Source organism: Cajanus cajan, chromosome 2, assembly GCF_000230855.2.
Source record: "Cajanus cajan strain Asha chromosome 2, NIPB_CcT2T_4, whole genome shotgun sequence".
In the NCBI taxonomy this organism is placed as follows: Eukaryota; Viridiplantae; Streptophyta; class Magnoliopsida; order Fabales; family Fabaceae; genus Cajanus; species Cajanus cajan.
The window spans coordinates 81,698,026-81,768,373 of NC_138518.1; the positions used below are offsets into that span (position 1 = coordinate 81,698,026).

Genomic DNA, 70,348 nt, shown 5'->3' on the forward strand with positions numbered 1-70,348 from the left:
GACCTTTCTTTATATTTCTTTTTCCTCAAAATGTTGTGTGTTTGAAAATTTGTGAATAAAAGGTTGTACTAATTTATAGGCTTGTACTGAGTCAATTGGAATGTGAAAGATAATATTATGTTGAAAGAGAACTAATAATAATTTTTTAAACTCATGATAAAATAAACAAGTGTAAATACAACTATCTTATCATAAATTACTATGTATGATAAATTTGTTAATTTTTATAGTAATTATTTTAAAATTAGTATAAAATAACAATATTGTTATTAAACTCTAAACTTGTGTTACTTCTTTTTTTACGTATTGAAGACCTCATTCGTTAGCCTCAGTAAAATTAGAGAGCTTGGAGAACAAATCTATGAAGTAAAAGATGTAACAACATATCTTAATAGGTATAAGTAGTTCTCCCATTAGTAGTTTATAGGTATATCTTAGAATATATCTTATGAACCCTTTTGTTTGGGTGGTGTTGGTTAAAGGGAGAAAGAGGGTGTGGTTTAATACATAAAAAAGCTTTGTGGAAGCGTTGAGAAGAATCATGACTCTTAGAATGCAAGGAATACACAATGCATGATGGAAGGAAGAATATTATTCATGATTTTAAAGCAAACTACTTCAATAAATGTTTTATTTATGATCAACATAGACGTTCTGGAATTGATAAAAATATATCAAATGATTTTGCAATGGCTGCTTCCAATGTTCACCCACATTTTTGCATGCAACTTCTTTGTTGTGCATATAAAATGTGCAAATGTTTTTGTTAGGACACACCTTATGTTGCTTGACTTTACTAATAAAGGTTTCTTTGCTATTAAAAAAAAGGTAGTTATATCATTAAAAGGGTCTAAATTATTACTCAGATTTAAATAATAGCTGCGTAAGAAAAGGAATCGACCCATTTATCCTTGCAAATTGTTGACCTTACATGTGAATGATGAGAACTGGTGCCTTAGTGCCTCGGTTATGTTTTGCTATTAGACCACAGGCTAGGCATATGATGTTCACACAATCAGACTTGTAATTTTACTTTACGTACATGAATACTACTCATATGAGATCCTAATTAATTTTTAGGTTTAAAGTGCATTTGATCCCATGCAGTATTCATATGCGATTTTAGTCTCTTAGTTTTTAATTTTATAATTTTAGTTTTTAAATTTTTTTAAGGGATTCTTTTAATTTTTTAAAATTCATTTAGTCCCAAAGGAGCCAAAGCACCCAACTTAAAAATCTCTATAACATGTTACACGTGAATCGGGTAAAAAAATAAAAACCAGATCAACTACACTAATCACCCGAACACAAGGAAAGAGCTCCTTAACTTCTTGAACCATTGAGAAACATGGATGCAAAACATCACATCCCTCTAGATCAATCTGATAGCTACTTGAGAATCAGATTCCAATCAAATGTGGTCAAAACCTCTGCCTCCTTCCTGCTAATGCATACCCTTCCTGATTCCCCAAAAGCTACGCAAGAGTAATATTAAAGCAACCAATAAAATGAGAAAAGCCAAAGATAAAATTCTGACATATGATTACAGCAGACACCACCACATGCCACCTTCCAACTAAATGTATACACAGTACCATCACATTGACCTTAACAAAATTACGGTATGGAGGAAACCATGATACCAACTACAGGTGAAACCATTTGATACCAATTACAGGTGAAGTAACGATCTTTTATTCAAAGAGATTTCAAAAGTCAAACTAGACATCACCTACTGTCCCATGACTCTATTTCTAGAAATCGCGACTCTGGATTGGCTCCCATCTCTGTCTAAAAATCCAATTCTTACGCCTTTGCCAAATACAATCCAAAGTTATGGCAAAAATAAGGCCCAGTTCTCACCAACATGCATATTACAATTAGCATTAAAATTAAAGACTAAAATTGAAAAAATTAAAAATGGGGAACAAATGATATCATAGGGAGATCAAAAATCCAATGAGCATAAAAAAATTAATTTAAGAGTATAAGTCTGTCTAAACAATATATGAAATTATATTTGTATAAGTAAAAAAGAAAGAAAAAAAAAATATATATATATATATATATTTAATGAATCATTATCATTTCAAAAGTTATTATTCAAACTTAACAAAATAGATCATTGCCAACAAAACCATTAATATTGTTAAAATAAATTTTTATTATTGTCATACAAAAATACAAGATTAAAGAAGTCTAATCCAGTTAATTGAATAGAGTATTATTGGGAGCTTCCTAATACTCAATTCCAATGGATAAAAAAAATATACCGGTGTATTTACTTTATTCTTAAAAAGAATTTATTATAGCTTTTGTATCTCAAATACTCGAAGTGTGATCACAAGCATTAACAGGCTTTTAGGTGAAAAGGATCATTCCAGATATTCTATACTTAGTTTCAGGCAAATATAGAAATGAAAATGTATTAATACCCTGAAAAGTGAAAAAAAGAACTCGATGCTGTGATATGCTCCATGTCCTAATTCTTAAAACAAAATATTACTGCAAATAGACATGTAATAGTTCTTGCTAATACTCCTTAACATTGTTGACTCAGTCTGTAGGCTTCCGTCTCAGTAGGTTAAGAACATCGAGCTTATCAATCTTAGCAGCAAGTATGAAGTCGTTTTCTGTCAGCCCACCTGCGTGAACATGCATCAGTTAGACTAATGTGTGTAATCTGTATTAGGTAGTAAATTTAAGAACAATAAACGTTAAAAAAACAACAATGGAAACATGCTTGATTGAGCCACCAAATACTGTTAATCTTAAAATATTGTATGGTTAACCTATGATATTACTGAAATCATCTACTACAGATACAAATGAGTTGCGTTAATAGCTACACCCAAAAGCTTCAAAGATAAACATACATATGATCAATATCAAAGCTTTAAGTTATCTAACCAGAATGGCTCTAACATATTATCATTTACTACCATTTATGCAAATACAAATTTCAATTTTTTACAAATGGTATATCATAACCACAAGCAGAGGGTATGTTTTGTACAAGTTCAGTTAGAAAAGAAAAAGTGTGACGGAAAAGGCAGGAAAACCAGGTAAAGCCTAATTAGCCGGACAATAAAAAAGGAGTATTTAAGAAAAATATTGCACCATTTCTGTTCATTCCTATTGAAAGATTTCCACCAAAGACTTGAGATGAAAACAGACAATCCAAAGAAAAATGCATACATGATTCAACTAACTAGTCTGTTTATTTTAGTGACCTGTAAGTCAAAATTGATCAACAAAGGGTTAAATGAATCAACTCATTTGCCTCATTATTTAAATGGCCTATATTTCAAAAGAGGCAGATGAATGTAAAGATTCAAAATATATAATTTCTTTCCACTAAAGGTAAGTTTGCTTTGAGAAAATATTTTCAACTTTGTTACTTGTTTTCATTCTTAATTTTAAAAATGCTACTAAATTTTTTATTTTCTATTTTCAAAGATTTGTATAGAAAAAATGAAAACATTTATTATTTTCACTTTTTTCCATACAATTCTTTGAAAATAAAATCACAAAATGAAAACAATGTGCTATTTTTAATTAAAAGTAAAACTAAAAAATGAAAGCAAAAACATTTTCTCAAATCAAACATGTCCTTAATTTTCCTCCAATATTACATTTTCACATGTTGTACTCATCACTAAACATTCGTAGCCTTCATTAGTTTTACTTCCAATATACCACATGATCTCAAACAGGATTTTCTATTTTGTTTTCCTTTCCTTGTCACAACACATTTATGCAAATAAACAACAAATGAAAACTGAAGCTTATTTATTATGATTGAAGCTTCTGGAGGGACTCAAGTAATCTGCAATCAAAGGGTGATTTTCATAAATCCATTTAATCTCTCTCTCTCTCTCTCTCTCTCTCTGTCCAAAGAGAGAGGAAATCATTTGCTTTCCAGAGAAGCAGGTGATTAAAACCAGAAACCTGTGTAAATATTTGCGCTAAAATCTACAATATCTTCAAAGTTAAAATTAATGGATTTATAATGAAATAGAAATTGGAATCAAGACAGAACTGTGCTCATTTAACCCATGATGTTTATCTGCAAGCTAGTAGGCATCAAATCTTCTAAATGAATAAATTTTTTGGGTTAACGGTGTTATCAGTCCTAAACAATTTCCGGGTTTTGGTTTTGTCCCTGACTTTCAAAACTAGCAGTTTTTGTCTCTGTATTTTTTAAGGTACTCAAATTTAAGTTTCTAAAGCTAACAGTTTTCCCCTATACATGGACAAAATTTTTGGGTATTTTAAAAAGAGTTAATCACTTATACACTGTCAATGTAAAGTTTTTTTACAATGGCAACCAATTATATCTTTTAATTGTGACATGTCACTGGAAACACATTTACTTTTAACAATGACATAGCACAATTAAAAGATATAATTGGTTGTCAGTATAAAAAAACTTTACACTGGCAGTGTATAGGTGATTAACTTTTTAAAAAAAAATATAGAAACTAAAACCAATGTTTTAAAAATCAGGAATAAAAACTAAAATTTAAATTTTTTTAAAGATTAAAAACACCATTTTTAATTTCATTAAAATCAACAGTGCCTAATACACAGTACTTTGACATTATTTCTCTTCTACCAGCTTTAGATTAATAGAGTATTTAGAGTAACTTCATGGTGAAAAATAATCAGTTGTTTTTTGTGGCGAAGGCAAACAAAAAACAAATAGTTCCTTCTACTTTTCATAGTATCACCGCAAATTTGGGGGTAAAATTGACTCTCTAGTGTTACCCAAACACACTATGAATAACGTGAGCAATAACAAATCATACCAACAGCATGAGTCCAAATCTCAATAGTAACATTATTCCAGCCAACAAGGTGAAGATCAGGATGATGACCTGCATTATAAACATTTTGGTTACATTTTGCCAGTACCCTTTGAATTTCAATAATGAATAATAAAATAAAGACAGAGCATGATACCTTCACTTTCAGCAAGAACAGCTACTACCCTGAAAAATTCCAATCCTTTGGTGAAAGTCTTCACTGTCCATGACCGCCTCAGCTTCATGACACCATCATCGTTTACCAAATTCCACTCAGCTACCTAACCAACCAACATCAATTTCCAAGGCAATGACACTTAAAAGAACTAAAATTGACATAAACATTAAAAGAACTAAAATTGACATAAACAAACCTGTGGCATTAGAGTGTGTGCTGCACCCTCACTCATGGGCCGCAACTCCTTCAGATTGCATGGTACACATTTCTTATCTGTCAAACCTAAGACAGAACAAAGGAAAAATCGTTGAAAATTTATAAAACTAATCATAATTATTATTTTTTATATACTCAAATACTCATCCCCAAATTATCTACCAATGTATTCATCTTATAACAAAGATGATAAATCAGTTATCCGGAAAGACGATTTCTCGATGCATATTTTTTTACCTTTTATTTATTAATAAGGGAAATAGGCATTCATTTTCCAACTGCACACACACACACACATATAATTTTAATTTTAAAAAGTAATGGTTTCATCGAATACTCTTCTTCTTCTCTGTTGCTTCTGAACGTGTACTGCACAAACTAATCTTCCTCTTTCCAAAATCGTTTTTGGTCCCCAATCTGTCGGCCGTTACCGTCGCGAACAGAGCTGCTCCCCCAGCAGGCGACCACCTGGTGACCGCCGCTCCGCCGCAGAGGCGCAGCACCCCCTCCGCCGTTCTCAGCTGCACGATTCTAGAGAAGTATGTAAAGAGGTTTCTTGGTTGCTGCATATTCATAAATTCCTGGCAATGCGTTTTGTAAGCTAAATAAGTTAAATTTATTAGTTATGATGGGAATTAAGCTATTTCTTATTCCTTATTTAAAGTAGCAATACTAGTGTACTAGTAAAGAGCACTTAAGAATTAAGTATACACGTATCCTAGTTTAGAGTCGAACACGAGTGTCAATGTATCATTATTGTAAATTTGATAAATTTAAAATAATAATAATAATAACATTTTTAAGATAAATGAATATTTTTAATGAATTAAATATTTCTAAGATTTAGGATAAATAATTTATATTATAATATAAATTATTTTTAATATTGATATTTTTTAAATATATATATATATATATGTAAAAAAATTATTTTTTTTTAAACTCAAATTAATAATGATAAAAAAAATTATAATATAGAGAGGTAGGAAATTAGGAATAGCGTGTAGAATAAAAGTTGCACAACAAATAAAATTTATAAACCTTTTTTTTTCTAATAGAGAAAAGTTAAAGTTAGAATAGGACACAATTATATGTAAAATCAAAGTTAATTACAAACTTTTTAAAGATTCTCAATGGAATTACAAACCGTTTGCTTTATTCTTATACCAAATTCGCATGAAAGAATATGAAACATGAGAAAAGTTAAACTTTGATCTCAAACCTAACTAGTAATAGTAAAAAAACTTAATCAATTATGTCATATTTGCATGATTTTATGACCTTTATTAATAACTATTGTGTAATTTTTTAAATTTTTTAATGATTAAAAATGTAAAAAAATATTATGTACATAAAAATAAAAATTTGTCTTTATATATACTGGTGAGTAAAAGACATTCCATGCCTTTCTTTAAACACCTACATTAGTGAATATGGTAGACAATTATTAAGAAAAATAATATATTAAAAAATAACTTTTATTAATCATTATTATACAATTTTTTAAAGGTTGAAATTCTCAACAATAATGTATTCACCAAAAACAAATAATTCCTTTATATATATAATATTATTAATACATTAAGAAATCATCTCTCAGTATTTGGTAAATAATTGTTGAAAGATGAATAGATTGAGCAATAATATAGAAATAAGTGAGTATTTGGATAAATAAAAATAATCATATATTTTAAAATAAAATCAAATTTTGTTTTTATTTTATATAATTATGATATTTGGTACAAACGTCAAAAATATTGACTAATCTTTGTCGAAGATCATAAATACATATAAAATAAGTATTTTTTTCAACATACTCTAAAAGAAAACAAAATTTCATTATACATCAAGAACTATGAAATTTTAGAATATAGATGGTGACAAAATTTGTTATAAAAAAAAAAAGCAAGGAACAAATGAAGAAACCTTCTCATATTTTTTTATCATGAAAAAGTCATTTGAGGCAATTAGATTTGCTTATTTTTAATTCAATAATTTATTTTTTCTTTATCTCTCATCTTCCTAATTTATCCTATACCCTTTATAGTTCAAGCATTTTTTCGTACTAAAACACTATCTCGACATTATGTAACTCCATGGACTTGTACCTCAAACCACCATAATAATAACATGATCGTGTTGTTAAGATAAAACTCTAATCCGTCATAAAAATCATTATGTCATCATTTCACCGTGAACTTTGAGCAAACAAAATCAGTTCAATAATAAAAGAATACAATAAAAAAATTCACAAGTCATATCAAAATGGAAGTTTAAAATTTATATTCAAACCAATATCAAGCAAATCAAAAATTGTAATTTATATATAAGGTGAAAGAAAGATGAAGTAAGTAGGCAATGACATCAAGAACATGAGATCAAGAAATGTGATGGATCTAAACGAAAACTCATTGAAATCAGTCTTAATGTGTATTTGTCTTATACACATTATTTTTCTTAAAATTTGTTTTTTTTTCTTCCACTCCACTCCATTTTTTCTTCTATTTTTCTCTATATTTATCATCACATCACATTTCTTGTCTTTTAATATATATGTTTTTCTTTTTGTCTTTCTTTTCACCATACTACTCAAATATGAGGTTTACCTTCAATTATTCTTTTCCTTATTTAATGCACCGCATGGTACACAATTTTCTAGTCCCACAAAACTTTCTCAATCTAATAAGTGAATTCCTACTCGATGAAACTTTAAACTTGATCCTTTTGTATCTTAATGACATAATAAGTACATACAATAATAATGGACAAGTTTGAGTTATATTTTAAAGAGTAACATTCATGTTGAAACGATGACAAGTGAAACTCAATTAGTGATGAATACACATACAAACAACGGAAAAGAACTAACATACGAGCAATATAACAAATAAAACATAAGCTATTGAATAGCCATAACATGCAGGACAAAAAAGAAAGACAAACTTATTTATTGTGTGAACCCACAGAGACGAGATGCTAGAAGAATCTCTGTTTGGAGAAAAAAAAAAGTAATGGTAGGTTGGAGATCGAGAAGAACCCAAAAGAATGAATGTACAAAGAAAAAAAAAAGATTGATTGGGTAAAATGTTGCATAGATGATTTATCTTTGTTAATTAACAAACTACTGATTATTTCTCTCATAAATGTGGCATCGCAACCCTAGTTTTGTATCTTAATGACGTGATGAGTACAGACAATAATTATGGGCAAGTTAGAGTTATTTTTAAAGAGTAATATTCATGTTGAAACAATGACAAGTGAAACTCGATTAATGATGAATACACATACAGACACAAGAAAAACATTAGCATACAAGCAATATAACAATTAAAACATAAGCTATTGAAAAGTCATAACATGCAGGACAAAAAAGAAAGAAAAACTTATTTATTGTATGAACCCATAAGTAGATGAGATGCGAAAAGAATCCATGTTTGGAGAAAAAAAGGTAATGGTAGGTTGGAGATCGAGAAGAATCCAAGAGAATGAACATACGAAGAGAAAAAAATGGATTAATTGGATAAAATTTTGTATAGATGGTGTCACGTATCTTTGTTGATTAACAAAATGCTAATCGTTTCTTTTGGAAATTTGGCATCACAATCCTAGTTTTGTATCTTAATGACATGATGAGTAAATACAAGAACTATGGGCAAGTTAGACTTATATTTTAAAGAGTAACATTCATGTTGCAACAATGACAAGTGAATCTCAATTAGTGATGAATACACATACAGACACAAAAAAATCATTAACATATGAGCAATATAACAATTAAAACAAGTTATTGAAGAGTCATAACATGCAGGACAGAAAAGAAAGACAAACTTATTTATTGTGTGAACCCACATGTAGACGAGATGCGAGAAGAATCCATATTTGGAGAAAAAAAGGTAATGGTAGGTTGGAGATCAAGAAGGATCCAAAAGAGTGAATGTACAAAGAGCAAAAAATGGATTAATTGGGTAAAATATTGCGTAAATAGTGTCACTAATCTTTGTTGATTAACAAACTGCTAATCGTTTCTCTCGAAAATGTAGCATCGCAACCCTAGTTTTTTTTTTTTCTTTATGTATAATGTAACAAAGTTTGAATTTTCAATACAATAACTTCCAAATCCATCATAGTTATATTTTGTTATTTTATTTTATAAAATTAGTTGGGTTGATTTTTTTTATGCGATTTTATTTAAAAGTACATCTACGAGTAATGATTTATATTTATTAATTAATATTTTAATTTGCGAATTATATATGACTAGTATTTTAACATATGTAATTCATATGTTAAATATTTATTATAAATAGCTATAATTTAAAATAAATTATTTATATAAATAGATAATACATTTAAATATGTAAAATATCTTTAAAATTTGAATAAGTAAATATCTTTAAATGAGAAAAATTCAATGACATCAATTTAACTTTTATCAACTATTATACTATTTTACAATTTACAATTTTGTCAAGCCAATCGTTGAATTATAAATTCATGTCTCCTTGTATGTTTATATCAAATTTTGTCAAAATTGAACAATAATTTAATGGTAGTCAAAATATTCATATTTTAGTATATTTTAAAATATATACATTACGTTAATTTTATTCAGTAAGAATGAAATATCAAATTATATTGAATTAATATTAAATTTTGTATATATGATCTAGAAGTAATTTTTTTTTCAATCAAATGGTAAATTTCAAAAAATTCACAATAATTAATACATGAAAATAAAAATAGATGATAAAAGGTTGGCACATAACTAAAATTAATTATTGACAATAATTTTTTCATCTTAAAGGCTTTATAAAATGTATAAATGAATTTAGATTTTAAAATGTTAAATTATATCAAATGTGAATCACCAAAATAAATTGTTTTAGTAGGATCAATGAAATCTAAAATTTTTAAATACTAATGAAAAAAGTCAAATAAAGATAAATAACAAAACATATAATAATTTATGAAAATATTTTATTATTGTATGATTTATGAAAATATACGATACTGATTGATATGTTCTTGGAGGACATATTTTTAACCGTTTCTCTTGAAATACAAAAGACAAAAAAAGATGACTATTTTTTAAATGACACCAAGAGAGTATAGGTGGTCGTAGTAGTTTAGGTGTTAGAAAAAGTGCAATAGATTAGAAGAAAAAAAAAAACTATTAACAAAAATATGTAACTATAATTCAACATATAAGAGTTATGAGATATTAAATTAGTCTTTTATTTTATTTTATAATGTATATGGTAAAATTAGGGTATAAATTGACAAAAAGTTTGTAAATTAGCTAAAAATTTATAAAATACAAGTTATAAATTTGGAGTGACACGGACACACTCAATCGTCAATTCACCAAAAACAAGGTAGAAAAATGTTGATTCATGCGATAAAAATAGACTAAAAATATTGATTTGTTCTATCTAAAGATAGATTGGTAGACTACTTCATCAAAAATAATAAATTAAGATAAAAAACAATCCACTTCAATTGTAAAGCTACAGATTTTAGATTATTCTCGCCTTTGTGTTATTATTTCTTCAACAAAATTTAACTTTACCTGAATTTGGCTAAAAAGGACACTCCTATCAAAAGGAAGAAATTCATTTAAACCAAAAATATATGTTCACTAGCAACTATAGATTTATAGGTACAAGAAAGACAAATATTAGAAGCATAATACAATTTATACCAGAAAGTAGGTTGCCTCTCTATCGTGGCCTGGTTTGTTAAAATAGAAAATTAAAGATTTACCACTCATCACTTCCATTTTTTCAATTTGCTAATCCGAGGAAGTCCAACACAACACACATGCCTTCTTAGTCTCATTCTTACATATAAGTTACATATCCTGACTTTAAAAATAACATTTAAAAATAAAATATGTTAGTGAGCTAACTCACTACATCATTTGACTCAGAATGATGGGTCAGTTTGTGAGTAATCAACTTATTTGACCACTTCTAATAGAAGTTGAAAAGTTGTAAACTTATAAATTAACTGATTGAAATGAAAATGTGTGATAAAATTAGTTGTTAAGCTAACTAATTAATATAACAAAACATATTTGTTTATTTGATAATGAAGTGAGAGAATACCATATAGACAAAATGATTTCTAAAAAAATATTGATAAAACAAAATTTAAAGTAAATTAATGAAAATAAAAAAGAAAGAGAAAAAAAAAAAGGACATGTTTGGTATAATTGGCTTATAAGCTCATTGAAATCTTACAAACTATTAACTTGGAGCTGAAAAACTTTATGTTTATGAACTAGATAATTGAATTAAAAATGTTTAGTAAAATTAATTTGTAAGTTAGCTAATAAGTGTAAGATGACATAAAATGATTTTTACCATTAGAGTAATAAAATGATATGATAGGAAAATGATTTATAAATTAAAAGGGTGTAAAAATTAAAGTAAATTAATGAATATAAAAAGAGAAAGAGAAAAATAAAATTGAGGGTGTGTTTGGTATTACCAACTTATAAACTCATTGAAACCTTATAAACTGTAAACTTAGAGTTGAAAACCCGTAAATTGATGAGTTAGATAATTGAATTAAAAATATTTAGTAAAATTGATTAATAAGTTAGTTAATAAGTGTAAAATGACATAAATAATTTTTATCATAAGAGTGATAAAATGATATTAATAGGAAAATAATTTATAAATTAAAAAAGTAAAAGAAGTTTTGAAATAATTTAATGAAGATAAAAAGGAGAAAAAGAAAGAGTCAAGAGCTTATAAGGTATAAATTACATTGAGTAACTTATAAAAATAACTTATAAACTAAAAAAAAAGCTCGTATTAACTTACACATCAATTAATTATAATGAAACTAATTTATAAGTTAGACAAATAAACTTATAAGTTCGTTGAATAACCTATTAAGCATATTTCAAGAGCTTATATACTATAAAATACTTCAAGTAATTTATGAAAAATAAATTATATAAGTTTATAAAACAAGTTCCCACACCAAACAATCTTGTTTTGATCAAAATAATGTATAAATTCTTCAAATATCTTGTGAAACACAATTTAACCTACTTTAACTGGAATGAAATATAATTTAAGAAATGAGCAAACTTAAAAAAAAAAGTAGATGGAGTAAAAATTATTATATTAAAAATAACATTTATTATTATATATATTTGTACATATTTTTTGTTTTTCATTCAACTAAATAAATGGGCAAAAGCAAAATTTCCAATTATTTATTTTATTTCAAACCAAGAAATATAAATTCTTCTTTATTTTTATTATTATTTTATAATCTTATTTTTTCTAATTCACTCTTTGTCCAATCAAAACATAAAATAGAGACAAGGGGGAAAAGAAAAAAAGAAAAAAGAAAGCATAGAGCACACATAAAAAGAAAAGGAGAGGAAAGAAAGGGCGAAGTTTAAAAAGAAAAACCCTTTGTCCTGTGTAGCGTGAGTGAAGCCCTAGACTACACACTTCGCAATGGCGGTTGTTGCGCAAACCCCTGACATCGCCGGCGACCGACAGTCCGGCCAGGACGTTCGCACCCAAAACGGTACCGTATTTCTCTCTCTCTCTCTCTCTTCTTCTTCTTCTTCAACCATTTCTAACATCGTTCCTTCACTCTGTGAATCCAGTGGTGGCATGCCAAGCCGTTGCGAACATCGTCAAAAGCTCCTTGGGCCCCGTTGGCCTCGACAAGGTACTGTTTCTCCTTCTCCTTCTCTCTATCTCCATAGATCTTACACCAAATAAGCAATGTCCGATGCGATTCAATGCGCTTTCGTTTCAGATGCTCGTCGACGACATTGGCGACGTCACCATCACCAACGACGGTGCTACTATTCTCAAGATGTTGGAAGTGGAGCATCCTGCTGCCAAGGTGAGCGAAACTTCACTCGCTCTTCGAGTTTTCTTCTTTTGCTTCATCGCTGTTACTCACTCTTGTGCGCGTGTGTGTGTTTTTATTAGGTTTTGGTGGAGCTGGCGGAGCTTCAAGACAGGGAAGTTGGAGATGGAACTACTTCTGTCGTCATTGTAGCTGCTGAGCTTCTCAAAGTAAATGAAACGCTCTCTTTTTGCCAGCGTTTTTGTTTTTTCTCGGATGTGATGGAACTAACGAGTTTTATTTTATGCAGAGGGCTAATGACCTTGTCAGGAACAAGATTCATCCAACCTCGATTATCAGTGGATATAGAGTAAGTGTCTTTTAATTTCTCAAACTTTTCTGAATGTCTATTGCATTTTTTTTAATCTTTGTGGCTACAATTATGAAATTGAGGATTTGCGTAGTTTAACTTATATTTATGTTGATTATTCTGGATAGCTTGCTATGAGAGAAGCTTGTAAATATGTAGAAGAAAAGCTGTCTGTCAAGGTAAGATCTCCTTAATAAGCCTTTATATTTTGTATGTCTATTTTTAAAGCTTAAGTTATCTGTACAGGGACTGAACTTTTTTTGTTCCTCACTTCCTTGTCGTCTCCTCTCCCTCTTCTTAGATTGTTGATAGATGGTACTGTTAGCAAATTTGAAAGGCAATGATGTTAGTTCCATAATTGTTGCTCCATCACATTTTTTGCAGTCATGGCTGTGTAGAGTTGTTGTATGCTGTATTCCATTCATTGAGTTTTTATAATTTGATTTCCTTAAATTTGTCATTGCCCAATAATATCATACTACTGCCTAATATGCTTATTTTTCCTGTCTTCCATTTTGCATTGATGTTACAATCATTTACTAATGCAAAAGGTATTTTGGGATGTGACTTGCGGGTATGAAAGCTTTCATCTATTGGCTATTGGTTCCTTGTCTTATTTTCTGAGAAGCATGGTTTGGGTCTTAAAGCTGTTGTTATGTCCAAAGATTAATGCATTTGCAAATTGTTGTATATCATGTGTTACTCAGTAGGATTGTGCTCTTGACTTGTAGGTTGAAAAGCTGGGAAAGGATTCACTAATTAACTGTGCCAAGACCAGTATGTCGTCAAAGTTGATAGCTGGTGATAGTGACTTCTTTGCCAATTTGGTAAGTTTGTAATTGCAATTACTTTATGTTGAATATTGATAGTTTATACCACATGATTGATGCACGCCATGTTCCGCAAATTATAGTTAGTTCGTATCCAATTGTATAAAGCTTGTATCCTATTATAGTTTTTAGCTGGATTAGTAATTTGAAAACTTGATATTTTGATAAGGTTGTATTCTTTTTTATCCTCATATCATTCAAACTCCTTTTTAAAATAAAATTTCTCCTAGCCTTCTTACTAGATTTTACACTTTCTTTCAGCTCGAGAAGAAAGGAACTAAAATATTTTCTTGATTTAAACTTCACAGTTCCTACTAGGATCTTTTAAGTAATATCTTGGATTTGAGCTTTTATAGATAGAAAAGAAGTAGTTGAGAGGGGAAAACCTTTTAAAAGTGTCCATGTTTCTCATTATGTAGGCTCATTGTTCTGAATTTACTGATTATTAGTAATGAAAATATTGCTAAATGCTATTTTGGGACATCTAATCTTGTCTGTAGACTGTGGGTATAGGTTTGTCATTGTTTTTTCGGCAGTGAAATTAACTTATGTGTGCAATTGAATTTACACAGGTTGTAGATGCAGTGCAATCTGTAAAGATGACCAATGCTCGAGGTGAAGTTAAATATCCAATCAAGGTTGGTAGTAGAATTCCTCTGATTTGTTCTTTTCCTTGACGTAAAATGCCAATTTTGAGCAATGTGTTGAACAACTGTAATATGTAGTTTAATCTTGCTTCTTACCTGCTTTAATTTTCATAGGATTTTAATAGATTTAATTCCTTGTTTCTTTTGCAACTCATGTTCCAGGGAATCAATATATTGAAGGCTCATGGAAAAAGTGCTAGAGACAGCTTTCTGATGAATGGTTATGCTCTAAATACTGGACGTGCAGCTCAAGGAATGCCCCTTAGGGTTGCCCCTGCAAAAATTGCCTGTCTTGATTTCAATCTTCAGAAGACAAAAATGCAATTGGGAGTTCAAGTATTAGTCACTGATCCAAGGGAGCTAGAGAAAATTCGTCAAAGGTACTGTCAGTATGATCATATGGCTTCCATATTACTATGATACCATCCCTCCTGGATTCATTTTCCTAAAATATAATGAGCATAAATCTATTATCTTATTGAAAAATAAAACTGTATAACATATGCATAAGTAGAAGTATTTTGGATGATAGGCATGAAGTCAATCCAATGCCCTGTTAAGCTAAATACTCAAAATATTATGGTCAATTATTGATTTGTGTAGTTCTTATAAAAAATATTGATCTAATTGTGTAAGCCATCTCATGTTAAGTTTCACTGTTGGAATTTGCTTTTACTTGGTTTGGGAGAATGCTCCATCCATATCATCTTGCAAGATAAAATACAAGTGGCCATTTTTTTAAATTGCAGAGAGGCTGATATGACTAAGGAACGTATTGAAAAACTACTGAAAGCTGGAGCTAATGTTGTACTGACTACTAAAGGAATTGATGACATGGCACTTAAGGTATGTTTTTTTATGGTACTTTTCTAATGACATTTTTCCTCGAGTAAGAGGATTTAGTTATATTCTTACATTTAGCATATCAAAGAAAATGTTTAGCATCTCATGTTTTGATCCTTGTATAAGTCACTGATCCTGATACCAAATCTGAAAGAGGAAGCAAACCAATAGACAATAGTGCAGTACTATGGTGTCTGTTTAAGTGCATTCAAATTAAAACATTTTTATTAATCATCAGATTTATATCTTGATTATAGATATTACTTAAAAGATCCTAGTAGTTGAGAAGAAAGGCTATTGTGTTCTATTTCTGATGAGTGACATGAGAAGTAATGAATTTATGTATTTCTTTCTGACTTTAATTCTTGTTTCAGTATTTTGTTGAGGCTGGGGCAATTGCTGTTAGACGTGTGCGTAAGGAGGATATGCGTCATGTTGCCAAGGCTACTGGTGCAACATTGGTAGGCTTGTTTAATTTAAATTTCTTGATTTGAATTGAAATATTAGGAAGTTGGCACTGAAGTTGAGTATTTATTGCAATAGAATTTTTATTTATCCAAGTGTTGAATACTAGTTTCCTTTATGTATCACTGGACTTGATTTCTACGTTCACACAGGTCTCAACATTTGCTGATATGGAAGGGGAGGAAACATTTGAACCATCTTTTCTTGGATGTGCTGATGAGGTTGTTGAGGAGCGAATATCTGATGATGCCGTTGTTATGATCAAAGGGACCAAAACTACAAGTGCAGTAAGTGATTTGATTGACTTGTAGAATTTTATCTTTCTCAGTAAAAGATTATTTTCGTAAAGACAGAGAATAGCACAAGGAATTTGAAGGATCAAGAATCCTCAATGGCTGAAAAAGGGAAATCCCTATCTACTGCACATTGTGGATAGCTTATGGTATCACCTGATTCCGTGTTATTTTTCAATAGGTATCTTTGGTTCTAAGAGGTGCAAATGACCATATGCTTGATGAGATGGATAGAGCACTGCATGATGCATTATCAATTGTCAAGAGAACTCTTGAATCAAATACGGTAGATATCCTGCATTCCTTAGCTGCTTTCATTTTACCTTGGTTGAAATTTTTAGATTTGGTTATTCAAGTGATCTCTTTTTATGTTGTTTTAGTTGTCTTAATATGATTTCTCTTAATTTGTTCTTTTAGTTGTATTATAAACTAAATCCAGAGAGCCTAAAGTGAGGTCAATTAATTTGGATTCTATTAACTACATCCAGAATTGGCTCTAGCAAACATTTGTGGCTTACAGACTGCTACAAGCATGCTCTTTCATCAAGCTATACCCATTTAGCCACATAAATTTTTGTTTGTGTAGTAAATGACACTTTTGTGTTGTATTATAAACTACATTCAGAGTGTGCTACAGCCCAAAGTAAGGCCAATTAATTTGGATTCTAAAAACTATTACAACTTATGGACATTTTACTTTATGAAATACGAGATTCTACTTGTCAAGAGTGAAGATTACATAACCATTCTTGATTAATATTTTAAGGTGGCTTCTAGGTTGTTTTAAGCTTTTGGCCAGATTTGTTCCCTGACTTGAATGTATGCAGTGAGTGCAGAAGGAAATTTATAGTGGAAATCATGAAATGTATGCAGTTAGGTTGTATAGCTTACTATCAGCAACAGTGAGGATTTGGGTGAGCTGGGGATGTGGGGTTAGGATTTTGATGGTGAAATGGATACTCCTTCAGTCTTCATTGATTGTAGTGAATTATATCATCCTATGCATAGGCCTACACTTAATAGATACTCCTCCTTTCCCCCTTCAATTTCCTATTTTGTGTGTTCTTTGCTTGATTTTTTTATATATAAAATTCAGGTGGTAGCTGGTGGAGGTGCTGTTGAAGCAGCATTATCAGTTTATTTGGAATACCTTGCTACAACTTTAGGATCTCGGGAGCAGTTGGCTATAGCAGAATTTGCTGAGTCTCTGTTAATCATTCCAAAGGTAAGTTACAAGCTTCTGCTTATTTTTCATATAACTAGGGTGGTGGGCCCTTGTTCAACAAATGGTGTAAAGTTTGATCGCCATCCCCAGTCCAATAATTAAGTTTGAGTATAGCTCTGTGTAGTTTCTATACAAGATAGTTAATTCTGTAATTTTCTCCGTAATGGTAGTCTAGTGGTCTTTTGTGGGTTGAATGTGATATAACGGATTACTTTTTACCTGGTGCAGGTTCTTTCTGTTAATGCTGCTAAGGATGCCACCGAGCTTGTTGCAAAATTACGGGCGTATCACCATTCAGCGCAAACTAAAGCTGATAAGAAACATTTATCAAGGTATTTACTTACTAGTAATTTTAACTGTAGCATTTCGTTTGTATTTGTCTTCTTCCTAGCTTTGGGTCTGTGTGTTGAATTTATCCTTGTAAAGTCGTGATACGTGTAGGTGTTAGTATTTTCTTCCAACCTGTGTGTATAGGAATGGTAATTCATCTGATATGCTTAATTGCTTACACACAAAAATTTCATAACCAGTTGACGTGAAGCTACTGACATGGTTTTGCAAGATCATGTGTCATATTTTGGGTTATTTGGGTGTTTTGTGTGTATGTATTTGGTTGTAGTTTTTTGGACAGGTAAAATAACTTTTTTGCATCTGCCCATAATATAGAGATTCAAGTATTATTCCAACATGGGAATACGTTAACCGAAAGAAAAGTAACCATTTAAATGATGCTGGATAAGCTGTAGTATTTTTCTATTGCATTAAAATATCGATATTGTTTTGCTTCTTTTTTCCCCAGCATGGGTTTGGACCTTTCGGAAGGAAAAATCAGAAACAATTTGGATGCTGGAGTCATTGAGCCCGCAATGAGCAAAGTCAAAATTATTCAGGTACGTATTTAGTTAAATATCATCAGTTGTTAACTTCGTGAAACAGCTTTCTATACAGCTGTCTGAGCATTTTTTTTTACCAGTTTGCAACTGAAGCTGCTATCACTATCCTTCGAATTGATGACATGATCAAGCTTGTCAAGGAAGAAAGTCAAAATGGAGAGGATTAAAGTGTGTAATTGAATCTAGGAGCCATTTACTTCCCAGTGCTTACGAAAGGTGGGGTTTTGCAGGCTGTTGGTGTGCATTTGAAGAGGGTATCTACATTTTATCTTCAATGCCCTTGATGTTCTTGAAGGGGAAATGTTCTAATTATGTCTCTGAAAGTAGCGATTATTATATTTAAATCTTAGCATTTTATATTCCTACAAATTTTAGGCAAACATTTTTGGTCATGCATTGGCTGGTTGCATGTTTGTACATGTCTTTCTGAGGCTGTGTTTGGTTTGTGGAATTTTGATGTTGCATTGGTAGTATTGATTTTTTTTAATCCAAGAACTAAATACGTGTGCAAATGGGGTTAACAAGCCATTTAATCTTAAATGTTGTGAGGGTTCATAATATATGCTAACAATAGAATTTTTCGTTGTTGGTGAAACTTTTGGGTGGCTATAACAGATATCTCCGGAGACAAAAATGGTAACCAAGTTGAATGTAGGTGAACTTGTATTTAATATGATGAATATAATTGGTGATGACATTTTATGTAACTTCTCGAGGTCTTGTCATTTTTATTTCTTAAGCTCCATTACTCCAATTCCATCAATTGCATTCAAGTACCTAGATGACATAGAATATGAAATGATTAGCCAAAGAATTCACCTGGAAAATAAATTCATATTACAAGCCACTGAAGTCACATTTCGGTCATCCGAAATTGAAATTACCAAATAGCAAATCAATTCTTCAGTCTTTATAAAGATTCATCGATATTAAGCAACCGAAACACGTCTCCACACGAAAAATCATCCTTACATGCTTTCCGCAATAATGATTCATCAAAACAGCTTTTTCTTGAATCTTTAGTGATTAAAAAGGTAAATTTTCCGTCTCGAAAAAAAAAAAAGTTTCAGAAGATTCAAGCCAAGGAGCGTTTGGAGACAGAGCAAGCTCGTGTGCTCAACGAAAACAACACTCAAGTAAAATCGATAATAAGGAAATTCAGAAACGAGAAACTGAAAATCCAAACAGAGATAAACGAGAGAAAGATAAAGCATTGATAAAATTTTCTCGACAGAACGGTTCTTTTTTCTTCTTGATTTTTTCTATTATTTTTCCCTCTTTCAATTCTGAGGAGTCTAGTTCTAATACCAATATATAAACCGCTTCTGTAGGCGGTTTTTGTTCTTTTAACGTATGGGCTAGGCCCAAGCCCAGTCTGGCCTCTATTTAACCGTCTATAACTTTATTTCATTTTCTTAATCAATTAAGTTTGCTTTCACTATTATTTGTTAATTAAATAATTCAAAACATAAATACCTGAAAAAATTAATTGCTAAAAATCAATATTTTATGAGAATATTTTTTCAAAAGTTTTTGATATAGTGTTTTAAAGATTATTTTCACTCTCATAAAACCCAATGACTTATCTTAATCTTACGCATTGAATATTTAATTTAATTTATTAAATTTTATTTATTTTAAATATATTTCTTAATTTTTAAATTTTTAAATTTAATTTTAAAATCTTAATAAACTAAATTAGGATTATTGTAGTCTTTATCAATCTTAATCTACTTTTATATATCTATTAGAATACAAGAGAATGAGATTCATTCTCTCCACTATCTCAAGTAAATATTTTCTTATTGAATAATGACATATATAATAATAATAGTTCAGGTCAGAAGGTCAGCATTGAGAAAACTCGTATCTTCTTCTCAAAAAATGTGACTTGGGCGGTTAAGAAAGAGATCAGCGATGCTTTCAAATTTCAACGTACTGATAACCTTGGTAAGTATCTAGGAGTTACTATCCATCACGAGAGAGTTAATCGTCGTCTCCTTAGATCTGTGATGGAGAAGGTGAATCAAAAGCTTAGCTTGTGGAAGACAAGAAACTTATCTTTCGTTGGTCGTTTGACCCTCACCAAATCTGTCCTCGCGGCAATTCCCTCCTACACCATGCAAATAGTTTTCTTTCCCCGTCAGGCTTGTGATGAAATCGATAAGTCATGTAGATCATTTTTGTGGGGCCACACAAGTGACCAGAGGAAGATCCATGCGGTAGCTTGGTCAAAGATCTGCAAACCTAAAAATGAAGGAGGTCTAGGCTTGAGAGAGATGAGGCTTGTTAATAGATGTTTTATGATGAAAAATTGTTGGAGCATCTGTTCTCAGCCCTCTAAATTATGGGTCCAAGTCTTGAGAGATAAATATAAGTGTGGGAATGAAATGATGCCAGTTATTAAGAAGAAACCAACCTCCTCAAATACTTGGAGAGGTATTTGTGATGCGTGGTCACCAGTCCAACCTCTCATTGCATGGAATGTTGGGGATGGTAAACAAGTGCAGTTTTGGATGGACAGCTGGCTCCCTTCCCGAACCTGTCTGTTTGAGGTGTCTCTAGAACCAGTTCCGGACCAGGAGAAAGGTAAATTAGTATCTGAATATATCACTGAGGAAGGCTCATGGGACCTAAACCATATTCGTTATTTGCTTCCTACCTCATTTTGGTTTGAGGTAATAGGGTCTGCCCCCCCTTCTTTGGTAACTGACCCAGATGTTTTGGTTTGGGGTGGGTCCTCAACTGGAACCTTCTCTATTAAATCTGCATACTATGCAATTCGCACAATATCAAATGGAACGAATGTAGTATTTAATTTAATTTGGAAGTGGTGCGGTCCAGAACGAGTAAGATGCCTATTATGGCGAGTGGCTCATGAAAGCTTGGTAACAAATGATTGGCGCAGTAGAAGGGGCCTAACAACTGATCCACTCTGTCCTATTTGCAAAAGAGAAAGGGAAACAACGCTACATGTACTACGTGACTGCCTTTTTGCAAAGTCTATCTGGTTATCTCTTTATAACGACACCCCTGGGTTTGACCTTATCTCAAACTCTATTCTTGATTGGTTGGAACATAACCTATCAAGAGGAAACAAAGGTTGGTCTATCACCTTTGCAGTGACTCTAGACGCTAATTGGAAGGCTCGCAACACCTTTGTCTTTCAACAATTCCAGCTTAATACTACTCTTCTGTTGGGTGAAATCCGGGGTCGAAGTCGTGAGCTATCAAATAGATATAGCCTGACAGCTAATCGTGGAGTCCCTCCTCCTCAATCAATCCTATATATTGGGTGGAAGGTGCCTCTCCAAGGTTACTTAAAGCTTAACTGTGATGGGGCAGTCAATACATCTCGGGTTGCCTCCTGTGGTGGGGTCCTGCGTGATAACCAGGGTAATTTCATGTTAGGATTCTCCTGTCGGATTGGGGTTTGCTCCATCCTTCATGCTGAACTTTGGGACATATTCTATGGTTTAAAGATCCTCAGAGGTAGAGGCCTATGTGATAACATTATTATTGAGTCTGACTCAATAAGTGCAGTTCAATTTTTAAATAAGGCTTTTTGACCAAAGTGGGGCAATTTGTAAACTTATTTACGTAAATAGGACTGTTTGTAAACAATATACACCTTTGGGGTTGTTTACAACGGTGTCCCTATGGGCCATAGCAACACCCATGCCACGTGGCATTTTTTAAACTCCACGAAAGCCATGAAAGCCATATTGATAGTGTCGCTACAGCCTATAGCGCCACAAAACAGCTTCAATAAAGTCGCTATAGCCTACAGCGCCATATATTTAATATAAAAAACTGCTTAAAAAAATATAAGTAAATAAATAAAGAAAATGTGGGTAAAATTAATTAAGTTAATAATTTAAAAAGAATAAATATATATAAAATAGAAAACAATTTATTTAATAATTTAAAAAAAAAAAAACTTCAGAGTAAGTGGCGCTATGGCTTATAACGACACTGTGTCGCTATAGGCCATAGCGCCACCCTTTAAAATATATAAACATAAATAGAAAAAATAAAAAAATATATATATTAAATAAAGAAATTAATGAAAAAATAAGTTAAAAAATAGTAATTAAAATTTATATGATAATATAAAATAAAGAATTAAATAAATAATATAGTTAATAATTAAAAAAAAACGTCAAACTTAAAGACGCTATGGCCTATAGCGTCACTGTGTCCCTATAGGCCATAGCGCCACTGTGTCCCTATAGGCCATAGCGCCACGTTTTAAAATATATAAACATAAATAGAAAAAATAAAATATATAAAATATATAGAAATAACAGAAAAGATAAATATATAAATATAGTTTTTAATAATATTCATAAAATATATTTAAATGTGAGAAAAATGAATTTGTAAATAATTAAAAAAAATCAAAAATAGTGGCGCTATGGCCTATAGCGACACAGTGTCGCTATAGGCCATAGCGCCACTCTTATAAATAATTAAATACATTTTTAATTCGTGATAAATTAATTTAAAGGAAAATATTATATATACAAAAGAAAAGAAATTAGTTAATAAATAAGTTTATAAATTACAAATTAATATTTAACTGCTAATATAAAATAAATTTTTTTTAAAATAAAATAAGTTAATAATTAAAAAAAAACAAATTAATTAGTGGCGTTATGGCCTATAGCGACACTGTGTCGCTATAGGCCATAGCGTCACTCTTATATATAATTAAATATATATTTTAAAATTACGTTTTTAGATAACTAATTTTTATTTTTATAAATATATAATAAGTAAACTGAGTTTATTATTTTTAGGTTACATTTAAATTATTTTAGTTTTTTTCGTTTTTTTTCTTACATGGTGTGGCTATGGGCTACATCATTTTTGTTGGTCCATCAACTGTCTTGGCCTAATCCATAGCGACACTGTTGTGGCTCATTCCAGCCCACCCTAGGCAAAAAAAAAAAGCCACGTGGCATGGGTGTCGCTATGGACCATAGCGACACCGTTGTAAACAGTCCCAAAGGTGTATATTGTTTACAAACAGCCTCGTTTGCGTAAATAAGTTTACAAATTGTCCCACTTTAGTCAAAAAAAACCTTTTAAATATAGGATGTCCTAGATTTCACCCCTGTTACGGTTTGACCAATCAAGTGGTGAAGATGGCTGAAGACTTTAACACTATTGAGTGTACTCATATTTTAAGGGAGGCTAATCAGGTAGCAGACTGTTTTGCCAAGAGAGGGCTCTCTCTGCCAGAAGGGGTTCACATATTCGATTCTCCCCCGTTGTGGAGTGTTTCCTTTTTATTTGCAGATGAGTCTGGTGTAACATTTCTTCGTGATTGCTAGTTTTCTAATCTTTTGTTAGTTTTTTCTTGGGCTTTTAGCCCCGCATGAATAAAAAAAAAAACCGAAATTCAAATCAGAATGGATTAAATAAAAGTAGAGAAAAAAATATTAGAATCAATATAGTCACAATTAAATAAAAGTTTAGCTGTAAAAATTTCTTTAAATCAAGTATTTTTTTTTACAAAACTTAAGTTAAATTCCTTATATTAATTGGTGTTGTTCTTTAATTATAATTAGAATTTATTTTGGTAATATATATTTATATTTAATATAGATCTCATTAATATATATATATATATATTTATTTATTTATGCATATTATCAAATATATGAAAAAGAGATACTTAACTGCAAGAGGAACAGAGGGCATATGGAATTTATTTCATTTTTAACAAAAGAAAATTTCTCACCTAAACTTTTATCTAAAAAAAAATTGAATTTATAGTATTGAAGCGGATGATTATCATTAATTTCCATTTTCATCTTAACTGAATATTGGTTAACTTGTAAGGCATCATATCCCTCATTCGAAGATCAGTCAGGTTCTCTCTATTTCCCCAATTGATATAAAAATCTGTTCCACTTCCACCAAGGCACCATCATTTATCAAATTAAATCAAACTCACCAATTAGCAATTTGACACATTCCAAGACTGCCCCGAAATTCTAAATTGCCTCTTCGATTATGCAGCACATTCTACCCTTTCGATTTCAATGCTCATTTACATTTCAATATGCTGATTATTATAATTCAAAACCTAAAATTCAAACAAATAAAATATTTCTTCTCATTTTTGGAACCCAACTATTCTAAATGTGGAGAAAAGTTCTTCCTAGTTCATTAGAACGAGAAGAAACATTCACAGACATTCTCAAAAGTCCATCAATGAAGTCCTTATTTACCTGTTTCAAGTCCTTCATCTCAAAACATTTTCTTCGCTCCACCCGAAGAGACCCACTTCTAATCCTCGATCGCTTTCACTGGAATCACAATACCCGGGGTCATCACCTATTTCTGCTAGATGTCAAAAGAAAAAAGCTCAAACAACTTCACATTCCAAGAGTCACAGATTCTGGCATGGATTTTAAGATGGTGGGTTCATGTAACGGTTTACTTTGCATCATTCATTATTCTTTGGACCCAGACTCCACCATTTTTCTTTGGAACCCAGCTACAAGGCAAACCAAACGGATCCTAGAGCCACAAAACGCTTTGCTAACTTATAATGTGCCACCACATTGTCTCATAGGCTTCTATTTCAACAACATTGACAGTGATTATCATGTGGTAAGGGTTCACTCTTTTGAGGACACAAACAATGCATGCTTGGATGATTCTCTCTCCAAAATTTGTGCTCTTCGAGCGGAAAAGTACTCTCAACGTACAGGGTTGTGGAGAGAAATCAAATTTGGTAATAATAATGAGAGTGTAACTGTGAATGGATGTTTGTTTTGGACTGAGAATAGTGTGACATTGGAGGAAACTTTGTTTTGGGTTGCTATGGAGGTAAGTGACAAGGTTAGTCACGAAATGATTATTTCTTTTAATACATGCAACAATGTGATAAGGAAGATTGAGTTGCCTTGCTTTGTTAAGGATTGTGCTGAAGTTCATAAGAAACTTGTAGTGTACAAGGATTTAGTTGCAGTTATTATTTGCTCAGAAACTGAAACTATGGCACAACGCTTAGATTTGTGGGGTTTTTATGATAAGTACGAAGGTATAGAGTGTTGGTGGAAGTTACAGACGATAGGAATGTTTTCGAGATTAGAGCGTCCAGTTGGTATTTTTAAAAATGAAATTCTTATGTCAACGGATAAGGTAATACATAGTGTTAGTGGAACCATAGCTTTGCTTCCCGAAGATGATTTTGGAGCTGAATTTTCCTATAACGTCTTCAATCATGTAGGGAAATGGAAATTCGACACTTCATACGGTGGAAATGTGGTTGTGGAGGAAGATGGTCCCGTTGAAAACGAAGGATTCTCATCGCATGATTTGTTCATCAGTAACATCAACAAGTTAAGCATCGATTGAAGACATTGTGTAATGAAGATTGGAGATTTGAATAGTCTTACTTCTTTAGGTTGTATGCACTATGGTTGTGAACGCAATCGTTTAGTTTAACCCTTTTATCTTGCAGATGAATTTTCTGATATAGTAAGATGCTCTACACGAGTACAAATACTATCCATGGATCGTGTTCTATAACATAAAAAAAGTAGTTTTAAGTAATTATTTTTCTTTTTACTACCTTCTTTCTCAGAGCTGACAGAGCCACAATGTTTCTGTTATATTCAAAATTCAGATTAAATAAAACATGAATTGTTTTGTTATGTCAGCTTCTATGATACATTTTTTACAATGAGAGCGTGGTAGTAAAAATCTGACAAAGATCCGGGGCAAATAATTGAACAAAATTTGTCCTTCAGAAATTAGAACTATGATGGGTAGTTTCCAGATAATCTCAAAAAATGTCACACTTGAAAGATACAAGTCCCACCGGGATAACATCCATGTGTTTCTCACCATTGGTAAAACAAAGATGGGAAATATTACCAATTTCAGTAAATCTAGAATAATCTTCAGATAGACATGAATAATCATAAGCACTCAAATGATTATGCGACGCAGAGGTTGATTTTAGAAAAAGTTAATGCGCATGCAAGTGGGTGATGCATGATAGATATATGATGGCTATCTAAAAGTGAGTCCTAAATCTAAAAATAGGGAAAATGATGAGAAATGTATTAGGCCAAGAGCCAGAAATTTCGGTGGGTTTTAGAATTGAGAACAAAGCCACCATTTTGACCTTTCCTCTGAACGCTAACGCAGGTGCAGAAGCTGTTCTGAATGAGAAACTCAGCGGTGTCAATGGCTTTGATGCCTTTCATGGAGGCACCAGAAGGGCGCTTGTAGCCCAACAGGGCAGAGGAAATGCTGCGCTTCTGGCCAATGATGATGAGCTCAACGCCATGGCTTTTGCTGTGGGAGAGGATGGTGGAGGCCCTGTCACGGCCATCGGTGTCGACCCTCAAGGCGTGGACCTTCATATTGGGCTGGGAGGCACGGCAGGCGAGCTTCATCTCCTCAAGAAAGTCGACGCCGTCGCCGTCGGGGGGAGGGGGGGCGAGGTCGAGGGAGGCGGTGGCGGAGGAGCCGAGGGAGGGCATCTTGAGGAAGGTGGAGATGGTGTTGCGCCAGGAGGTGGGGTTATCGACGTGGAGGAGGATGAGCTCGTCCTGCTCCACCACGGCGTGGGAGAGGGCGTACTGGAGGGCGCCAGCGGACTCGCGCGTGGGGTCGGCGACCACCAGGACCTTGCGGGAGGTCTGCGCGTGGCCGTTGCGGTTGCTGGCCATGCCCTGCACCATGTCGCCGCCCAGAGAGAGAGCTAGAGAGAGGGGATATAATGGGACACGCTCATGCTTTTCGACGGCAACAGATGGGAATTGTTAGCTTCCAATTTTGCTGCTTTTTTTGTTTTTTTCTATCCTATCTTTCGGCTCAAACTCAAACACCGTCCTTCAGACTCGGTCAAACCTCCATGCAATCTTGTTATTATTTTTTGAATTTAAGTATATACAGGTCGTCATTCTTTTAAATTATTTCTCTTTTTCATTCATTTATATTTTATTATTGTATCATGTCAATACTTCCTAATTACACAATACCAATTTATTTATATTTAATATTTTTTACGTCAATATTGATAGTTATTTAAAAACTAAGAGACCGAACGAATTTCTCATTTTGATTTATCGAAACTGAACTCGATACCAAAATTAAAAAATATATATATATTCACACACTCTTGTCAACCAAATAAATTTGTCTAACTAATAATAATTTGAATAACGAGTTATAAAATATCATAACTTAATTCTTTGCTTTTTTTGGAACACCGTCATTTTTCTAAAGTGTCCGATAAAATTTGCAAATATTGGAGCCCTGGTTCCTTTCTTCGGAGACTTGTAAACAATATATCACAGTCCACAAGGCAACTCCAATCTTGGCTGAGCAAGTGCCACGATCGTCAGTGGCGAGGATCTAGAGATTGTTAATGCTTACTCGTGATGAATCGTGTTGTGTCATTGTGGAAAGAGCAGTTCCTTAATGACACAATCTTTGGATTTTTCAGATTGGTAAATCAATCACAGGACAGGTTATATATAGCGCTGTTTTTTAAAATTCTGTCTCAAAATAAGAAATAGTAGTTTTTTTTCTTTGTAAAGTTAAATACCCTTTGTGAGGAGTATTCTATAGATTGGATACATATTGATTATTGATATACTGAATGCCCGTGAGGAATATTCTAGCATAGTGATTCAGTCGATTCATCAAAACCTAATCAAGGATTTCTCCAACTTAAATGTGAAGCGAGATCTTTTCAGGATAATTAGATATTTAGCAATTGGATGGAAAACTAAGAATGACTTCTCTAACCATTATTAAGAAAATAAATAAGCCAAGATTGACCTTTATTTCCAGCTGGTAACCCATAATCTCGTGAATATTTGAATGCACAAAACAAAGGGAGAAAAAAGCATGATGAATGGAAAAATGCAAACTTAAAGAAGAGGAACCAGAATTTTGCCTTTTTTTTCCAGCTGAAAATCCATAATTTCGTGGAACAGACAGTAATACAAGGCGAGGGACAATTACTATTAAATGCATATAAAAGAAGAAAAATCTGAGGTAGCATCCAAGAAACTTTCCACTATAACAAGGGATGAGAAGAATGTTGAAAAAAAAAAAGGGTACTGTACGTTGTACACCAAATTAGCACACTTAATACCTAAGTTAAACATACGAGCATAATTATATAGAATACAACTTAGCACAGGGCGGCGGCCATATATGGTCTCTTGGGGACCAAACAATGGTACATTAAATTATTAGACCGCGGAAATGCCTGCGACCGGTTGGTCACTTTCAAACTCGCATCAAGACCCTTAAAAACTGGGAGGTGAATAGGATTAGTAGCTGTTTTGCCATATTTGTTGGGACTGCTTAGGTGGTTGGCTTTGAGAACCAGCAAGGGATCCTTCCCTGGGATTCTGCTGCTGATGTTCCAGAGAAATCCCAGTCTGAGAATGATAGATATTAGGGTAACCAAGGGATTCAAAATGCTGTGAAGGCTGTTGATTTTGCCGAAATCCCCCTGGTTGTTGATTCTGTCCCTGGAAGCTGTAATACGTGCTGGGAGGAACTGCAGACATTGTTCGAGAGCTAGGTCCATGAACCCACATGGGAGAATTCTCATTCTAACACAAGAAAACAAAAAAAATCAGCCCATCCCTTCTTAAAATAATTAAACAGTGGCACCATTCTCTACTCATTTTCTCACCCTGTACGTAATTCAATCAACAATTTTTTTTTTTTTTGTAATTTGTTAACAACAAAAGTAATCGTGGGACACATCATAAACCTTTTGCCTTTAAAAGAACCATAATTTTTCACAAGCATAAATATAAAATAAAAAAAAAAATAATAACTCCATTTTGTAAAGGACACACCACCGATGACACCAAAAATGATTGTCCTAAGAGAAGAAATTGTACTTGGGAAACAAAAGGCAGTTAAAAGTGCATTCACATGAAGATCTTTCTACCTGCTGTAGTGAAATCATATGATTGTTGTCCTTGTACTGAGAGTTTATAACATCATATCCAATAGTTGTACTAGTAGGCGCAGCAGGTGGATTCAAAGGATAATTTCCTCCAGGAATGCTGGTTGAACTTCCATAACCATATCCAGATGCAACAGGGGCAGATTGAGGCAAACTACTGACAGAAATGCTATTTTTATATTGCGGAAGCATGGCTGCCAGAGATTGGTGGTATGTGTTATTTCCAGCAAAAGCCTGCTGAAATGCTGATGGCATATAGGTATAGCTCTGGGGCAAAAATGGATAGCTAATCATATTAGCAAAATGTCCCAGAGGAAGAGTAGGCTGGGAATAGGGATGCACAGCAAGGTGTTGAGGAAGTGCAGGTCCAGTGGCAACATTGGCACCAGGCAGAGCTTGTGGATTAGGTTGAGGCGTGGAAATGTTGTTTGCTCTTAGAGCCTACATGTTGAAAAATAAAATTAAAAAACAATAAAATCAAGTTACAAATATAACATTAAACTTTATATATCTGTTTTTAGTCTATCCTCTGTTTTCTAATATCCTACACCCTCAAAAGTGCTTGTCAACATCAAAAGTATCACAGACTTGGCAGCAGGAGATTTGACTTAATATGCAAGTATTTGGGTGCTTATTATTAACAGAAATGTTTCACTAGTGCTTATTACTGACAAGAATATCAGTATAAAACTGCAGCCCCAAAATATAATCAGACACTGTAAGCTGTAATCCTATATTTATTTATGAAATATGATTCAACCTGACTCAAAACTTGTACATAAAAGAACTATAATAAGCTAGAGCAGAAATGCACCTCTGACATGGTTATAGCGGGACCACCGATTGAAGAAGCAATGTTGCTATATTTTGCAGGCATTGATTGTGTTGCAGGGAAGGGTGAGTATGGGATATCCTCCCTTGCTGTTTGAACAGTTGAAGCCAACAGTGCACTGGGCAAAGAATTAGTATAAGCCTGCTAAAAAACAGAACTTTAAGTTTGATGCAGATTACAGAATAGCTAGGTAATATTAATATGAAAATATTGAAAATAAAAAAAAAACTACAGTAATATCAGTTTTTTTACTTGGTATAACTGTACTACATTATAGCAATGAATGATCCTTCACCATATTCTAGTTTTCTAGAAAAAAAAAATATTACATTTTATAACAAGGGTAAAGTTCACGTCATACAAGTTTGTTTATTAGCAACGTGGATTGAAATTCAAACTCAGCTATACCTGTGCTAGAAAGCTAATACACCAACCCAGCAATAAGAATGGAATATCCAAGTGGAGGCATTTATATGCCCAATTCACAATTCCATCATAAAATATACTTAAAAATTGGCCATTCAAAAAGTACTTTTTACAATAAACCTGTAGTCTACCCACAAGTTCTTTTGTTCAGAGAGAATAAGCAATATTTATTCTCAAAGGAATGAATAGAAGCATAGCACTGACCATCCCCTAGTTTTAACACAAGATCTCAAATCATTTTAGAAGTTAGAACCAACTCAAATTAACTTAAAAAACCCAATACAAGTCCCAGCAGTGAAATATGTTGTATATAGGAAATCCAAAGATCCAAGAATTCTATGCATTACCATTACACTAGAGAAGGGGGAAAGGTTCTGTATCTGCGAGCTTGTCTGTGAATGAGGGTATGCAACATCTGGTTGGGCATTTTCATAAGTAAACTCGTGTGAAGAAGAAGGAAATGAATATTGGTTTTCCTGAGCAGTTTCAGGGGGTTCAGATTTCAAAGCCTCTGATTGTGAAATGGAGGAATGCTCATAAGTCCCAGCATCCACACCAGTAATGTGAGCTAAATTCCCGTCCGAGGTAGTAGTAAGATGCTCATCCCCATAATAGTCAGGATTTCTGCAAGAAAAATGAAACACAAACCTAAGTAAACTAGGAATGACCAGAACATTGCAGCAAAGTATTATACTTTTATCTAAACACATGCCTAGCCTCTGAGGACCCAATTGTTGCAACATCAGTTGCTCCAGATGTATCCTCCAAGTTACTTTTCAAGGGCCTAGATGCATATGGGCCAGATCCAGAAAGGGAAGCGTCATTTGCAGATCCAAAACTTCCAAAGCTCAGATTTAAGCATTCCGGGGAATGAAGTTGTAAATGATTTGGAATTACTACAGAAGAATTTTCCTCCTCATGTTCTGTCTCCTGATCATTTGTGTTTAAATTTAATTGCTCCAAGTTTGCAGCCACTGATGAAACACCACCTTCAGCTGAAAGGAAGATGTTACAAAAGTAGGACTTAGAAACCATAAGTATGTAGGAATATGTTTGATATAGTCATGAACTTCAAATAATAGTATTATAATAATGCTTTCTAAACCATTAGAGATCATTCACAGGCACATAACTATATTAGTAATACAATATTTCCTTTTAAACCACTCCGGGTATAAAGGATGAGAAAGAAAATAATAATAATAATAATAATAATAACAACAACAACAATAATAATAGTAATAATAACAAAATAACAATAACAATGATGAACACTTGGATTGACATTGACTTGTCAAATGGATATTACAATAATCTCTCGTGATGCTATTTTAATGACTTACATGATTCTAGTCAAATCTAGCAATAGCATGTGTAATTTTAAGACCGAATCTAGCAATAGCATATATAATATTAAGATCAAATCAACAAATACACAGGCAACAGAGATAGCAACATGAAAACTGCACAATTTCAAAGCATTTTTATATGGAAGTACTGACACCATCACTCAAATAATTAAGACCCAGTTTGTATAAACTTCTCAATAGCACTAATAGGAAAATAAAATGAGGTAAAATAAATCAAACTTCTTTCACAAGTTGAAAACAACTTTAGAAGCCCTTTGATCTAACTTCACTTCTGGAAATGCTAGAAATTTGATTTATTTTGCCTCCCAAATTCTTTTTTTACGAGTACTTATCGTGAACAAATTTTATGTAATACATACATGTTCAATATAAAAAATGATACAAGACATGCATAGTTGCAAACTAATAAGAATCCTAGTCACCTTCACTATTTTCGAAAGGGTGCCAATGAGGTTGGTAGGAATTTATGTCCTTGTACAAGCTACCATCAAAAACAGATGTACTTTCAGGATTTTCTTCAGATATACTTTTAGCAGATATAGAAGCAGACCCAACATTGTCTGAATTCTCAACAGGGTCATCTTCAGCTACAAATTCATTTACATGGGTCTGCAGCTGCTGATTAGCTTCACCAGAGTTAGATGAGTTTGTATGGTACTCAGATGTTGGATGATCATCCACAACTGAGGATACACAAACAGTTGGTTGGTGCTCAATAGATGGCCATTCATCATTCTGTTCAACATTGGAGTTAATAGCAAAGCCTTGGTCATTATTTGTCTCTGACACCTTGGAAGCATAACCTTGCAATGAATGCAAATTGTGTTGTGAAGCAGCTGGGGGTGCATAAACATTCTGATGGTTACCACTGTGGAGAGAGGAGTTAGGCATGGATGCCTTGGCCTGTGGCCTACCCATCCTGACAATGTCAGCCATTGATACTTGACCTGGGCTCACCCCCCATGCAGATTGCAATCCACCTTGTTGTGATGAAGATAGTCCATCACAGACACGGACAGAATCACTGCAACAGTTTTGAACATTAATGAGATGCACCATCTTAGCTTACTTAAATTGTGTTCAGTATCCAAGTGATTACAGGCATAATTTTGTTTTGGGAAAAACGAAAAAGACAAAATGTGTAAACACTAACTTTGGCACACTTTGAATGACAATTTAATGTTACCCTATATCTTTGGAGGACCAATATAAATTTAAAATATTTTTAAACTTTTAAATAGAGGATATTGTAATCAGTTTGGTGTCTTATATATCTTTGGAAGACATAAATGGGCATTTATTTGCCAAGTTATAAAGTCCATGCCACAAGACAAAGTAATCCAGTGAATAAACAATACAAAATGAATCAACCATTGGAGAAAAGAATAAAAGTGAATCTACACTGAAAATAGCTTGCAAAAGTTAGATGTTTTAACAGCCAACTTGCTTTATAGAAAAAACTGAAGGAACCACAATAAACACCACCACCAACACCTGGTAAATGAATAAAATTAAACTCCACTGTAAACAAAGGTGGCCAGATTTATGTTCTCTCCATGATAACCATTACTAATTCACAAACAGATTACAAGTCATAACCACAAGAGTTTCCTTAACTCCAATTGTGCACAAAAATTGTTGAAGAAAAAGATACCTGTAGGATGGTAGTTGCCTGCTTACATTGTTGTCCAATGCGCTAGATGCAGTAGTGGTAGAAGCTCCATAAGCAGGCGTTCCATTTTCCTTTTTGAATGCAGTCTTTCCCTGCAGGAGACCAGAATCTGACCTCCAAACATATGTGATCATCATGACAACAACAATACATACATAAACTTTATATAGTCCAGAGTAGTATTATATTATACCAAAAACAATTAATCAAAACATAATTCAAAAATAGAAACCAGCATCCACTTACCACCACTGCTACTGAATTGAGTTGCACCACCACGTCCAACATAGCGGTCAGCACCAGCCCTAGTACCGCCGCCGCCGCCGCCGCGACTAGACGTATTGGTTATTCCACGAGACCTGGAATCCGTCGGGTCCTTGCTCTGAATAACAACAAAAAAGAAGCATAAAACCTCGCCAGTGAGCATCAAAAGCAAAATAGTAAAAAACAAAAAAAACGAACTGAACTGAACGCAACTCGAGACGCACCTCTTTCTTCTTCTCTCGCTTGCTCTTGACCTCGTGAAAAGGATCTGCAGGAAGAGAAACGAAGTTACGCGAGAGTAGGCACGTGCGAAGGAAGGAAAAGGAGTGATTGAATTGAAAAACCCTAGTGCAGTGTTGTACCTTGAGAGAGGAGGCGACTAACGGCTTCGTTAGGGTCCATGTTACAGTCCTTGAGGGTGGCGTAGATCTCGTGGTCAGGGATGTTGCTAACTATCTCCTTCAGGCTCTGAACCATCTTCCGACTCGCCGGAGGAATCCCACCCTTGTGGCCCCCACCGCCGCCTTTGCCGCTCATCCTCCTCGCTCGCGCTCCGATCTGCCGCCGCCCCCACCGCTCTCCTCGCTAGGGTTCCGCCGCGATGAAAGTATCTCTGCCTCCGCGCGTTTTCTCTCTCTCTCTCTCTCTCTCTCTCACACACTCACACTCACTTTCTCTCTCTATCTATGATTTACACCAAAACGGAAAGAGAGACGAAACGTCACAAAACCCTCCTTTTCTCTTCGGAGTTTTTCGTGTTTTTTTCTTTTTTTCCCTGGAAAATAACCATTAATCAATTTGCGAAAATCATCATCATCATTGTAAATATGGTATTTGTTTCTGCTTAGTGCATTAACATTGATTAATTTTATGGGAGTGGGCGTATCTATAAATATATTAATTAATTTCTAACGTTATTTAAAGGAGTGATACCAGTATTTATTATTCTTAATAAAATATAATTAGTTCATTTAATCTGATTACTATAGTTTTTAAAGTTGTTAGCATGTTTCTTAATCAATAACTAGCTAGACTCCACTTAAAAATGAAGTTACAACCAGATGTAATTTTTTTTTTTAATACTACTAGATGTAATTCTTTAACTTTTTAAAAAGGCATTTGATGAAATACAAAAGAATTATATATTTTAATTATAAAAAAATCAAATTATAGATTATATGAGTGTTGGACTTTCGCTTAGAAAAAGGAATGAAATAAATTAGAGATACCGATATTTAATAATATATAGTATTTTACTTTCTATGTTACACGGTTTCAATATGTAAATTTCATAAGTATAATTATTTCATAAAAAAATTACCATATAATTAAAATAAATATATATCAAATAATTTTGATAAAATTTAATATATTTATTTATAGAAAATATTAAATATATGAATTATTAAAATAATTAAAAGTTAATAATTATTCTATATTTTAATATGTTTAACACATCATCAATATAGTCAAGATTATAAAATGAATTAAATAGATATATAAAACATAAAATTGTCAAATTGAGTTGGAATCCATAAATCAATTCGACCCACTATGAATTTGAGTCAAGTTGGGGCCAAAATTTTTTGGCTCATTTTATATAGGAGAATTTTAACTTGACTCACTTATAATGCGATCTAACAAAAGTGGTTGATTCACGAGTTGACCCACCTAGTATGCATTTTATTTTTATTTCATTTTTAAGATTTTTAAATGTTAATTTATGTAATTATATATTTATATAATTGACTAAATTTTGTATATACTAGTTATGAATTATGATAATTAGTATTAGTTTGATATTATTTGTCAATATTTTATGGAATAACTTTGTTATTATTTAATATTATAGATTGATTAAGTTAGTTGTGGTTGATTTTTATTTTATTTATCTAATTATTAACACGGTTGTAATTATACAATATAAAACTATAATGTGTATTTTTTTATAAAGTTTAATATATATATAATGTAAGTGAGTAAATTCATTTAATCCACCAATATGGTATGCCAAGTCAAATTGGATTGATTCACTTATTACTCAACCCGTGATGAGTTAGACTAAATTATCCACTTTGATAGTTGTAGTAAAGGGTTTCAGTTATGTTTGGTCTATTTTGAGGGTGCAAGATTGGGTGCAAGTCTTCTATTGTGAGAAAATTATTTTATATTATTAAATTTGTAAACTTTTATTTTTTTTGTTACAATTCGCAAGTACTTAATGTAGGGTGAGTAAATATATACACATTTTTGTCATTGTACTTGATTTAATAAATCAAGTATTGCTTATATTTATGCACGATCAAATCGATTATTTTCTATAAAAGTCGAAACGAATTTGAACATTACCCGCATGTATAAGTTTACTTGTCATTCCTAGCTTCATAGTTTCAAAATAAACTAATGTTTCTTTCAATTAAGGACTTGTTGAATTAATATTTTAAAGACTAATACTTTTTTCCTTTATTTTTGATAAACAAATATTATTTGGTAGATAAAATATATGTGGATAAAGGATAATAGTTGGGGTCTTATCCTAAGTCAGGGTATTATCAATCTTAATTTAAATAAGAGTCCTAAACCAATTTTAGGAAGTTTTCAATTGCACACATCCATATTTTTGAAGTTGTATTAAAAGGTCATTGGAGTACTGAAGATGAAAGATACGTATGTTAAATTTCAATTTACATACACAAATTGATATTATAATCAAATAAGAGCTAGAGTAGATCAGTGTAATAGGTGGTTTACAATGGACCACAATTATTCACCACTAAATTTATCTAAGCTACATAGTTATACCATGTACCCTTTATACTGATTTTTTTTTTCAAACTCCCTTCCTCCATCCCTTTAGGCCTCATTTGTTCGCTACCAATGTCATCAACAATTTGACCTATGCCTTTGTATCTCCATGTTGCACAATAGGCTCTGGAAGTGAAACGAGTGTTTGAGCTTGCATTGTTGCCACATTGATCTTTGTCTCTAGTCGCTACATGTCATTGAAAGTGTTGCGCTCCTCCACCTTCATTATCTACTTGTTCCCTTTCTCTATGTTCACCTTTGTGCCACCCTGACTACATATGAAAAAAAGAGAGTTTTATCTTGTATATTTTCATCCACAACCTTTGTAACTTCTTTGTTGCAATAGACCCATGGTCATCGTAACTTCTCTGTTGTAGTAGATCCATGGTCATCATAAGTCGTAACTTCTTAATTGTGGCAGATTTGTGCTCATAATGAAAAATTCAAACACTTGTGCCTTTGTTGATTCATAGTTGCCCGTTCTCTATTGTCTCGTGGTAGATATGAACTTATGTGCCTCCATAATGTCATGATAGGCTTGCACTGTGCATCACAACAAATCCACACTCATGGAAAAAGGGATGAAAAAGATGAAGAAGAAAAAAAAAGAGAGAAAAAAAACTAGCACCACTATCAAAAATCGTCTTCATGGTAGTCTATGGCAATGGCTAGGAAGAAAAGGAGACAAAAATAATTGGGTGTAAATGATACAGCATAAAAGTGTGAATGATATATTAATCCAAAAGATAATTTTCATACATGTTAAACCACTTAAGATGGTTATCCATCATAGAATCCATCTTATAATCAATGCATTTGTATTAATATAAAATTATATAGGAATTAACGCATAAATATTTACCATGTCCAAAAGACATTCATATTACATACCTAACTATAAACTTATACACATACATACATACAAAATAATCTCGGAGAAAAGATATATAGTAGAAAAAAGAACAAAGTATCACAATCTATTCTTGTTGAACAAATAAATTTTTATATTTTACTCATCGTATCATCGTTCCTTTATAATATAAATTATTGTAAATAAATTCAAATATTAAAATTATACATAATAAATAAACTCCTTATAAATTATATGTTTCTACACTCATGGTTCCCTTAATTAAAGCTATAATTAAATAATTATATGTCATTTATTTCATTTTTCATTTTTCAGCTAATAATTAATCTATTAATATGATAAAACACTTCCAATCCAATTAACCAACTTTTAACTCTCCAACTCTCACATTTTAACTTATAAACTCTAAGACACCTCATAAGTTTTCTATTATCTCTTACATTAGTTCTCCCAAACTAACCCTAAAAGCTCGAATCTTCCTTTTAATTTCATTTTTTTTATTCACCTCTTAATTTAAATTTAGATTGTCTTAATAGACATTATATTGGCAAAGGGTATTCAATTCCAGTTAAAAACGAGATATGCGTTTAGGTCACAGGCTATGCGAACAAGACATATTCTTATAAATACTTTCGCTTTCTAATTTTCAAGTCTAAATGCATCGAGACATAGTAGCGTATAGATGCAAATAACCTAAGCAATATTCTGTAAGCAAAAAAGATTTAAAAATCTACGAAAATATGGTTGTTAAACCAAATGAAGACAGGTTTGGTACTATGTTCATTGAATAATCGGATGTGGGTTTCAAATACGTGGCACAGGAGTAAAAGTGAGACCCACAAGAGCATTGGTTCACCAAGAATACATCAATGATTGATACTATTATTTATCATAGTTATTGCGTATACTTAAAAATTTGTTTAAAGCATAGTATCACTCTCACTCAATGATGCTCTCTTTTTATATTATGCCTTCTCTATTTTCTGGTCGCGAATTAAGTCTTGTATTATGGGTGCTATAATCTGCCTCTTATTATAATGACATAATTGCAGCATCATTTGAGTCTTAAACATGAAGTATACTTTTCAATCATCATGATTTCATCTTATTAAGCTTCAACAGTATTCAATTTAATCAGTTATCAGCGGACTGCAAACCAAACTACCTGTTTGATGTTTTTTGTAACGGGACAATTATTCACCCTAAGCTCAAAACCATTACTATTTGTGGAAAAGAGTTAATCCCTGGAAAATATAGATAGACACATCATAGTTAATTATTTGCATCCATCAGGGGCATGGATTTGGAAACCTTGAATGAACCTTGTTAATTTCTTCAATTACTTCCGATGTGAGCTCGATCTTGCATGCATTTAGAACCTCCTGAAGCTGCCATGATTTGGTAACTCCAAAAATAACACTAGCAACAAGGGGGTGTCGCAAAACAAAGGCTGGTCAAAACAAAAGAACAGGAAAATAAATAAGGGTAAAATAGAAAAGGAAATCTGATACGCAAAAAAAATAGATAAACTAGTGTGCCACAATTTCACAACCTCTAACAATGGATGTTTGAAAGAAAGTGAGAAAAGCACGAGCCAATTGCGAATGATGGATAAAATTGCATTATGCAAGTGCATCGTTAACTATCTTCAGCTAAGCTATGATACAACTAAATTTAGTAAATTAACCATTTTTTGGCTTCCTTTTAAAATAATAAGTTTAAGAAACCGTAACATTCTTGTTTATTTAGAAGGAGAACCCAATGTGCGGCACCCAATATCATTAAGCAGCGAAGGAGCGAAAACTCCAACTTTGAAGGCATGACTTATCCCCATTAACCAAATTTTTATCAGCATTACTATTGACAGTCAACAGACTGCCCATTATGGAATTATGGAATTCTACATAAGCAGTGTTATTGATTACCTATGAATTCACTTAAAACATATGCATGAAACTAGAAAAAAGCAAAATCAGTTAAAGCGCAGCTACCAAACTACTTTAGGTATTAGCAACCCCTCCTTGTAATTGTGAATGGTATCAACTATCAACCAATATGATTGACCCGCCATATGATTTAGTATCTGATGCGTTGGAAGTCATGCAAATAACTAAGATACCCTACCCCTACCCCTACCGCAAACCACACAAATATATAAGGGGGTGAGGTTGCACATGAAGGATCTAGGAAAAGATTATCAAACCTATAGCCAGAGATACAGGATGAAGACCATATGTTTTTGCAATATTTAGGTATTCCTGCAGAAGGGAAGAAATATACGGATATGGAGATTAAAATTAGTTAACACTAAACATAAAAAATAAATAGGAACAGGAGATTCTAATTAACATTGTCCAACCATGTACACCTATGATAAACTATAGCATCAAATTAAAAAAATTTCCTTGTTCAAACTACATCACATGCTCTTAAATTAAGAAAAAAAATTATATATGCTAATCAAAACATGCAAAAATGTGTTTTAGAAAACTAGGGAAATGTAACATTCAGATTCCAATAAGCTAATCAAAATATTATCTTGGCAACAATGTTGATGACAATTCACTTACCATGGTAGCTGCCTTTATGACTTTGTTGGACAAGTTGTATCTAGATTCTCCTTCTGAATACTTGCCTATAATAACAATTGTATCAGTTGGATAAACTCATACATACCAGAAACATTTATTTTTTCATTTCTTCCTTCATGTTGAAAAGGAAGGCAAGAGGTGAAAATGCTTGATGAAACAAAACATATATCAAATTAACCTTTAAAAAGATTTAAACGAGCATTTGTTGGACCACCATCTGCTGAAAAATATTTCCCTGAGAGTATACCCATTGCCAGGGGGCTGTAGGCCAAAAAGCTAATACTGAAAAGAGAAATTAATTAACCATCAACGAGGCTTTCACTGAAAATGCAGTGAAATAATTTAGGCCAACAAATGTAGTAAAAGTTAAAAAGAAATTTTCATGCATTAAGCTTCCATCGTTCCATCCATCTAAATTACATGGAATTTTACCACTGTTTGTATTAAAGCTGATTTATATAATATAAATCTGAATGATAATGTTTAATCCATTATGCCTTCTCAATTATGTCCTCAAACGTGCAACGTTGTATATCAATGAGTAAAAGCTTCTCAGAATACATCTTGGATAGGCTTCTTTCAGGAAGCCCCAAATCAAACATTACCAAACTTGTGTTTTAATAATTGCTATGAACGAACCATCCTAGAAACCCAAGTTGTTGGGTTGAAGATGCATAAATGATTTTATACATAACATGTCCCCCTTCGCAACTTTTAGGCTTAACGAGTGGACAAAGCACTAGCCCACCCTACCTTCTAGAAAAATAGGGTCAAGTTTAACAAAGATCAAACTCTAGATCGCTTAATCCTAGAGGCTTTGATACCAATCATAACATGTTATGAATCACCCCAAAAGACAGTTGCTGGGTAAAGGTACATAAATGATTTTATATATAACAATAATATTAAATACCTCTCCTGATGGCAGCATTCAGCCATTGCAGAATCAAAAGTTCTGCACAGCAGGCTATATGAATTCTGTCACTAAACAGAAGAAAAAGTGTCAGAAGTAAACTTCCATAGAGGAAATTGTAGTGCTGAGTGTGAGGGTTCCACGAACAAAACAAAAAATACAGCAGGAGTTGATCAGTAGTAAGTGATAAAACCTGCAGAGACACTATCTTCAGGTGTGAAGCATACTTTTCAGCAATGTGAATAAACTTCATCAAGCCATATGGTGTTTCATTACTAAGACCAATGTATCTGATCTGAAAAGAAAATGCTTTCATTTTAATACTCACAGATCATGATTCAGGAATTACGATAGTGACAGCTTGACAAATGATACTATTCAACACCACCACTTGCCTTCCCAGCTTTCACAGCTGTGCTGAGAGCTTCAAGTTGTTCTTCAATACTAATAGAAGAGTATTGTCGGACTGGGTCATACTCAGTTTCTCCAAACATCGGAACATATCTACAAGGATTGGGGTAACATTTCAAGGGTTAAGACCCATCTATGCACATTCATATGGACTGAAACAAGAAAGCCGACCAACAAGTAATAACCAGAAAGCAATGTAAACAAATATCCAAAAACTTAAACTGGAAAAAACATACAAACCGATCAGGCCAATGAATTTGATAAAGATCAATGTAATCCATTTGCATCCGCAACAAACTGCATAAATTCAACAACAAAAGCCATCATATTTTATTACTAGATATAAAAAAGTAGAGAATGACGTGAAATTCGAAAGAGTTAAGAGAGTAATTAACAAACCTATTATCAATGGCTTGAGTGATATTAGCAGCATCCAAACATGTAGGACCTCCTCGAATCCAAGTCATCTGGGCGGAAGGTCCAGCAACCTAGTAATGAGATAAGAAACAAAATTAAGAAGAAGTTGAGCGAAAGAAAAGAGAGAATGCAAGATGCAAATTGCACAGCGAAGAGAAGAGAACCTTAGTGGCGATTACGAGGCGGTCCCTTGGGATATTTCGCTGCGCAATCCAACGGGCGAGGTACTCCTCGCTGGCGCCGCACGTGGGAGCGCGCTGAGGGACGGGATACATTTCGGCGGAGTCGAAGAAGTTGATGCCGGCGTGGAAGGCGTGGTCGAGAAGGCGAAAGGACTCGGCGAGCGTGTTCTGCTCGCCGAAAGTCATGGTTCCTGCCACAAGTGTGGTGTGTGGTGTGTGGTGTGTGGTGTGTGAGTGAAATGAAGCGTTGAATTGAATTGAATTGAATGGGTTGGAAAGGTAACCTAAGCAGAGCCTGGAAACGGTGAGGTTAGGAGCGAGGTTGAAGAGAGGAACGCCGGACATTGCCTCTAACTTCACCATACATGTATACAAGTGGAGATAAGATGTGTTGTGTGTGTGTGAGAGAGAGAGAAGGGGGTAAGCTAATTTGAATTGAAAATAAACGTTTTGAGCCTATTGGTATAGGCTAGTTTGGCAATTGTTGGAGACTTGGAGAATGTTTATTGTTTAATCTAAAAATAATTTATAGATCAATCACTGATAATCAAGTTTTTATATATAAAAAAATAAATTATTATTTTAAATTAAGTTTTATAAATAAGAATGAGTGTAATATTTATTTTTCAATTGTCTATTAATCTCCTTTTGTGTAACTTTGGTTTCTTTTAAATTCTATTACACAAAATAATTTTCATTGTGGATAAAGTTAAATATACTTTTGGGTTAAAATAAAGTAATTTGAGAGTCACAATTTTTGTTATCAATCCTTATAATAACAAAGATATGCTACATTGTTTTAGTCTTGATGAATAATTTTCTAGGTTACAAAATGCTTTCACCATACATCTATTGCAAGAATTGTGTTTGGAGGTGATGGGTGAAGAAATTTTTATTATTTTAAAATTGTTTGCACTTTAACATATGTTAAAACAAAATTCAACAAGTTTACATAATCAATTTTGGATTTTTAATAATGCTAGAGAACTTGTAAATAACAAAGTTACATGCAAGATGATTATAAAGAATAAAATAAAAAAGTTCTCACACAACAGTGATACAAGTATCCAAGTATTTAACATAGAAAGATTAAAATGATGCAAAAAATGTTTAATCTATAGTATTCTAAAATGTGTCATGTAGTGAGATTAAAATAATCAATAGTTCTATATCATTTTATAAAATGTTGATATAATTGTTACTTGTAAATTACATTATCTTGTATTAAGCATGTATGAACTCTATGATCCCAAGATTATGATATAAAGTTTAAGGTTTAAGGCCAATTATAATCATAGAGAATTTCAAAGAAACAAAACACATAAATAAAAGGAGGAAGGGGTGTTGACAAGGAAAAAGAAGAGAAGAAAAAAGTTGATGATAACTACAAATAAAAAAGTTAACTTATGTAAAGACTTGAATGAGTAATTTCAAAATGTAAAGATTAAAAAGTAAATTTTATGCAAATAAAACAATCAAAATATATTAATAGTGTCACATATTCATCATCCATCCATTTTTTACTAGGAAAATTCTAACAGGAAGCACATTGGTAAGTACCCCATCTATAAGCCATCAAATAAAAGTATCTAAAACCCAAAAGCAAACCGGTATTTGTTTCTCTAGTACTTTGTACTTGTGTCGGTGAAATGAAAAAATAAAAAATAAAAAATAAAAAAAGGTGGTTTTCCCTTCCTCCTGAGTCCGAAGAAGAGGTGTTGGCGAGTGGATGAGTGGGATCCACATGCAGCTATGGATTACATAACGAGTGAAGTTGCGACGTTCCATTCTTGAGTTGATACATACAGCATGTCATTGTTAAACGGAAGAGAATGCCAACTAAGTAGAAGAAGATGAGTGGCTATGTGTATCTCAAACTCTCACCAACATCACCATCACCATCACCTCCTCCGCCTCTCTCAAGACCTCATCTTCTTCCCATTCCCACCACCACCACCACCACCTTCCTCCGCAACACGCTCCTCGGCGCCGCCCTCTCCTTCGGCCTCATCTTCTCCCTCCCCTCCGTCTCTGCTCTCCAAACATGTCGCCAGCTAGACCCTCTGCAACACGAGGTCGTCACCAACCAAGGCCTCGTCGAGGAAGCGTGGCAGATTGTCAACGACACCTTTCTCCACACCGGTCGCCACCGCTGGTCCCTCGATTCTTGGCAAGTATGTAACCAACAACAACACGAATACTACTCTACTCTCTCTCTCTGCTTGCTACATCATAATATGCCGCTTCTTGTTTCCAGCTCAAGAGGGAAGCTATTTTGAGCAACTCCATTCAGACCAGATCAAAGGCGCACCAAATCATCAAGCGAATGCTCGCCAGTTTGGGTGATCCTTATTCACGCTTTCTCTCCCCTGATGAGGTAGTTCATTCTTCCATTTTTCATGCATTTTTTTACTGTGTTTGTTGAACACTAGTGTTAGTGTTGTAAATATAGCTGGCATAGGGGGTCTTGGAAATTGGAATTGGAGTTTTGGCCTAACTCAATCGCAAAAGATAAAGCTAACTTCATAGCTATGGGGTGCCTTATACAAATATATACACTATTTTAATCATCTAACTAGTTAATGTGAGATGGACATCTCGAGGTAGGATTGAATATCTATGGGTGGTGTGATAAGTTTAACAACAACCATGATAGGCTCTAACATTGTCTTAGAATTTGGGATTGGGTCAAACTCAACACCAAAAGCTATCACATGTGGGAGTTGTCTCCTACTTATATACTATGTCGTTGTGGGATCTCTAGTGACGGTGTTGGAAAGTATCACATGGCTCAATCCTTGAGATGCAACATATATACCTGGTGGACAACTTCTCTTATTGCTAATTCATTTTAAGATGAAATCTAACAAATATCGTTTAAAAGGAAAATTTGCACCCACACATTATGTATAAATCTTCTGAAAAATGTAGTCCTCCAAAATATTGCTGCCCTTTCATTTATTTTTTTGAATGCGACCCTTTCATTTAATACAATGAATAAGAAACTTGTGATGTATTTTTGTATCATTATTCTCTTCACTGTTTTTTGTTTTGATTATGTATGATTATATAGACTGTGGTGATTTCTACTACTGTGCTTCTCACGTTTCTTGCTTAATGAATGGTATATGGCTTTTTTCACCGTTAAAGTTCTCCAAGATGGCGAGGTATGACATGACTGGTGTTGGAATAAACCTCAAGGAAGTTCCGGATGAAAATGGAGAACTTAGACTGGAGGTACTGGGAATTATATTGGATGGTCCTGCTCATTCTGCTGGTGTTAGACAGGTACACAAAGATGATCAACATTCTTCAGATTTTGTAGATCTTCAAATCATCATCTTCTCCACCTTCAAAAATCTACACCTACATCTCTCTTGTCTTCACTTTTATGTTTTTAATCAATGAAATAGATATGTTAAATTAATCATGCTATGTATTACAATAGCTACATAAGTAATCTCTCCTTCTCTCATTTCCATTACTTCTAGAAACAGAATATAATGCATTTCTTTGTGTTTGCAAGAGCATTTGATGCCAGTATACTGTTAGATAGAAATAGGTGAACAAAAGTATTTTGGTTCTTTTGACCATTCAAAACAGCTCCCGTATCTTTACCATTTATCAGCATATACTCTGTCCTTTAGTTTATCTCCTAGTATTAGCAATTGGGCTAGGTACAAATGACTATGTTCAATAGTATTTTCCTATATTTTATCTGTTTCTCTGCTAGGGGGATGAAATATTGGCTGTCAATAACATGGAGGTAAAGGGAAAATCAGCATTTGAAGTATCATCCCTGTTGCAAGGTCCTAATGGAACATCTGTGACTATTCAGGTTTTGGATTCTAATTCCAAGTTAGTTTGGCACCTGCTCTAGCCTCTTTTATTCTTGTATTCAATGTTATTTGATGTTATGTTCAAGTTTAATATTAGCATTACTACTCTCAGGTCAAGCATGGGAACTGTGGACCTGTTGAATCAATAGAAGTCCAGCGGCAACTTGTTGCTCGTACACCAGTCTTTTATCGGCTGGAACAATTGGATGGTGTTACTCCTGTGGGGTATATACGCCTCAAAGAGTTCAATGCATTGGCCAGAAAAGATTTAGTCATTGGTCAGCTTGTCTTAACTTCATATCTCTAGCTTTTTGAACTAAAATAATGATGGTTTCTCAATGAGAGCATTTTTTTAATATGCATACATGTATTTGGCCTGTAAAAGCAGTGGAAAAATAATTAACAGTTTTCTTTTACTAATTCTTCCTCTGAATGATGCTATATTAATTTTGAGACCAACTGATTACTGATATATATTCTTAAGTTTTGACGAGAGAAAATATATGTATGCTACTTGTAAAGGAGGGAATACAATATACTATATGGGTATGTTCTATGCTTTTACCATATCTTGACTTAGAAGTCAATTAATGACTGCTATCATTGAATGCTTTGACTGAAAATTTGATTTATTTTCCTTGGAAACAAGTCTCTTACCCTTAGACCAGAAACTACAAAGAGCGTATTTTGGTGCCATTGACATGAAAAATAGGGAGACATGAGTGTTGGTAACGCATATGCAAACACACCATATATGGAAAATCAACGCAAAATTACTCTAATATTTTACTGTTTTCTTTTTCTAATGTAATCCCTATCTTTAGTAAGTTGTGACTTTTTTGGTGCTTCGTGCCTCAAGGCATTAAAAACCCCTGTCACATTAAGAACACTTTTTGCCTTTGACCACTTGACATTGATCTTCTGTTTTTTTTTTTTTATTTAACCTTATTTTGTTGGTAGTATAAATATTTGTCATCTGGGCTATGTAACTCCTGCAAGAATGAAAATCGTACATTGTTAAATGAATAGTTGAACAGTAAAGTGAGGCTGCTGCTTTTTTGGATCCTTATAACCATTTGTATGATACTATTGCTTCTGGACTCTTTCATGAGTTGTTTCCAGTTTTTTATTCATGACACTAGAATAAATAATGGATGTTGCAGCAATGAAGCGACTTCAAGACATGGGTGCCTCATATTTCATATTGGATCTCAGAGACAATCTTGGGGGGCTAGTACAGGTTTCTTTTCCATATAACCCTATCTACCTTACCATTTTGTTTCACTTCTTTGAAATTAACACACTAGTGAGTTATATTGTTTTCTACCCTAAAGTAGAGATAATCTAAACAAAAGTGCCTTGTGACCTGGTGGTCATGAGCTTTGGTTATAGAAACAGCCTCTCCATTCATGGGGGAGTATGACTGTGTTGCAGGAGTGTCAATGATAGCATAGATGGTGAGCCAGATGGCAAGCTGATGTTGATCTATGTGTCAATTCTGAATTAGAAATCTTCTATGCTTATTTCTATGCGTCAATTCTGAATTAGAAATCTTCTATGCTTATTTCTACGCGTCAATTCTGAATTAGAAATCTTCTATGCTTATTTCATTATATTTGGTCTTATAATTGTTCTATATATTTAGGGCAATGAAACAAAGAGATCAGAGTGTTCATTTTTCAGAAAGTTTATTTTCAAATCTTTGTCAGGGTGTGAGTGAACCATCATCATAATTGTGTGTCTTGGTCACATTCCATCAGTATAACTTTTAAGATGTTCCCATAACATGATAATCTGGTTAATTTATATGAATAACCTAATCTGGAAATAGCACAAATGGTGTATCAAGTATGTTGTCATCAAATGAACATTCTAATGTATATGCATATGTTTTGAACATAGAAATCATGGATATGACAAGAAATTTTGAAAGAATCATTGTTGACATGAGCTGACGGGATTCCTTGTAATCTTCATTGTCCATAGGTCATACTGATTTTTCTCATTTTTTGCCTGTTGATATAGCCCTATAGTTTACTGTAGGTTGAACCACATTCAACTCTGTCTATTTTTCTCATCGTAGTTTGCACAAATGATTAAAAGAATTACCTTTTCACAGATTACTAGATCTCTGACTCTTAGAAAAAATAAATCTGCATATATTGGAATTTGAGATGTTCAAGTGTCTTTACCATAGAAGAACTTGAGAACTTATTTAGAACTTTGAAATTCTTTACTTTTGAGTCACTAATTGGTAGCTTTGAGGAAAAATTGAATTTACATCTATTCACTTGTATTGTACATATTTTGGCTGTTTGCACATGTGGACACCTGCTTTTGCAGGAAGGTACTGTGGCATGGTAACAAGAAATTCAATTCTCTTATTTTCAGAAGTTTAAATAATTTTTATCGTGCCTACACATGCTTTGGTTGATGTAAGATGAAAAGATAAATGATGCCTGCATTCTAGTGAATGTAGTTTTTCTTTGCGTTTTAAAATTGCCTAATTTATTTATAACTTTTAACTCATTCAGGCCGGAATTGAAATTGCAAAGCTTTTCCTAAATGAAGGAGACACGGTATGTCAGTTTTATGTTCATTGCTGATTGTAATGGTTTTGATTTAGGGTAATTTTCTGTTTACCTCCTCCTTCAACTTCTGCATACATGCCAATGATACCTTAGGGTTTGAAAAGGTGCAAACATGCCCCTTACCCTCACATTGTGTGAAAACTGAAAAACACTCTCCCTTAAGAAAAACATTAAATATCTAATAAAATTATCATGTGTCACTCAAAATAATGACTCGTGAAGTTTCAAATGAATGAAATCTTTAGTACGCCAGTTATTCACTTAAATATTTTTCCCAAAAATATGATATTATTGAAGGTTAAACATTTTTATCCCTTAAATTTTCTTTTTTATTTTTGTAATTTGTGATTTTTGCAGTGTGTTGATGTCATGTGCAAGTCACTTGACAATTCTGCTGGTGTATGTATGTTATTTTATTTTATTATACTGTAGGAAATATTGGTCTTAAAAGGTCTGCTATCTTGTAATACTAATTCAACTGTTCTTTTGACCACATTTTAGTTTCATAATGCGGACTTGTTCTTTTCCAATGTCTTCATGACAGGTTATCTACACTGTTGGAAGAGATCCTCAGTTACAGAAAGCTATTGTTACAGATACTTCACCAATGATTCAAGCTCCTGTTGTTGTAAAAAAAATTCTATATCTGAAGTTTTTTATCATTGAATTAAGTTCATGGAATTATTTCTACTTCTCAATTTCTATTTTGGTTTATCATTGTGGCAGGAGTAGTTCAAAGACATTTATTTGTTTGTCTGATTGATTTATAAATGGTGATTCTAGATGCTCATTTGATAAACTTTTGTACCATAAACTTTAGAAATTACAAACGATACCTTCCAAAATACAGAGGTAGGGAAAAACCTAAGATTCGTTGAATTTGTTGTGGATTTTTTTTTCTTTAAATACAGGAGCAGATAAAGACTTGAGATTTGTTCAATATGCAAAATTATAGATGTTGTGTCTTAGCCTATTAAGATAAACCAACTTCCCCAATTTGATATGGTTTGTGGGAAAATAGATTGGGCTAACTTAGAGGTCCAGTACGGTAGTTTTCTGGTACTTAATGTGTGAAGCTACAGTGAATATATTATGTATGATAGGTAATGATTTGAGTTCGAACACATGGAGGGGTAACAGAATTTCCTACTATTGAAAACTATGATGGATATGTTATGTATGACAGGTCAATGATTTATTGGCACTATTTGAGTAGATACCTTTTCACCTTAGTGTTGGTACTTGGCATGTTCTGGAGCCAGTGCTTAGTTTATGCCTTCAAATTTGACAAGTTGGAATTCTAAATTTGAGAAGTTGTGTAAAAAAGCTTTTGAATCCGAGTGTTTTTGATTAATTATACAAAGTTCCTTTTAAATTCAAAGGCAAATTCTATTGGATAGCTATAAGAGTAGCTTTGCTTTATTATAGTGAGGTTGGCAAAGTGACTGGCAAAAGTATAAATGTTGTACTAGAGGTGATAATGTCAAGGTGAATGAGTGGCATACTAGAAAATCTAAGAATAAGAATAATATTAATAACCAAGTGTGTATTTGGGAGAAAGATGGAGCAGCATCCTTATTGAGAAGATGATTGAAACTTGTCTAATATAGCTGGGTAATGTGAGGACCGAGGAGAAATCCAACAGGTGGTCCTATGTGAAAGAAAAGTAGATCAAACGGGAGATAGCTAATAAAGGATAGAAGAAGACTGGAGAAAAGAATTAGGAAACCGTTCAATGGATTTTTTGAAAATTTGGCTTTTGATTTGGGTCCAATACTCCAATGACATCATTTGGCCAATCTTGCTGACTCCCCTGGTAGGCTTGATTATTAAAAATTGTCAAATTCATTGTAAACAAAAAAAGTTAAAGAACATTTGAGACAATGCTCTAGTTTTCCGAACATTTTCATTACCCTTGCACTTAACTAGCTAAAAATTTTAATTAAGTTGAGATCTTTTATGTTTGATTATCTAGGTAGGTTATTCTTGGTGTGTGATTAAGTGTTTTCTCGTCATATTGAACAAGGTCATGCAAGCGAACATTAAAATAGTCTCCTTTTGAAGCCATTATATACCATTGATCAGTGGAATTCTCATTTTTTGGACTTCATGACAAGGCTTATGATTCTTTTTTGGTTTGAACCCTTGCAGATTTTAGTAAATGACAAAACTGCTAGTGCAAGTGAAATAGTGAGGGGCTCAATTTCTTAATATATAATTTGTTTGATTTTTCACTCTTACTTTTATGATGTCACTAGAGGTGTTGTATTTATTTCAGGTTGCTTCCGCACTTCATGATAATTGTAGAGCCGTTCTTGTTGGAAAACGCACATACGGCAAGGTTTGTGAATTTTTTCCATCACCGATAATGTAGACTTTGATCTGCATCCTTTGTTCTGAAAATCCCATGTCCATTTGAATGCAGTTTTCATTTAAATACGTTAGCAATATCTTATGGTGTATATATTTTTAAAGGAGTACCACAAAGACTGCGCAATGCTTTCTTTGCTTCTATAATTTTCTTTTTTTATTTCATTCCACATCTCTTACTAAAGGGAATATAATAGAAGAAAATCATATTGACGTCTTTATGTGAATTGTTATATTTGCAATGGTTGTATTGCTCTTACACACGTATAATTACATGATGCATTCAGAGTAGCTGTAACGGGCTAATGCTCTTTTCATGACACTTCAAAGTGCAATGCTTCTAACAGGGTCTAATCCAATCTGTATTTGAGCTTGACGATGGATCTGGTGTGGTTATCACTGTTGGGAAGTATGTAACACCAAATCACAAGGACATAAACGGCAATGGAATAGAGCCTGACTTCCAGAAACTTCCAGGTACAATTATTATTATTATTTTTTACTTTCCTTTTTCTCCTCCATAGTCAGATGGTAACATGGGTCATGATCTGATCCCCATTTCTGCAGCATGGGATGATATCAGCCAACATCTTAAAAAATGCAGTATGCCTCAACAAGGATAAAGCAGTTTCTTTGGTATTCCAATGCAATCTTTTGCTTTGGCCTTATCATTTAATTTGAAACTTTTGAAGAATCTCCTCGATGAATGCTGCCATGTATATCTATCTCAAGAATTTCTGGTTAATATAGATATATATGCCTGAACCTGCCTAGCCTTCTTGGCTATAATGGCATTTAATTTAAACATACATTGGCTAATTGGCTTAACATCCAAGATTTGTGAGCAAGGATTGGCTTAGAACATTTGTAACTGTTCCATTCAAGATGAAGTGGATATGACATGAGAAAGAAATGACCCTAGGAAGCATGCAAGAGTTTGTATTCAAGCAGCCAGTGCAGAACTACGGTGACTTGGGTTTAATACCTACTAACATATAGAAGCTTTGCTATACATTTTTATAAACCTTTTGATACTATCTTCCCTTTTATACCTTGCACCCCGCAAATATTAATTTGTATCAGACCTATTATTTGATTGTCCGAATGCATGGAAATTGGCACTTTATTTGTAAATAACTCATAACCATATTAACAGTGACGAAAATGGAAATTGAGGATTATTACAATTTCATTTGTGTTGAAAGAGTACCTCTGAGGTATCATGTTTTATTTTGCTAAATTTTTACATTGGAATAACTTTGTATGCATCAAAATCGTTGTGTAGAACTTAGAGAGTTCTTATAAATTGAAGAAAAGCAGATTAGTGTAGGACTGCCCAATCCATCAATGCAAGTTTCTAAAAGTACGCAAACTTAGATTCAATTATTGTAAATTTTTTTTATGGATAAAAAATAGTAGAGTAGAACATGGAATAGACTTGTTAAAATTAGAATTGATAAGACAAAAAGGCGTATAACACATTGCAACGGAACAATCTTTATGGCTCCATCCTTGTGTTCCTTTTATACAGGCATTTGAAAAACTAGTTTCTACTTGAATTGAAGCAATTATGTTGCTAAGGAAAATTGCTTCAAAGGTTAAGAATGACATACTCAGAAATATTTATTTTTTGAAACTCAATACTCATCATGTTAAGCCTTAAACGTAATCCAATGATTATAATGAGAGCTCTGGACGATTTGAAATTAATCAATTTCATGGATCAACTAGATCTGTTTCTAATCGTGAAAATTTTAGGTAGTTTATGAATTTACATGAGATTATAAATAAATTAAAATCTTAGTACCACATCTACATGGAAGAAAAAAATAAGGAAATTTAAGTTCACATTTTAATGCACTTTTGTTTCCTCATGCCAAATATCACAATTGTACTATTCTAATTCCAAAAATAAGAGAAAAAAAAATATCAAAATATAAAAGACGGTGAGAATTCAACTCTGAATCCTTTTTTTCAACAACATTTAACCACTAAACAAAATAATTTCTTTTATATATAAATACTTTCATTTGAAAGCAAAATGACAAATACATTTATTGCTAAAAATATTTTTTTATAAACTATATTGTATTTATTATTGATAATAATATTGACAACTTGATATTGGTAATATTATTAGTATAATAATAAACTATGTTTTATAATATTATAAAATTATATAATAATTGACCTATTTGAATTATATAAATTGTAAATTTTATTCATGTATCAAAGAAGACATGTTTACTAATACTCAATAAATAAAATTTATATATTATTAATATTAATAATGTTATTGATAAACTAATATTAATTATATTATTAAAATATTTATAGGTAAACTAATATTTTAATTAATATAAATTAGTATATATTAATGTACTTTTAAATAAATATAAATATTTCACTACAAAAAATATAAATATGTTATATAAATATTGGTTACTTAATTTGCATATTGTAATTACTAAAATTTATATTTACATCATTTTTCAAATTTACTTGATATTCCCAAATAGACTATATCATATATTTATAATTAATTTCTTAATATATTTATATAATATAATGAATTTATATTTTTTTAAAAGTATACTAATATTAGAGCTGTCAAAATAAGTTATCCGACTAAATTCAACCCAATCCACCATAAGTAAATATATATTTTTTGATATATGGATAAATTTATAATTTATATTACTTAAATAGGTAAAAAATATATATAATAAAAAGAAGAAGATATTAATATATTAATAATATTATCGGTATCAATCAATTCATAATATTATCAATATTAACATACACACACACACACACACACACATATATATATATATATATATATATATATATATATATATATATATATTATTTAGTAGTAATAAATATGTATAATTTTAGTTTCTATTAAGTAGGAGTGGGTAAATAGACCCGGGTCTGCGGACCGGTCTGTAAACCCGTAGATTTCGCGGATAACAGACCTGTTTTTTTTTTCAAATCCGTATGATTATGTCTAATTTTTTAACCTGGCCCGTGACGTCTGCGGATTTGGTGGATTTAATTCGCGGGCTCGCGCGCTAGTCTGCGGACTTCACTAATTAATATTTTTAAATATTAGGATTTTAATATTAAGTTGTGTATTTAATTTTTTAAATTATTATGATATTAAAATTATGTTTAGTTAGTATGTATTTGTCATTTGAATTATTTTTTATGACATTTTGATGCTTTTATTATTGAAAGTTTGATACTATTATTTAAGTATTTGTAATTATTTTTATTTTAATATTTAGTATTTTAAACCATTTTAACTATTGATAAATTTTAATATGATAAAATTTAGCTTATAAACTAAAAAAATATTTTTTTTCTTCTAATTTTATGTATTTTTATTTTTTAAAAGTTTATTTTTTTTAACCATTATTTAGGTCTGCAGACCGGTCTGTTATCCGTGAATTTTGACAGGCCAGATACAGACTTAAAAAATAAGTCTATTTATTTTACGGACTGGACATATCCGGCCCGTATAAAATGCGACTATTACGGACCGGGCCTTAAATGGGCCGGACTGGTCCGTATACCCACTCCTATTATTAAGGCATATATTTTAACTTTTATTTAAATATTAAAAATTAATTTAATAATTAAAAGTTATTGTTAGAAGTGTGAGGAGTTCAACTCTCATCTTTCACATTATGACAATATTTTCTATCGTAACACATCATCTCGGCGTCTCATCTAAAGAAGGATATTTAAGTTCACATTTTAATCAATGTTTAAATTAATTATTCAATGAAAACTCATTACGCGTAAATGATAAAGCATTTAAAATTGAATAAATGCATTTTATTTGACATTAATTAGGCACAGTTTAAATTTGTATTAATGATGAAAGACTCAGAAAATAAATAGATAAATTTGTGATTTAATTACAGTAATAGAAATTTAAGAGTCTAAGGATAATAACATAATCATAGAGTTTAGATTACTGAACTGAAAAAATAAAAATAAAAATAATATATATACACACACACAACACCCACAAGATTCAAAACCTTCAGGCAAGTCAACTCCAGTGCCTCCTTTCTGTATTTTTAGTAATTTTCCTTTTAATAATGTTAGTTTGTTTGAGTTTCTTTTAAAGAAAATCTCTATTTTATTTATATTAATTAATTCATCCGCGTTTGTACTATTTAGTGTTTTTTACATGCAAAAATACGTATCTAATAACTATTTTTCATTTCTATCTTCCTATTTTTTACATTCACTACAAATGGTCATAAAACCACTTATTATTTTTTTCGCAGCAGTTGTTGATAAAAGATATTCAGGCTAAAACTTCGTAGCATAATGTAATTCATTGGATTCTTTTGAAGTATCTAGTTATGGTTTAATGTTCGTTCGCATCTTTAAAAGTGTCTCTGCCACATAACTGTTTATTTGATAATATGATACAGGATTTACACCTATGACTTCCCTTTGATATTCTCTTCATGATTGTTGCAAATGTGTTATTATTTATATTTAAGGAATTATATATGTCCTAACTGCATTATTGAGGATCTTTTCAGCTTCCGATTCATTTTGAATTTCCCATTTTTTTCTAACTTCAATTTTCCTTTTTTCCCCATTATTTTATAGAAGAAATAATTTAAGTTGCTTAAGTTCTGCAATAGACAACTTAGATTTGAGAGAAGGTAGCTTAAGCATGACAGGATTATCCAAAGTTCTTGTTGGACAAGGTAGCAGTAGCATAACTTGAGTTACTTAGGAAAGGAATCGTACTTCGAAAACATTCCAGAGGAACTAGTTATTCAGAGAAAAGAAAATGGCTTGTGTTTTAAGAGGTGATGGATAATAACAATATGAGGGAGACAACATTCTTCATTACAAACCTGAAAGGCAACCCACAGTGGCACAGGCTTTACCTTTTTGGTTTAGTCCCATAAAACAGTAGAAAAGAATGGCACAAAAGAGAAAGAACGTTGCAGACATCACCGTCCCATAAATTTTATATATATATCGAAGCTCTCAATCTATCTCACTCAAGCATCAGATTTAATATCAAACGATCACCCTTTCACCTTTTTCCTTTGCCATGCACCTTTTCCCCCCTCTATTTGTATCTTCTCTTGCTTGCTTATTTCAACTATCCTATGTCTCCTTTCTCAAGTTTGCTTATATTCTTTCTTCTCTCTTTGATCCAAGAAAGCTATGATTCTTCGTGATATAATTATATATAAAATATAAAAAGATGTAATGAAATTTCTCTACACAGGAACGGACAACGAACCACCCTTGTTTAATAAATCTTAGCTCGTAAACATTGCTCCAAATCAAGACGGAAACAAACACCTGCAATCCAAGCACAAGCCAACCTGCAGTAATGGGTGCTAGAAGTTGGCACCTCGCGATATTCTCCTTGTGTCTTTTCTTTGGTTCAGGTACCATTAATAAGGAATAGCAATGTAGTAAGCTGTTTTTTTTTTACATGCATTTATCAATCAATCAAAATATAATCTAAGTTTATCTTCAGGTACAAATGATGATAGTTTTCATTTCTAAGAAATTATAGTCATGCATGCATACTTTTAGGTACAACTGTAATGAACCTGATTAGGTGCAATCTGCATAAATTGATGGTAGCTTTAGAAAGGGTATATACTTAGCTCATTTGCATCAAAAAAGTATTGAATGAACACGAGTCCAAGAATCACTTCAGTTCATCCACACCCTGTCAACTTGGAGGCAAAGATAGAAGAAGAAAAAAATATAATCGGGTTAGCTAATATTTTCAACAAATTTTCTCATTTCTCCTTATTAAGAGTTAAATTCCGTTTCTTTTCCAGGTCTAGGAACAGCCACAACCACAATATTAAGAAATGACAAAAACCAGGAAATCTTCTCATCATCGGAATTGGGCACTCAATTGGACGATGTTCCCATCGTCAACCCCACAACTCCAGACACAGGAAATCCGTATATGGGAAACCCTACAACTCCTCAATCACCTGACACAACTGGGCAAACCCCAACAACCCCAACTACAACACCCACAACACCAACCACAACACCCACAACTCCAACTACAACACCCACAACACCAACCACGACTACTCCTGCATCATCAGGTGGTCAATGGTGTGTTGCTAGCCAAGGAGCTTCAGACACTGCTCTACAGGTTGCTCTTGACTATGCTTGTGGGTATGGAGGTGCAGACTGCTCAGCAATACAAACTGGAGCAAGCTGTTATAACCCCAACACTGTACGTGACCATGCTTCCTATGCATTCAATGACTACTACCAGAAGAATCCAGTACCTACCAGCTGTGTATTCGGAGGAACAGCAACACTTACAAGCAACGATCCAAGTAAGAATTCCATTAAACTTAATGCATGATTATCTTCTTGTGATCATTTTCTTGGTTGTGACCATGATATTTAAAATTGTTGTGTCTTAAAATGCACAAATAAAATTTTGCATCCAAAATTTTCTAAGCTGCACGGCAGGGGTGACATGTGTCTGGCACATATCAGGTATCCAATAAATAACACCACGCATCCAATATCAGACCTGTTGGGAATTTTGGGTACAGCTTGGATAGCTCAAGTCACTATTCTTCTTTCAAATAAAAAGCAGATTCTTATGCAAACTTTCTAAAACACAAGACGCAGTCAAGGGACTTCAACAAGGACATATACCCAATAATTCTAGTTGGATCACCTCATCTCTCGTGTTTCTAGCTCTAAAAAATTTAACCTGTATTTTTTCGCACCTGTCTAAGATTTTCTAAATTACAGTATTTCAGTACCCATAACGTACCAGACCAGGAACTCATTTTCATTTGTGGAGAAAGCTCCGAGGCATCAAGTGATGTCATTTCATAAAATCTTTAATTTTATTATATAAAAGGAATAACCCCCTTCCATGACACCAACTACAATAATGTTTTTATTCCATAAACCTGTTCTTTCGGTAAATGAAGGTCCAGCCGCTGTCTGTTGAACCCCTTTCTCAGTAAGGGATGAATGCCCTCAAAATTTCAGCGGTCTTCTTAGCTTACTTTCGTCGCATTAATTTGTGACTCGAGATTGTGAGCATGATTTATTTCATTGTTTTTCAGGGGGATTAAACTGCTTCTGTAAACAATCCCTACCTATTTTATGTCGGTTAGGTGTGCTTCTCTATCTTTAAAATAGAAAATAACATCCAACTCCATCGCAGGTAGTGGGAATTGCAAATACGCATCACCCAAGTCAACAAGGTGAGAATTTGCAGCACCTATATCTCTTTTTCACCCTATAATGAAGATAAATCCTTCACATCCTAATATATTATCTTATCAATGCAGCATTAGTCCACCACCACCAACACCAACATATGTCAGCCCACCGAGTCCACCAACTCCAATGACCCCGACAGGAGGAACTACAATTCCTGGTGGTGGAACAACAGTCTACGGTGCAGAACCAACAGGAAGCCCCAATGCAGCCACATCTGCATTTCATTCCTTGCTGCTGTTGTTCACATGTGGTCTGTTGGCTTCACTTCAACTAGCAAATTATATCTAGATGATAAACAAGGTCCAGTCATTCTTTATGTGATGCGCCGGAATTCAATCAGTCTTCCAGCAGTTTTTTGCAAAATTTCAGGGTCAGAGTCAACAAGTCTTGCAATTAAAATTACTTCTACCTTTCATCTATGTATGGCTGTTAGTTGATGAAGCCAAAAGGATTTATAGGTAGTAGGCAGTTTTTCTGCAGTATTAGCTTCTCTTCCATAGAAAATCCTTGTAATTAATATCAGCTAGCATGCCATTTTATTTACTAAACAGAATAAAATACATTTAAAGAACTTAAAATAACCGTGTTTGGTTCAAAACAGCTTATTATGGAAACCAGGACGCTCAGAAGGCTACTTTGGAAAAATCTACCTTATTCACAACAGTGGATATATAAAAACAGGGGACTTAATCACTCAACATAAAATGGCTTGATAATTTTAGTAGTCATCTTTATTAAACAATTTTGATAATAATTAAAAAAAAAGCACCAAAAACTTAACTACATCAAATGCTATCTTTTACATAGACCTAACAAATGTGTGCTAATTCAATACAAGTGAATGCTTAACTTGCCACTGTACGTATGCAATATTAATTTTATTGTTTATTTCAAAACATCTCTTTAACAAGGCGGTTTTATGATTGCTTTGGACTGGAAGCGTGACCAGTTCCTAGTCAGAATAGTTGAACTAGTTGGTCTGGGCCAGTTTCAATGATATGAAGAACATCATGTATTAAAACCAATTTCTATGACAAATAGCAAGTACTAATTCCAACTTCATTATATTAATTAACGAGAGAAAAGTACAAGATCGAGTATCAAACATAATCCATATTTTTCTTTTTTACCCTGAATAATATCATCATATTCCAACATGTATTATTCTTATTTACAACATATCAGTGTAGATCATTTCAATGCCAACTCAGACTAGAAGCAACACAGATGCAACAGTGATACCAATGACAGCTAAAGTGGCAACAATTGAACCTTGGTCAAATGATTGTTGTAAGCTTGCTCTCGAGAAATGCTGAAAAGCCAGATACACCGCAATCAATAATGAAATCGCAGCGCCTTCCTTTGTGTCCCTGACAAAGAAAGATGTTGAAGCATATTATTTTACATTTTTCAAAAACGGTAAAAGAGGCAACAGCCCAACGTCCACAAAAAAAGATGAACTTCCTTACCTTAATTTCATAGCCTCATATGGAGCTACCATCACCAAGAGCAATGCCAAAAATGGCAACTCAAGTTCACCTAAAAATAAATAAGATTGAGAAGAAAAGGTTTCCATCCTTCAGTGTTCAATCACTATACAACATGTATGGAAAAAACAAAATACACAACTTATTTGTATTATTACAGTCCACAATCAGGATTTTCTTTCTCACGTTTCACCCACCGAGGTTCTAATAAGATTGTGTTGATTTCCACCAATTAAATGGGGGCTTTATAAAGTATGTTTTACAGTTCAGAGTTCAGATCTATAGCATAAAATGTTTCTCCTTCAATACCTCCTATATATTATGCGTTCACGTGCATGATGGAAAAGAGAACATACCAGGAATAAAGAAGAAGAGCCGAACCAGAAGTGCCAAGAATGCTGTCCACACACCATACCTACCTCTGTACATCCAATTGGTGCAAAAAAATTGACCAAGAAATGATCAAAAGAACACTGTTAATAAAGAGAATAATACTCTACAAAAACATAAACCAAACAGAAAAAACAAAAACATAAGAATGAATAACATACTTGATCCAGGAAACGACACCTACAGGTGCTTGCAAAGCAAACAACGGAACAATATACGATTTCGGCACGGCAGTGCCCTTCGCCAGTATCAAAATCCTATAAACAATGTCCCGAATTTTGCATTATTCAACAGAGAAAGAGCGTGAGTGAAAACCACAACTAGGAATCGCAGCTTTCTATTATGAGATCAAGTCACATGCAAATTACTAATAATCAATCATAAGTCCATACTCCATAACAAACATTTCTGTTTGGAAATTAATTGAAGTATTGAGGACAAGAAAGGAAAAATTATTCATTAATAATATGTTTCTATCACTCGTCGTCAGCACTGAGCAGAATAATAAATAATAATAAAAACTGATATGAAATTAAATTTTGTATAAAACAGTATGTAAGTAAATAAATAAATAGCGCGATTGAAAAAGTAAAATGATGAAATAAAGAGAAGTAAGAGAACGAACAGCGAAGAAACAGCAGAGATCCATTGCAGATTGGGAGGAGTGAAAGGAGCAGGAGCGTAGCAGAGCACACGAAACGTTGTGGTTCGGTCGCTGGTCTTGGATTTGGCGAAGCTTCTGATTCCGACGAAAGACCTAAAACAAAAGCGGAAAAGCGAAGTGAGAAAAAGAGGAACGAAAGAGATTGAGATGAGAATGGAGATACCTAAGGGGATTGAAGGCGTAGGAGAGCGACGCAGACGAGGAGCGAGAGAGACGAATGCATGAAATCGGCGATGAATGTTTGCGGCTGAGGAGAGAGAGTGCGGTTGCAGGTGAAGGTGAAGAAGACACACTCGTCGCCATTGCCATTGACATTTCTTCTTTCTATTTGTTTTCAGTTTGGCTTTGATATGATTTGACTGTAACGGGTATTTATTGGGTGTGGCCACTCTGTTTTTCACCCATGCACTGCACTCTGCACCCTCAAAATTAATTTCATCAAGCTTCCTTTTCGACTTCACGAATGTGTAATAAGCTTAAAGACTTTTTTGACCTTTAGAGACTAAGGTCTTCTTCACCACTTCTTGCATTTCATCAACAATGTCTTGTTTTCACTTTTCAAGGATCTCCTTCTTACATTTACTATCGAAATTTATGCATCAATAACAGTCCAGTTATGAATTCCCACGCTTCTCGTAGTACCTAGTGGATTTCAAGGATGGTCCTCTTTGTGTTAATGTGAACACATGGCAATTTTGTGATAATGTACACTTTTATAAATGCTGTGAAGAAATTTCAGGAATGCCCTATCTACAAAGTAATCTTCTTGATGTTTAAGTCCCTTATCTAATAATATTGAAATGCTGTGTAGTAGTATTATTTTCATTTGCGAAAAATAGATGGCCATTGAATAAAAAAGCAATTATAATTTCTTTCAATAATCTTCAAATGAAATTGTTGATGACAAACAATCTTCAAGATGCATTGAAGTCTAAAAAAAAAATTAGTTCAAATTGTTCTTAATGGACTTTGTTTTTTTTTTTTTTTTTCCGAATCAATGTTATACAAGGGGTAGGAGATTATGTCACTTAATTAAATTATTTAGGATTCAAATTATGATATTAGAAGTAAAATAATATATATTAAAAAATATTTATTTTATATATATTCATGATTTTCAATAAAAATTAACTAGTGGTGAATATTTTATAGTAATAACGATAAAAAAAATGCGGTCAAGGCTAAAACAAATCATATCTAATTAAATTTAAGGCTAAAAACTTATTTTGGTCCCTTATAATAATTGTTTGTTTCAATTTAGTCTCACTTTTATTTTTAGTCTCAATTTGATCCCTAATAAATTAACTGGTTGCAATGTTGGACTTCTGTCCAAATTATTTAAATGGAGTTAACTGTTGGCCACGTAGATGCCACGTAGATGCATAGGTGGATGTCACGTGGATGCCAAATCTCTTGAATACACCTGGAACCAGAACAGCCCGTTCTGAAATCAGAACGGGCCGTTCTGAGTGCACTTTTGGTGTGTTAATTTTGCATTTGAAACGGGTCGTTCCAGATGCAAAATTAACACACCACAAGTACATCAGAACGGTTCGTTCTAAGACCAGAAACGGTTCGTTCTGGTTTCAGAACGGCCCCTTCTGGATTCAGAACGGTCCATTCCAGAACGCCAACTTGTTAAGTGGAGATAATAGAATATTCTATATTATTTTTATTGAAAAATATTTTTTTACGATAAAAATTTTAAAATTACTTATTTTTATAAAACAATTGTCTTATAATTAGAGTGATAACTTTTCCTTTTTCTCTTTCTGTCTGAAGAAATATTTAAGTGTCACTTTATAATTTTGTAGAACTTATTTAAAATTAGAGGAATAAAATGATAAAAATTAATAGGATAAACATAATAAAATTATTAATTTGTTTTCTTTTAGTGTCCTCTAAATTTTTACACTCATTTAAAACAAAAATATTTACGACCTTACTTGAACAAGATCTGTTCTATAGGCTCGTACCTCTGTATCCTTGAGTTCTAAGGAGACAGGAACCTAAAACAAAAATATTTTATATGTTATTTTGAATTAATTTAACGAAGTATCATATGATTTTTAATTTTTTAAAATTTTTTATAAATTTGATCTATACATGAAAAACTTTTTAATTTAACAATTAAATTTTTAAAAATTTGCTATAGAACATTAATTATTAAGTAGAATAAATCTATTAAGACTTACTCTTGAAGTAAGTAAATTTTTTTTTCATTAACAATGAAGATAATTTTAGCATAAAATAAAAAACAATTAAACAATAAAATAAAATATATAAAAAATATTAATGTATTTATTATATTAGATATAACAAGATAATTAAAATAATTAATAATATATATTTTATAAAATTATTAATATTTTATATATATAAAAATAAAAATAAAAAAAATTTTAGTGTGGGCAAGTGCCCTCACTATGATTAACTTAGATCCGTGTTGTGTGGTGAAATGTTAGTCCTGTATACTCTCTTCCTTTACTTCAAGTTATACATCCTCAAGAACAGGTTGTTGTTGTTGGGGTACATCGTTAATGACCAAGAAAAAATATCATGTGATTTCATCATTTATTGTATGGTGTCAATTTAGTAGTAAGTGGTTCACTTCAGTTTGACTAACAATGAAATAAAATCTACTACTATTGTCTTTAATGATACACTGCATTGTCCTTAATGATACACTGTGTAGCCCAACTGTTTAGCAATTAAAGTTATCAATTTCCATTGACAATATTACCAAATCCAGTGTTTGAAATGCTTTGTACTTGGGTCTTTTTCCTTCCACGATTCACAACCGTGAACTATAATCATTGAACAATTCTGGAACCAGAACGGCCCGTTCTGAAACTAGAACGGCCCATTCTGGTTGAACTCTTAGTGTGTTAATTTTGTACCTAGAACGGGACGTTCCGAATGCAAAATTAACACGCCAAAAGTGCACCCAGAACGCCCGTTCTGGTTTCAGAACGGGCCATTCTGGTTCCAAGTGTTTTCAAGAAATTTGGCATCACATGTTAACCATCTATGCATCTACGTGGCATCCACGTGACCAACAATTAACTCCGTTTAAATAATTTAGACAGAAATCCGACATTACAACTAATTAATTTATTAAGGACCAAATTGAGACAAAAAATAAAAATGGGACTAAATTGAAACAAATAATTATTATAAGGGACTAAAATAGATTTTTAGTTTAAATTTAAAGTTTCATATTAAGAAGCTTGTAATATAGACTAATTAATGGCCCACAGGTGTTTGTCCACGTGTCCAGCTCTAGTAGCCAAAAATGGTGATATCTACACACGTGTTCAATTTATAGCATGTCATGTTGATTCAAGTCATGGGCGTGTTCAATTTCTGTGTCTCTGACAAAATTGTGTCAACATCATAAGAAATGCCCAAAACTTATATTTCCCATATTTATGCAACGTATACTATCTCTCTCTATCAGTTGGAAACGTCAATAATTCAATTTCAATGTGAAAAAATATGAACATAAATATTCGTCGAGGAATGTCAGATAAATGTTTCTCAATGTCAAGATTCAAGAAATGAGTTTAACAGACTCTAAAAGCATATATATGGTTAAAACAAATAATAGGTAATAGCAATCGATCTGAATCTGAAGGCAATCGTAATAGCTACGAGATAGGTATCGTGCGCCAACTTGACCAAGCATGGATATATGTATCCCCAAACTAAATGCAACAAGATTAGAAAACAAATTTACTCTTGTAAAATGAGGATTTGCACTTTAAAAATAATAATGTGTACTCATATCGTTAATTATTACTACACTTTAGCTATTTTTTAATTATGTTATTTGAGAAGAATATTCTTATTTATTGATAATTAATCTTTGTTGAAAAACTTAAAAAGATCAATTTTATAGAATTTTTCTTCCTTATTATATATTTTGTATCTACAAAAGTTAAATTTTAGATTTTATTTAAAGAAATTAAATCTAATATCACTCAAAAACAATTATACTTTTAGCCCTTAAATATATTCACCTTGGTTTAGAATAGTTAAATCTCATGAAAAAAAATAGAGTACAAAAAAAAAATCATATATTTTGGGTCAAGTTTTTTTTTTTTTTTTTTTTTTTTTTTTTATCACACAGAGAGATGGTGCCTTTTAGCTTGGAGTGTTGGTGAGATGAGTTGTGATAAAATTATTTTTGTTTGTCTTCCATTTGAATTTTGATAGAATCATTTATTTAAATTCTCACTTAATTAAATGATATAAAGATATAAAGAGCTTATCAAATTTTTATAAAAAATTATTATTAATAAAATTAATAGATATTTTTATATAATAATATGATTAAGAAAAAGGATATACAAAGCTAATCAAAATTAATTCAGTAGTTTAATGTTATATAATAAAATACTTTAATCTTAAATATAAAATAAGTTATATTAAGAGAAAAATTCTTATTTTATATGCGTGTATGATTTTTTGATGAAAATGAGTTATTATTATTTTTTTGCAATAAATACTTTATACTAATATTACAATTAAAAAAAACTAGTAGCATAATATAAGCATAAAAATAGAATAAAATTATATACATTATATTTATTCAAATAAATAATATAAATATAATATTATATTATACAAAATATAAGCTTTTTTTTTAACTATTAGTGTAAAAAAACACCTTTTTTTAATATTAATATATACACAAGTAATCAAATCGCATATACTAGCTAATATACTTTTTTTTTTAGGATGTATACTGTTGGATTAAAACATCTTTAATGCACGTGAGTGACTACTTTTGATCATATCAATCGTAATGTTAATGACTTGGCGGGTATATTAACTGCAAGAGGATTGAGATTTCAAAGTTCTTTCGAGGAGTTTGTAATTTCTCCTCGCTTTACTATATAAGCTATTTTATATGATTTAGTTGAAGTTGATTCATCTATTTTTATTTTTTGTGATATTTATTAATTTCTTTTATGTACTAAAAAAACACGTATAAAAACTTTTAGGTAAAAAAATCATATATATATATATATATATATATATATATATATATATATATATATATATATGTATGAAGAGGGTTCAAACGACACTAGTATAACTTTTACTAAGTATTACACCACTCAATAACTTTATATTAAATGTGAATTTTAAAAATCCAACCGTTAGATTGAAAGTTCATATCTCTTAGATCATATATGTAAAATTTTGTTAAAATTGAATAACAACTTGAAGGTAACCAAAATGTTCATATTTTAGTATATTTTAAAATGTATATATTACATCAATTTTCAAATAATCTTAAATTAATATAAAATTTGATATATATGATCAAAAAGATATGAACTTTCAATCTAACGGTTGAATTTTTAAAATTCACATTTTAATATAAAGTTATTGAACGGTGTAACACTTAGTAAAAGTTACAGTGGTGTCGTTTGAACCCTCCTTATATATATATATAAAAGATAAAGATGGTATAATTTTTTTGTCAAATGAAATTCATACATATAAAATGAAGCCCTCTTAAAAACATTTTTTTTTTCTGTTCATTTTTCAATTGTTAATAGTTTTTATTTTATTTTATTCATAATTATTAATAGTTAATACAATATGTGAATCGCTTAATGATAGATACTCCGACTACTTAAAAAGATCAAAATGTTTGTTTTTTTTGGTAGACGAAAATCAGTATGTTCTGGTATTGACATAATAGGGTTAGTTCAAATTTTAATTATTGATTTTGAAGTTATTTCAATTTGGTCCTTAAATTGGGCCTAGAGGCAGTGGTGTCCATTGTGACGTGATCCGCATTGCCTCCAAAAGTCGAGTCATACTTTATCAATTTTACATTTTCTACGCCCCACTTACCCTCTGATGGGGAGAGGGAGGGAAATTAAAAGTAACATCAAGGAATAAGGAAGAAATAATTTGATATTAAGTAAGAAATAAAAAAAATAATATTTTATATAGTTAAATTTTTATTTGAAATAATTTTTCGTTAGTCATTTTTTATTTGTTTTTCTTTCTCATTGTCAATTTTGTTTATTTTTTTTCTTGAAAAATCTGCCATAATTAATAATATGTAAATCTATATATATATATATATATATATTAATAATTATCTTTTTAATCTCTATTTTTTAATAAATAATTATACTCCTGAATGTAAAAAAAAAATATTTTTTTCTAAATAATTATCCATAATTTTTAATATTTATGTTATATCAGATATACAGAATGCCTCGAACCTCCTTGTGAATAATAATGGGAGATCGTAGAATACCCTTTCTGCAACTTATGGCTTTCACGTGTACGACTTCTCACTTTCACAAGGAAAAAAAAAATACTAACAACATGGACAAATGTTTCAAGTTTTTGTTCACGTTAGGATACCTTTTTTTACAGAGTACAAATAAAATAAGTCAAGGTTATTTTTGTAAATGTGAATGAATATAGTATAATTTTGTACAAATGATTGCTTCAAAGAGGGTAATTGATTTTACCTTGAGACTTACACGTATTCCTTTCAAATTTGTTTTAAATCACCTTTACCAAATAAGCATACTTTTATTAAAACCACACAAATACATTCTCATCTCATAAAATTCATGATAAATCATGCTTCCCAAACAAAGCATTAGAAATATTGTTAGTCTAAATTCATTGAATTTGCATGATGATAAAGTAAAAATAATTAATCTATTCACAGAAAAACAATTTTATTTTATAAAAGTAAAGTACCAATTTATTGCAAAGTCAAAGAAAAATAAAATTAAAGATATATTAAAAAAATCATCTATAGAAAAATTACAAAAATGCAACAAGGATGGAATTTAAGTCCTCCCACCTCTAACCCCACTCTCTTTTCCTTCAACCATTAATCTAACCCTATAGTGGTCAAGAATATATTTATTTTTAAGAAAAAGTGAAATAAAACAACTTTTAACTTGGTTATTTTATAGAAAAAGTAAAAGGAAAAATAAGTTAAATTTTCCTTTGTTGTTAAGTTCTGTAAAAATAAAAATAAAAAGTAAAAGAAAAAGGATATAAATATTTTAATAAAAATATAAATATATAATTTTTTAAGAAATACATAAAAATAAGAGTATTTTTTTAAAAAAATTATTATTATTATTATTTTTTATCGTAACTTCTCTTCTTTCTTCCAAAACTAAATGCTTCATTTTTAACTGTTAATTCTAAATTAAATTATTTTATTTTTTCCTTTAAAGACGTATGAGAGGGTCCATCCTTCCTCTATATATCATTACTGCCTTGCTAAACCAAGGGGAAAGGTATGCACCATATTAGGGATGGCAATGGATCCCATAGGGCGGGTAATAGTAAACTCGTTACCGTCCCGTTAGATGAAAATTAGTCCCATACCCACCCATATCCGTGCGGGTATCCATTAAGTGGGTATCCATGAATTTCTTGAATACCCGCGGATATCCACGGATATATATCAATAGATATTTATAAATTTTTTAAGAAATTAAAAAAAATTATATTACAAATAATTTTAAGTTTATATTTAATGTCATTGAAATATTAAAAATAAAATTCAATGTTAATTTTGAACTTGTATTTAATGTTAATTTTGTTGAAATATAATAAAAATGCAAAATAATCAATAACTTAAAATACATCAATCTCACAAGTAAGTTAAAGTCTCATCACAAAGCTACAATAATTCAATATCATAATTCTAAACGAAAGTAAACAACTTAAAATACATAAATTTTATTGGTCCAATCAAAGATAGAAAATTAATCAAATTACATCTAACATAATTCTATAACATGCTTAACACATGTTGGTAACTTCATCAACCTCACTTTTGTAAGAAAAAAAGATGAAAGAGTGTAGTGTTAGGGTTATGTGGTACAATGATAATTAAGATATTTAAGAAATATTATTAAACGAGTACCCACGGGTATAGATATCATCATACCCGCCCCCGCCCCGTTTATAAACGGGTAAAAAGTTATCCATCTCCATTATCTGCGGGTACCCAATTAACCTATCCATTTATTATCCGTAGTGAATTTTACCCACAGATACCAGCAGGTGCGGGTATTTTTACATCCCAATACCATATGGATGACTTATGCCTCTCAAATTGCAATTTAATAAGGCCACTGTCCATCTATTTCAACCTCAAATTTATTTAACTAAATTTTCATACTTTTTAATACATGTTTTGGTCTTATAAGAAGAAAAAGGCTTTATACTATTATAATGATCTTTAAATTTATAGTTCAAAATACCTAAGATATATATTGATTGCTTAATCACCAAGATATATCTTAAATAATGAAACCAGTGAGGTTTTCCTTTTCCCAAAATTGAATTCCAAGTGTATGCTTTCATTTTTGTTTCCCATTACTACCTCATTCTATATATCTATATATTTAGATTAAGACATATTTAATGGATGCAAAACTATTATATTTAAATCATTATTTTTTGTTTTAATATCCTACTACTAATTATAATAATTGTTTATAATATTTATTAAATAAGGATATAATCGAAAAAAAATAATTAGACTTTAAATCTCAGAAACATTATTTTTTTATTGAGATAAAAAAGGCTTAAACATCAATGCCTATAGAAGGAGGTAGTACCACTTTATTTTATATAATATTTCTAATTTTTTAGAATTGAAAATATCTAAACATGATTTTTTTAAAAATTTAGAAATAAAAATTAAAAAGTTACCATCACAAGTCTTAGCCACATAATTAGAGAGCACAAATGTTAAAGATTAGTGATAATAATATGTTGCTAAAAATTGGGACAAGTTAAATTTAGAATTAAATATATTTTTAATTCTTAAACAAATTTCATTTGATTTTAGTTCTCAAATTTTTTTTAATGAATGAAAGAATTTGATGTTAGACACCAAACAGGAAAAAAAATTATGGATCAAAAATGTAAATTGACAAAAGTTCAAAAATTAAAATTACTAAAAAAGAAATTTACAGACTAAAACAAAAATCAACAAAAATGTGAAAACTAAAAAGATATATGATCCTTAAATGTATTATTTTAGACACCGAATTAGCGAATGAAAATGCTGTCCCTACTTTTAGGCTTTTAGTGATCGAATCCGTTGCTAAAAACATATCAAAATAACAACCCAAATAGTGGCTGAATTACTACCCAAAATTAAGATAAATTAAAAGTATATAAACTCATAAAAGATGAAATTAAAATTAAAATAAAAAAAAAACTAATAACAATCCTTTTAGTTAAAATTAAAAGATTAAAAATAAAGTTAACATGCATCATGACTTATTTTGATTGTCTCTATATTAACCTTATTTGGTGTTAACTTCCATTTATGGAGAGAGGAATGTTACTGGGTTGGGTGGTGAGAAAGTCAGGGAA

At 32.0% G+C, this 70,348-nt stretch overlaps 9 protein-coding genes and 1 non-coding gene across 15 annotated transcripts; 5 read left to right on the plus strand and 5 right to left on the minus strand.

The window, feature by feature from the left end:
- Positions 1-2,359: 2,359 nt before the first annotated feature.
- On the minus strand, positions 2,360-9,154 carry LOC109799906 (Transcriptional coactivator/pterin dehydratase). Of its 3 annotated transcripts, none has more exons than XM_083069306.1 (5): positions 9,052-9,154; positions 5,179-5,268; positions 4,966-5,085; positions 4,812-4,880; positions 2,360-2,645 (listed from the first exon to the last, which is right to left on the minus strand). In XM_083069306.1, exons 1-5 carry the CDS (start codon positions 9,077-9,079, stop codon positions 2,557-2,559), a joined length of 396 nt encoding a protein of 131 aa, XP_082925432.1. In that variant the 5' UTR covers positions 9,080-9,154; the 3' UTR covers positions 2,360-2,556. The 3 variants fall into 3 exon arrangements, with proteins under 3 accessions (XP_082925432.1, XP_082925431.1, XP_082925433.1); XM_083069305.1 differs by lacking the exon at positions 9,052-9,154 and adding an exon at positions 5,540-5,815; XM_083069307.1 differs by lacking the exon at positions 9,052-9,154 and adding an exon at positions 5,440-5,458.
- A 3,442-nt stretch (positions 9,155-12,596) lies between these two features.
- On the plus strand, positions 12,597-19,107 carry TCP-1 (T-complex protein 1 alpha subunit). Its single transcript, XM_020360477.3, has 17 exons — positions 12,597-12,756; positions 12,839-12,903; positions 12,994-13,083; positions 13,173-13,259; positions 13,340-13,399; positions 13,528-13,578; positions 14,131-14,226; positions 14,802-14,867; positions 15,039-15,256; positions 15,626-15,722; positions 16,094-16,180; positions 16,337-16,471; positions 16,659-16,763; positions 17,574-17,702; positions 17,931-18,034; positions 18,502-18,592; positions 18,676-19,107. Exons 1-17 carry the CDS (start codon positions 12,684-12,686, stop codon positions 18,760-18,762), a joined length of 1,641 nt encoding a protein of 546 aa, XP_020216066.1. The 5' UTR covers positions 12,597-12,683; the 3' UTR covers positions 18,763-19,107.
- Positions 19,108-24,762: 5,655 nt separating this feature from the next.
- On the plus strand, positions 24,763-25,972 carry LOC109802208 (F-box protein At3g07870). Its single transcript, XM_020363464.3, has one exon. It carries the CDS (start codon positions 24,821-24,823, stop codon positions 25,970-25,972), a length of 1,152 nt encoding a protein of 383 aa, XP_020219053.2. The 5' UTR covers positions 24,763-24,820.
- A 373-nt stretch (positions 25,973-26,345) lies between these two features.
- LOC109799897 (Adenine nucleotide alpha hydrolases-like superfamily protein) lies at positions 26,346-27,482 on the minus strand. The gene has a single exon (XM_020360547.3). The coding sequence runs from the start codon at positions 27,307-27,309 to the stop codon at positions 26,686-26,688; it is 624 nt and encodes a 207-aa protein (XP_020216136.1). The 5' UTR covers positions 27,310-27,482; the 3' UTR covers positions 26,346-26,685.
- Positions 27,483-28,634: 1,152 nt separating this feature from the next.
- LOC109799820 (uncharacterized) lies at positions 28,635-34,899 on the minus strand. Of its 2 annotated transcripts, none has more exons than XM_020360458.3 (10): positions 34,494-34,899; positions 34,356-34,399; positions 34,114-34,249; positions 33,850-33,976; positions 32,618-33,219; positions 31,538-31,820; positions 31,173-31,449; positions 30,382-30,543; positions 29,550-30,008; positions 28,635-29,202 (listed from the first exon to the last, which is right to left on the minus strand). In XM_020360458.3, exons 1-10 carry the CDS (start codon positions 34,666-34,668, stop codon positions 28,915-28,917), a joined length of 2,553 nt encoding a protein of 850 aa, XP_020216047.2. In that variant the 5' UTR covers positions 34,669-34,899; the 3' UTR covers positions 28,635-28,914. The 2 variants fall into 2 exon arrangements, with proteins under 2 accessions (XP_020216047.2, XP_020216055.2); XM_020360466.3 differs by having other exon boundaries at positions 30,382-30,540; positions 34,494-34,897.
- A 3,985-nt stretch (positions 34,900-38,884) lies between these two features.
- LOC109799863 (uncharacterized) lies at positions 38,885-42,757 on the minus strand. 2 transcript variants are annotated; one of them, XM_020360514.3, is made up of 11 exons: positions 42,606-42,757; positions 42,304-42,512; positions 42,122-42,210; positions 41,963-42,019; positions 41,707-41,815; positions 41,505-41,606; positions 41,312-41,376; positions 40,577-40,680; positions 40,378-40,442; positions 40,011-40,065; positions 38,885-39,257 (listed from the first exon to the last, which is right to left on the minus strand). In XM_020360514.3, the coding sequence occupies exons 1-11, from the start codon at positions 42,682-42,684 to the stop codon at positions 39,097-39,099; spliced, it is 1,095 nt and encodes a 364-aa protein (XP_020216103.1). In that variant the 5' UTR covers positions 42,685-42,757; the 3' UTR covers positions 38,885-39,096. The 2 variants fall into 2 exon arrangements, with proteins under 2 accessions (XP_020216103.1, XP_020216096.1); XM_020360507.3 differs by having other exon boundaries at positions 42,304-42,751.
- Positions 42,758-44,014: 1,257 nt separating this feature from the next.
- Positions 44,015-52,313, plus strand: LOC109799855 (Peptidase S41 family protein). Of its 2 annotated transcripts, XM_020360494.3 has the most exons (12): positions 44,024-44,495; positions 44,579-44,698; positions 45,472-45,609; positions 46,055-46,159; positions 46,273-46,438; positions 47,324-47,400; positions 48,695-48,739; positions 49,296-49,379; positions 50,903-50,941; positions 51,030-51,092; positions 51,469-51,598; positions 51,689-52,313. In XM_020360494.3, the coding sequence occupies exons 1-12, from the start codon at positions 44,175-44,177 to the stop codon at positions 51,742-51,744; spliced, it is 1,344 nt and encodes a 447-aa protein (XP_020216083.1). In that variant the 5' UTR covers positions 44,024-44,174; the 3' UTR covers positions 51,745-52,313. The 2 variants fall into 2 exon arrangements, with proteins under 2 accessions (XP_082925434.1, XP_020216083.1); XM_083069308.1 differs by lacking the exon at positions 51,689-52,313 and having other exon boundaries at positions 44,015-44,495; positions 51,409-51,542.
- Positions 52,314-56,041: 3,728 nt separating this feature from the next.
- On the plus strand, positions 56,042-59,098 carry LOC109799877 (uncharacterized). Its single transcript, XM_020360526.3, has 4 exons — positions 56,042-56,565; positions 56,971-57,492; positions 58,347-58,386; positions 58,474-59,098. Exons 1-4 carry the CDS (start codon positions 56,508-56,510, stop codon positions 58,691-58,693), a joined length of 840 nt encoding a protein of 279 aa, XP_020216115.1. The 5' UTR covers positions 56,042-56,507; the 3' UTR covers positions 58,694-59,098.
- Positions 59,099-59,450: 352 nt separating this feature from the next.
- On the minus strand, positions 59,451-61,512 carry LOC109799887 (cold-regulated 413 inner membrane protein 2, chloroplastic). The gene is made up of 6 exons (XM_020360537.3): positions 61,110-61,512; positions 60,908-61,039; positions 60,444-60,539; positions 60,249-60,313; positions 59,875-59,944; positions 59,451-59,775 (listed from the first exon to the last, which is right to left on the minus strand). Exons 1-6 carry the CDS (start codon positions 61,259-61,261, stop codon positions 59,613-59,615), a joined length of 678 nt encoding a protein of 225 aa, XP_020216126.1. The 5' UTR covers positions 61,262-61,512; the 3' UTR covers positions 59,451-59,612.
- A 1,370-nt stretch (positions 61,513-62,882) lies between these two features.
- Positions 62,883-63,018, plus strand: LOC114916227 (small nucleolar RNA U3). Its single transcript, XR_003804612.2, has one exon. It is a non-coding gene; the product is annotated as a small nucleolar RNA U3 (small nucleolar RNA).
- Positions 63,019-70,348: the final 7,330 nt, after the last annotated feature.

Coding starts and splice junctions, on each gene's coding strand:
- LOC109799887 (XM_020360537.3), bottom strand. CDS start 61,261: ATGTCAATGGCAATGGCGACGAGTGTGTCTTCTTCACCTTCACCTGCA. Junction 61,040..61,109: donor TACGCCTTCAATCCCCTTAG/GTATCTCCATTC, acceptor CTTTTGTTTTAG/GTCTTTCGTCGGAATCAGAA. Junction 60,314..60,443: donor GGTGTCGTTTCCTGGATCAA/GTATGTTATTCA, acceptor TTGGATGTACAG/AGGTAGGTATGGTGTGTGGA.
- LOC109799863 (XM_020360507.3), bottom strand. CDS start 42,684: ATGGTGAAGTTAGAGGCAATGTCCGGCGTTCCTCTCTTCAACCTCGCT. Junction 41,816..41,962: donor CAAATTCATTGGCCTGATCG/GTTTGTATGTTT, acceptor CAATCCTTGTAG/ATATGTTCCGATGTTTGGAG. Junction 39,258..40,010: donor TCCTGTATCTCTGGCTATAG/GTTTGATAATCT, acceptor TGTTTTGACCAG/CCTTTGTTTTGCGACACCCC.
- LOC109802208 (XM_020363464.3), top strand. CDS start 24,821: ATGAAGTCCTTATTTACCTGTTTCAAGTCCTTCATCTCAAAACATTTT.
- LOC109799877 (XM_020360526.3), top strand. CDS start 56,508: ATGGGTGCTAGAAGTTGGCACCTCGCGATATTCTCCTTGTGTCTTTTC. Junction 57,493..58,346: donor ACTTACAAGCAACGATCCAA/GTAAGAATTCCA, acceptor ACTCCATCGCAG/GTAGTGGGAATTGCAAATAC. Junction 58,387..58,473: donor GCATCACCCAAGTCAACAAG/GTGAGAATTTGC, acceptor TTATCAATGCAG/CATTAGTCCACCACCACCAA.
- LOC109799820 (XM_020360458.3), bottom strand. CDS start 34,668: ATGAGCGGCAAAGGCGGCGGTGGGGGCCACAAGGGTGGGATTCCTCCG. Junction 33,220..33,849: donor AGGCAACTACCATCCTACAG/GTATCTTTTTCT, acceptor AAACTGTTGCAG/TGATTCTGTCCGTGTCTGTG. Junction 30,009..30,381: donor CCGCTATAACCATGTCAGAG/GTGCATTTCTGC, acceptor TTCAACATGTAG/GCTCTAAGAGCAAACAACAT.
- TCP-1 (XM_020360477.3), top strand. CDS start 12,684: ATGGCGGTTGTTGCGCAAACCCCTGACATCGCCGGCGACCGACAGTCC. Junction 14,868..15,038: donor AAGTTAAATATCCAATCAAG/GTTGGTAGTAGA, acceptor CTCATGTTCCAG/GGAATCAATATATTGAAGGC. Junction 16,181..16,336: donor AGGCTACTGGTGCAACATTG/GTAGGCTTGTTT, acceptor ACGTTCACACAG/GTCTCAACATTTGCTGATAT.
- LOC109799897 (XM_020360547.3), bottom strand. CDS start 27,309: ATGGTGCAGGGCATGGCCAGCAACCGCAACGGCCACGCGCAGACCTCC.
- LOC109799855 (XM_020360494.3), top strand. CDS start 44,175: ATGAGTGGCTATGTGTATCTCAAACTCTCACCAACATCACCATCACCA. Junction 44,699..45,471: donor GCTTTCTCTCCCCTGATGAG/GTAGTTCATTCT, acceptor TCACCGTTAAAG/TTCTCCAAGATGGCGAGGTA. Junction 49,380..50,902: donor TGATTCAAGCTCCTGTTGTT/GTAAAAAAAATT, acceptor GAACCCTTGCAG/ATTTTAGTAAATGACAAAAC.
- LOC109799906 (XM_083069305.1), bottom strand. CDS start 5,777: ATGAATATGCAGCAACCAAGAAACCTCTTTACATACTTCTCTAGAATC. Junction 4,881..4,965: donor TGTTCTTGCTGAAAGTGAAG/GTATCATGCTCT, acceptor TTTATAATGCAG/GTCATCATCCTGATCTTCAC. Junction 2,646..4,811: donor GATTTGGACTCATGCTGTTG/GTATGATTTGTT, acceptor ATGTTCACGCAG/GTGGGCTGACAGAAAACGAC.